At 40.6% G+C, this 72,089-nt stretch overlaps 1 protein-coding gene across 5 annotated transcripts; it reads right to left on the bottom strand.

The window, feature by feature from the left end:
- Nucleotides 1-23,958: 23,958 nt before the first annotated feature.
- Nucleotides 23,959-60,373, bottom strand: Nmd3 (NMD3 ribosome export adaptor). Of its 5 annotated transcripts, none has more exons than XM_045130240.1 (16): nt 60,314-60,373; nt 59,899-60,011; nt 56,793-56,927; nt 54,986-55,082; nt 54,201-54,281; nt 53,148-53,276; nt 52,270-52,360; nt 49,221-49,299; nt 47,927-48,023; nt 45,030-45,147; nt 33,558-33,703; nt 30,183-30,295; nt 29,360-29,432; nt 27,109-27,215; nt 25,386-25,456; nt 23,959-25,024 (listed from the first exon to the last, which is right to left on the bottom strand). In XM_045130240.1, exons 2-16 carry the CDS (start codon nt 59,940-59,942, stop codon nt 24,891-24,893), a joined length of 1,515 nt encoding a protein of 504 aa, XP_044986175.1. In that variant the 5' UTR covers nt 59,943-60,011; nt 60,314-60,373; the 3' UTR covers nt 23,959-24,890. The 5 variants fall into 5 exon arrangements, with proteins under 5 accessions (XP_044986175.1, XP_044986176.1, XP_044986177.1 ...); XM_045130241.1 differs by having other exon boundaries at nt 59,899-60,008; nt 60,314-60,332; XM_045130242.1 differs by lacking the exon at nt 60,314-60,373 and adding an exon at nt 60,232-60,290.
- Nucleotides 60,374-72,089: the final 11,716 nt, after the last annotated feature.

Here is a 72,089-nt window from a genome sequence, read left to right as displayed (position 1 = left end):
GATCACCATCACTCACTGTTGTAGATAGTTCCATAATGCTGGGATGCACATCCAACCAACCACAGTTTTATGTGAGGAAGGGATTTATTTTAAGCTTACAGATCCAGGGGAAGTTCCATCAGTTGCAGAAGAAGCTGGTTCCCATGCATAAATCCAAGCAGAGAGAGAAACTGCCACCAACCAGCAAACACCAAAAAGCAGCAAGTAGGGATCCGTCCAGAGCTCACACCTCTCTGTATACCTTAGGGATAGAATTCAGTTCTGCCCCCAGTGACACAACCCTTGTAGCAAGAGTCTGCCTGCTAAAAGCCAAAACTGCAAACTCAATTTTGCCGTATTAAAAAAAAGAAAAAAGCCAGCCAGGCATGGTGATGGCACAGGTCTTTAATCCCAGCACATGGGAGGCAAGAGGTAGGAGGATTGCCATGAGTTTGAGGCCAGCCTGAGACTACACAGTGAACACCAAACAGGTCAGACTGGGATAGAGCAAAACCCTACCTCAAAAAAAAAACAAAAAACCTTCAGTCTATGGGATCATGTATTCAAACTACCACACCTACTTAAAACCAGATGAAAAGCAACATATGCACTTGCATTCTATGTGCTTATGGCTATGGGAGGCAGACTTCTGGGCCAACTAGTCTGGCATTCACACTGGGAACACAAGAGAGACCTTATGTCAAACAAGATGGAAGAAGAGAACCAACACCCTGAAGTTGTCCTATGACTTCCACACATATCACACATACACTTTTTTTTTTAAGATACTAGCACTTCTCAGAGATAATTCCTAAAAGCAGTCTTCTACCACGGATGGTCCAAGACCCATCAGAGACTTCACAGATGCTCCAGGAACAGAAATGGGGAACAGGCTTATGGCCAGCTTTCTCTAAGATCTACTAATGGCTGACGCAGCTGAACTGAAAAGTGCCTCCACATCCTAGGGCCCCTTTAGGGAGGTCTAAGTTGTTCTGGGTGGGCCCTGGGGACCTGAATCTGGCTGTGTGATTCAGAACCCTGAGGAGTCTGGTAAATCAGGGAAAGCATAAAACTACTTGAAGCCAGGCTTGGTGGCACACACCTTTAATCCCAGCACTTGAAAGGCAGAAGTAGGAGGATCGCCATGAGTTCAAGGCTACCCTGAGACTACAGAATGAATTCCAAGTCAGCCTGAGCTACAATGAGACCCTACCTTGAAAAACCAACAAAACAAAACAAAATGCCTACTTAAGCTCCCATAGAGTCCCCAGCAACAATTCCTCACCAGAGCCCAGAGATTCTCTGGAGTTCCAGGCTGGAATGCATAGTTGAGTGTAGGGAACTCCTTTATCTTCAGCTATGTACACAATCTATAGGCTACAGGATTAGATAAAGCCCATATAAGAAGAGTAAGTCTGTCCATGCATGACCAGTAAGGAAGCTTAAAGCCAGAAGTCACTTGACTAACTGTAAAATAAGGTCACAACCTCCATAAACAGTAGATTTCTTATACAAAATTGAGTAGGAATGGACTGGGCATGGTGGTGTATAGCTGTTATCCCAGCAGTCAAAAGAAGCTAGGGCATTACTGTAGTTACCTTTGTGTTACTGGAACGAAACACCTGACAAAAAGCAACTGATGGGAGGAAATGTTTTATTTTGGCTTATAGTCTCAAAGGAAAGCTTCATGGTGGCAGGGGGAGAACAGTGGATATCACCTCTGCCACAGCAGGTGGAAAGTAGCAGCAACAGAATGAGCCAATCTCTAGCAAAGGAAATGGCTACAATACCCCCAGGAACACACCTCCACCAGCAAGGCTCCACCTCCCAAATTGCTATCAGCTTGGAACCACACATTCAGAGCACATGAGTTTATGGGGGACACCTAAATCAAGCCACCACCAGCATCATCATATTGCCCTCTAAATATTTATGTTTACCTGTAGATCACTGTTGCTCTCACCTTTGGTCAGGGAAGATTCTTTATGTAGATGGTGGTGAATAAAGTGATTGTTGAGTGCTCAGTAGCAAGTAAGACATCTCTATCACACCCCTCAAGAACCAGGGAATATCGCCAAAGAAGAAACAGAATGCAAGAGCCAGAGGATGGGGAGGGGTGCTGTGAAATGCTGTTGTCTGGACATGAAGTGTCATTGTATTCATGACCTCACAGTGGCTCTCATTACCTGCACATAAGACTTGCACAAAATTAAGCCCATCAACATTCCATCATGGATGACGGAAGCAGGGGGCGGTGCAGGGGAAGGGCATCAAAATAGAAAATGAGCTAGTTGGAAAGAAGAGGGGATTCAGTGAAAAGAGCATGGGGGAGGAGAGACAAAAGAAAGTAATGGGAGGGGATTGTGATCAAAATACATCATGCTCATATCTGGAAATCTGGAAATAAAAAGACAAAAAGACAGGCTTAAAGCAGGAAGGCTGCAAGTTTGAGGCCACCCTGGACTGCATATCTTGTTTCAAAACATAAAAACAATTGAAGAGGAGTTAATGCCTCAGTCAGGGGTGCCCTGATGACCCTTGAGAGGCATCAATCTGTGGTTCTGGTTGTCTGGCTCTCCATGGCAGCACTGTTTTTTTGTGGAGAAAGCATGATATCTCTGCTAATTAAATACTTATTATCCCAGAATATTACCACATCAGAGTCATTAGACTAAGGAAAGAAATGAACCACGTGGGCTGGAGAGACGGATTAGCATATAAGCACTTGCCTGAGAAGCCAAAGGATCCAGGTTTGATTCCCCAGCACCCACATGAGCCAGAAGTACATAGTAATGCATGTGTCTTCAGTTTGATTGCAGTGACTAGAGGCCCTGGTGTACATATTCATCCATTCATTCATTCTCTTTCTCCTAACATACAAATAAAAATAAAAGCATTTTTATCATTTTTATTTATTTATTTATTTGAGAGCGACAGACAGAGAGAGAAAGGGGCAGAGAGAGAGAGAGAGAGAATGAGCATGCCAGGGCCTCCAGCCACTGTAAACGAACTCCAGATGTGTGCATCCCCTTGTGCATCTGGCTAATGTGAGTCCTGGGGAATCGAGCTTCAACCCGGGGTCCTTAGGCTTCATAGGCAAGCACTTAAGCACTAAGCCATCTCTTCAGCCCCCAAAGCATTTTTTAAAAAGAAATAAACCATGTTTAAATTCTCTGCCTTATGAAAGAGAATTAATCACCATATTGTCCATTTTCTAGATATTTCTCCATTTGTCATCGAATATGCTTATTTTCTCTGGTGACACAAATAGGTTGGGACACTAACAGAAAGGTCACCTATACTTCCAGTTTTCACAGCAAAGGGGACAAGCCCAAGAAGGCTGATTCACCATGCTGCCGTTTCTTAATCCTGGTCAAGTGTGATCAGAGGGAAAATGTTTAGAAGATTTTTAATTTCATTTGTGGAGCTGCCTCCAGATGTAAGTCATCAGGTGCTTCTGACTGTTCAGTGTCCGAAGTGGCTAATTTGTTTACTTTTAGTACCTCTGCATCCTTCATGAAAATACCTGGTGAAAGTGTTTGAAACAAATCCTCTTCATCCTTGGTTGCAGTTACCTTCTCTTTGCTAGGAGAAGACACCCAACCCAAAGCAACTGATGGAAGGAAAGGGTTTACTCCAGTCTCACAGTTTCAAGAGTGGGCATGGGCATGACATGGGCAGGAAGCTGACTCACATCTTGTGACATATTTGGGTGGAAGTAGTCTGAGCACTAGGGTTGGAGCTGGGCTAATAAATCTCAAGTCCATCCCCAGTGATACACCTTCTCTAGCAAAGCTCCACCTCCCAACAGCTCTACTAGCTAGAAATTGAGTATGAGGCCTAATCACAAACACATGAGGCTATGGGAGACACTTTTCATTCAAACTATCACATCCATATTCCTTTTCTTTTGTGATGCATGCATGAACCTTTTTGCATGTAATAAGAGAAATATTCAGCAAAGAATCTTTTTAAAAATATTTATTTGAGGTAGAAAGAGACAGACAGAATAGGTGCACCAGGGCCTCTTGTCCCTGAAAATAAATTCTAGACACATGTGCCACTTTGTGTACCTGGCTTTATGTGGGTACTGGAGAATTGAACCCAGGCTGCCAGGCTTTGCAAGCACACACTTTTAACAGCTAAGCTATTTCCCTACCCCAAAGTATCTTTACATCAGGTTTCTAAATGTCCCCAAATCATAATTCAAGTAACTGTAGAGTAACTATAGCACAACTGAGACATTCTGTTAAGGCATCAGAAAAGATACCAGTGACATCTTTAACCTGCTTGTGGCCACATGAAGAGGCAATACCACCCCTGAGGAAGCAAGCATTGCTTGGTACTTGCCCACTGGTACCTAGTCGTTCTGCACCTCACTTCTATTTACCCACGTACTCATGACTAAGGACAAGACATGTAGCCCTCTTCCCCACTCAGTGTTTCATTTACAGCTTTGTTTGGTCTGAGTTCCACCTCTGGTTTCTATGATGAATTAGGACATGTTTGAAAAGACATGCATGGGTTCTTGGGTGGAATGAGTAATAAATTTACACTAAAATCAAGACACATGAAAATCTCAGAAAACAGCATAATGAAACTTGGCAGCAGGCATCAAATAATAATGGTCTATTTTGAAATAAATTTAGGTGGGATAATTCTCTAAACATCTTAGTATAATAGCACCCAGGCTTCAAAGACCTAAAGCATCCTCTCAGTAAGCAAGTATATTTACCTCCTTGAAACAAGATTTGTAGACTTGTCCTATGAACGTAATGCCCAGCAATCTAATCACAGAAGTCAGACACTTGCATCTGTGATTGAATCACCATGAATGTGACAGCTACAAATGCAGGTTGCACTTCTATATTCTACTGGCCGCTGAAGGGTACCTAACCAGTGCTAATGCTGGTGGTATGCTCCTGAAACGTGATAATTCTTATTAAAGTTCCACGTAAAACAGTCTTCCCTTGATTTACATAATCATTTTAGGCCTAAGACATTCATTGCTTGTAAAATATGTTACCTTGTGTTTCTATGTTAAGAGTTAGGTAGTAGTCTTGATTGTAGATTGCTCTAAGACTCTCAAGACAAGCAATATCCTGAAGGAGAACAATTCTTGCTTTGATGGGACTGTGTGCACTGCATGCTACCAAGCAGTCATCTCTGGCTGCCAAACCAGACAATGTGACAACAAAAACACCCCCACAGATTTACATCATGTCTTCTGGGATAGCAGCAGTCTACCAAGAAGCATTGCTATAGGCCTTTGGAGTCTTCACATGATATGTGAGCTGGGAAGACACAAACCAAGACAAAACTTTTTGTCCAACTTTTTTTTTTTTCCAAGTAGTTTCTTGAAGTAGTATCACTTCACTGATCTCATTTTTGAAATGTGGGTATTATTCTCAAAAATGTATTTGACCGTGAAATTATGCTATGTCCCAACTGTAAGTTAATAGCAATCAGAAGGTTCTGGAAATGTCTTTTCCAAGAGTGAAAAGCCTGGCTTTGCCTCTCTGTGCACCAACAACACAGAGAAGATGGGTAACTGAGATGAAAGAACTGAGGGGGAGCTTTGTAGAACAAGTCAGGTATCACACTAAGCCAATCAGCACACATAGATTGTCTAGTCTATTATTTGGAGTCCAGGCACTTGCTGTGAAGTGAGCTTTATGGTCCTTGGGCATATTAACTCATAAATGAACTTACCTTTTCAGAGCCACAATGGCTCTGTGGCCCTTTCACAAGAGGAAATGAGATTTGTAGCTCAGTTCAGTAAATAAAGCAGATACTGTTAGCTATTTTATTGTTAATTCAATATGAAATTATAACAATAAAATGTTTACTTCCAATTTTTCTCTGAACTTGTAGGATTTATATGCATTGAAAAGCAAGTTTAAATTGGAATGTCTACATTTTAGATACTACTTCTCCCAAGAAGTCTGGCTTTAAAGTTACAAGCCAGTCGTCACTAAAAAAGAAGGCATAAAGGCCTCACTGTTCTGAGCCTAGTGAAGCTGAAGATGTCCTGATCCCTACCTCAAATGACAGATCCAAGTAAACAGTTACAGAGGGATCTGTGAATGCTGCTGGCTACAGGACCACAGAAGACACACCATCCAGCCTAGAACCTCATAAAGACCAGTTAGTCAGCTGGGGGGGGGGCACTGTTACCATTGTTACCAAGGACAGTCAATCTGGATAGATTTTGGGATAAATGTGAGACTAATGCTTTTGATTTTCAGTTTTTTGGCACTGGTGCCATCTGGTGGTCATTTTAACTAACCATAAAATTACTGTTTAAAGAAATTTGGGGCCTTTCCCTTAAAAAAAAATGTACGAATATATAGAATATATATCTATTTTTACACACACACACACACACACACACACATATACTGCAACATACTTCATTATTTTATGTTTCAGGGACCAATAAAAATCTGATGTCAAAAAATAAAACTAGCCAGGCGAGGTGGCATATGCCTTTAATCCCAGCACTCATGAAGCAGAGGTAGAAGGACCACTGTGAGTTTGAGGCCATCCTGAGACTACATAGTGCATTCCAGGCCAGCCTGGGCTAGAGCAAGACCCTACCACAAAAAAACCAAACCAAACAAAAAAACTAAAATTTAATAACAATAAATTAATTCCACATATCATCTTTATCCAGATTTGTGAGTGGGTAATATTTACATTATTTGTAAACAAGTACTTGGTAGTGGTACTGAAAGAAAAAAAATCAAATGACACAATTACTAATAGGTGATACACCAGTTCACTTAACAATTTTTGATGAAAAGTCCTTACTTAATTGAACATTTTAATTGCAGACGTCATTGATCCTGCCTAACATGACTCAGAAAAGCACAAACTTAAGAAAAAATGACTTAGGGTTAAAACTAAAGGACAACATGCAAACCTGACAGGCTATTTTCAATATACGAATACCAAAAAGAACTATTTATATAAGACATCACTCTTCAGATTAACAAGACAATACAATCAAGGTTTTACTCCCCCATACCCTGCTTAGAGAGTTCAGTTTGGATGGTCTGAAGATTGCAGTTGAGGGTAAGCTAGGACTGTAAATCATGCCAAGAGTGAGCATGCCTGCACAGGCCTCAGAGGAATCATTCCAAGCTCACAGGGTTGTGAACAGCCCTGTGAACAGAGCTTGGACCCTGGCTGGCTGTTGGCCAGAGACATCAACTATTTGTCACATGGACCCCTAGCACCATAGCAGAGTGAGGAACTCAAGAAGGAATGAGAAGTGGCAAGCTAGATAGAAGTCACAATGTGTTTTTGTTTGTGGACTAAAATCATTGCTCCTATCTTTGCCCCATTCCTCCCTTCAGGAATGAAAATGCTTACTTTTTGCCACTGTATACTGGAAGTATGTTTCTTTTCATTTGGACAGGAATTCACAGTTAAAGAGTTTTCTTTGAATCACTGAGGAAACTGAATTTGCACTTGAACAGTGCTGAAACTATGGAGACTCATGAAGTAACTAAATGCATTTGTATTATGAGATGGCTCTGAAGAACAGTTGGGGTAAGTAAGTCTCTAAGAGTGGGACTTTGAAGGTCAACCCTGGGCACTGGCTCACATCATGATGCTTTTTGGTCCCCTGTGATGTGAGCAACCGTTACCACAGGCTCCCACTGCCATGACCTGAGTTGTCTGCCATGCCTTCCCTGCCATCGTGGATTGAAACCTTCAGACACTCTCAGACAAAATAAACTCTGCCTCCCTATTTCTGTCAGGTATCATGGTGAAATAACACAAAAGCAGTAAGTGGTGCAAGCAAGGTAGTTCAAAGCTGGAGTGAAAATTGAAAAATAAGAAAGGGACGAAAACTTGGGCTGGAGAGATGGCTTAGCGGTTAAGCGCTTGCCTGTGAAGCCTAAGGACCCCAGTTCGAGGCTCAGTTCCCCAGGACCATTAGCCAGATACACAAGGGAGCGCACGTGTCTGGAGTTCATTTGCAGTGGCTGGAGGCCCTGCCATGCCCATTCTCTCTCTCTCTCACTCTCTGCCTCTTTCTCTCTCTGTCTGTCACTGTCAAATAAATAAATAAAAATAAACAAAAAATTTTTTTTAATTTAAATAAAAAGAAAACTAGACTGATCCATGTGGCAATGAATTAGAATTGGAGATATCAGTATGAACACATTTACCTTACTGTAGATCTGATAGCTATGCATGGGAATATTTTTAAATATATGTAAATAAAGGGTTAGTAAAAAGTCCTTTTTTGGTGTCAACTGAGAGGACTAAGCAAAAAAAAAAAAAAAAAAGCAGCAGCAAGAAGTATGTACTCACTGCCTACATAATCTAAAACCATTCCTCAGTAAACAGAACCAGACCTTGAAAAAATGGCTGACTCTGGAGAATAAATGTACATGATGAGCCTGCTGTATTTTGTAATGCTCAGTGTAAACACAATGCAGCACAATGTATCCAAAGAACACAGAAGATGCCTTACAGTTTCCAATGGCCAAAGCTAGAATACTTCTAACTACCAAGTAAAGTAGTATAAGATCATAACACAAAGTATAAAATTCCATGAATCCCTACTGCTATAAATGATTGGATAAACTAGTAAACTCACTGTAGGTGGGACTGCAAGCTGGTGCAGCTACTGTGGAAATCAAGAAACTAAAACAATATTTATCATATGTCCCAGCTATTTCACTTCTGGTTATATAAACTAAAGACACTACACTCTACTTCAGAGATACTTATTCAACAATGTTTATTGCTGACCTACTCAAAATAGCTAGAGAATAAAACTGGTATAGATGCCCATTAGTGGATGGATTATGAAGATGTGGTACATATGCACAACAAAATTGTATACAGCTATAAAGAAAAACAAACTGAAAATTTCAGGAAAATAGATGGAACTGCAAAAGTAAGTATACTTTTTATTTATTTATTTTTAATTTTTTGTTTATTTATTTATTTGAGAGTGACAGACAGAAAGAGGTGGAGAGAAAGAATATGGGTACGCCAGGGCTTCCAGCCACTGCAAACGAACTCCAGATGCATGCACCCCTTGTGCATCTGGCTAATGTGGGTTCTGGGAATGGAGCCTTGAACTGGGGTCCTTAAGCTTCACAGGAGTGCTAAGCCATCTCTCCATCCCTACTTTTAATTTTTATTTTGTTTTGATACTGGAGACTGAACCCAGGGCCTCATGTATGCTAGACAAGTAGTAGTCTTACCACCAAACTACATACCCAGCACAAAACATGTTTTTATTTCTTTGTCACTGTAGTGGTTTCAAACTGAATTGACTCAGGAGCTTGTAATTTAGATATTCAGCCACCTGGCTGGAGGAGGTATCGTGGTGGGTGGATCCTTATCCAATACCAATATGTTGAAGGGTTTCCCCTACTTTTTCCTCTAGCAGGTTCAGAGTTTCATGTCTGATATTAACGTCTTTCATCTATTTGGACTTAATTCGTGTGCATGGAGAGAGGTAAGAGAGATCTATTGTCATCCACTACAGATACATATCCAGTATTCCCAGCACAATTGCTGAAGAGGCTGTCTTTTCTCCAGTATGTATTTTTGGCATTTGTGTTGAAGATCAGGTGGCTATAGCTACCCGGATATAACTCGGTAATATAGTTTAAAATCAGGTATGGTGATACCACCAGCCTTATTTCTGTTGCTCAGTATTGTTTGATATTTGAGGTTTTTTTTTTTCTTCCAAATGAATGTTAGATTGTTCAGGAGCTTGTAATTTAGATATTCAGCCACCTGGCTGGAGGAGGTATCATAGTGGGTGAATCCTAGGATCCAGCCCTAAGGTGTGTTGTGTGTGTGGAGGGGGGATTGTAATTACAATCTAAACATATGCCAAAGTGCTGGAGCATCATCTGGAGTTCCTGAAATGTGCTTAACTGTGCTGGTGGTGATTACTTTGTTCTCTCTCTGCGTGGATATGTGAAAGGGGGGCCAACTTCTTCTACCATTATGGAACTTCCCCTGGATCTGTAAGCTTCAAATAAATTCCCTTTCTCCCATAAACTGGGCCTGGTCTGGAAGTTCATCCCAGCAGCTGAAGCTGACTGCAACAATCACTATCTTAAATTATTTGTTTTATCACTTCATAAACTAGTGCTAACATGTTTTCTCAAAGTACTTCAATACTCACCTACTGAAGCTGTGACAGAAGGAAAATGTCTGAGAAACACCAAAGTGCTAACACAACCAAAATCAAAACTTCCATACTAAAATTGTCAAAGAAAATAATAAATTAGGGCCTCCTAACACTGCAAACAAACTCCAGATGCATGCATCACTTTGTGCATCTGGCTTTAAATGGGGGGGTAATCAAACCCAGGCCATCAGGCATTGCAAGCAAGTCCCTTTAACCACTGAGGAATCTCTCCAGCCCTGCTGAAGCTATTAAAAGATAGTCTAGGGTTAGAAAGGTGGCTTAGCGGTTAAGGCCCTTATCTGCAAAGCCAGAGAGCCTCAGTTGGATTCCTCAGGGCCCACGTAATCCAGAAGCACAAGGTGGCGCATGCATCTGGAATTCATTTGCAGTGGCTGGAGGCCTTGGTGCGCCTATTCTCTCACTCTCTCTCTGCCTCTCTCTTGCTCTAATACATAAATACATAAATAAATAAATAATTAAAACTAAAGATAGTCTAAATAATTGCTTCAGTTCTACCATTTCTTTGTTATTATATTTAAATTCATTTCTTGCACAGGTTAATTTTGGTGTGATGATCACATATCGTGTCATTTCACTGAACTTTGAGTATAATTCCAAGATCTTTTGTGTTTAATCTTTGATATCATCTATATACGACAGTGTATACAAGTGTATGATGAGGTCATCCCAATATGTTGGGCCTTCCTAACAACTTAATGTTAATTCAACTTTACATCCTATAGAGGTGACCAGAAATTTTAGAACATTATTAAATAACACTGATAAAGAATAATCTAAAGCCGGGCCTGCTGGTGCACACCTTTAATCCTAGCACTCGAGGCAGAGGTAGGAGGATCACCATGAGTTCCAGGCCACCCTGAGATTACGTAGTGAATTCCAGTGCAGCCTGGACTAGCACAAGACCCTACCTCGAAACACAAACAAACAAACAAAAAAAGAATAATCTAATCCCTTTCTGATTTTATAGGAAGGCTATTGATTTCTGTGTGTTTATTTTATATCCTGCTACATTGGTATAGGTGTTTATCAGCTCTAACAATTTGCTGGTAGAGTCTTTAGGGTACTGTATGTATAGAATCATGTCATCTACAAATAATGATAACTTCCTCTCTTCCTTTCCAATTTGCATCTCTTTTATGTGTGTCTTTTGCCTTATTGTAATGGCTAAGACTTCCAGTACTAAAAAGTGGGTACAATGGGTACCCTTGTCTTGTTCCTCATCAAAATTCCAATGGTATTCTTCATGGAAATAAGAGAAAACAATCCAAAAACTCATTTGGAAACATAAAAAATCACCATACCTGAATTTAACCTATATTACAGAGCCATAGTAAAAAAAAACAAACAAAAACAGCATGATACTGTCACAAAAACAGACATGTAGATCAATGAAACAAAATAGTGGACCCAGAGGTAAGTCTGTGTAGCTATAGCCACCTGTTCTTCGACAAAAATCAAATGGTGTTGGGAAAATTGGATATGTATTTGTAGAAGGAAAAAAAAATAGATCGTTATCTCTCTCAATGCACAAGAATTAAGTCCAAATGGATCAAATACCTTAATATCAGACCTGAAATTCTGAAACTGCTAGAGGAAAAAAAAAAAAAAAAAAAAAAAAAAAAAAAAAAAAAAAAAAAAACTGCTAGGGGAAACCCTTCAACATATTGGTATTGGATAAGACTTTCTGAATATAACCCCAATTGCTCAGGAATTAAAACCATAGATCAACCGCTGGGACCTCATGAAATTACAAAGCCTTTGTACAGCAAAGGACACTGTGAATACAGCAAAGAGGCAACCCACAGAATGGGAAAAAAAAAAATCTTTGCCAGCTATACATCTGATAGAGGATTAATATTTAGGATATGAAAAGAAGTCAAAAAATTAAATAAGAAATCAAACAACCCAATTAAAAATTGGCTATATAACTAAATAGAGAATTCTCAAAAGAAGAAATACAGATGGTATGTAAATTTCTAAAAAAATATTCTACAACCCTAGTCACCAGGGAAATACAGATTAAAACTATGTTGAGATTCCATCTCACTCCAGTCAGATTGGCTACCATCATGAAAACAAATGACCATAAATGCTGGCAAGCATGTGGAAAAAGAGGAACTCTTCTACACTGTTGGTGGGAATGCAATCTGGTCCAGCCATTATTGAAATCAGTGTGGAGGTTCCTGAGACAGCTAAAAATAGATCTACCATATGACCCAACTATACCACTCCTAAGTGTATATCCTAAGGACTTTTCTCACTACTTTAGAGATACTTGAACAACCATGTTTACTGCCACTCTGTTCACAATAGCTAGGAAGTGAAACCAGCCTAGATGTCCCTCAACTGATGAGTGGATAATGAAAATGTGGCACATTTACACAATGGAGTTCTACTCAATGGTAAAGAAAAATGAAGCTATGAAATTTGCAGGAAAATGGATGGATCTGGAAAGGATTATACTGAGATAACCCAGGCCCAGAAAGCCAAATGTCACATGTTTTCTCTCATATGTATGTGGATACTAGCTACTAATGATTAAACTTCTATGTGAGTAGGAAGAAAACTCAGTAGCAGAGGCCAGTAAGCTAGAAAGGAGATATAAAGAGAAAAGGAGGGAGGGGGAACTTAATAGGATGATATTGTATATATGTAAGTAGAAGACAGATTAATGGGGGATGAAAAGGCCTAAGGGAGGGCAGGGGAAGAGATTGAGTAAAGGAAAGGTGGAGGGAGGGTTAATCAATATCTAAGAGGATATAGGTAAGTGCAGGGAGCGGCTACAGACGCCATTACAAGATGGCACTGACTTCCTGCTGAGAGTAGTGACGAACAACCCCCTACTTGGTCATATCCTGGCGACAGTCTTGCTTGATGCTGCGCGTGCACATGATGTAATGCATCCTGGGCCTATCCCGTGGCCCTGGGTGATGGGGGAGCAGGTAACAGCCAATCTGTAGGTGTCTAGTAGTATTACACCCTATAAAAGCAGCTACACTCCTGCGCCCCGGCCCCTCGCCATCAACCTTTTTGTTAACCAAGAGGCTCTCCAATAAAGTGTGATCGAGAAGGATCCTTGTTTGCTGGTCGTGCTTTTCCTGCGGGTCAGGGGGCTCGCAGCAAGTGGTACCGAAACCCGGGAACGCCGGGTGCTTTGTGGTCACCGGGCGAGGGGCCGAAGAGGATCCAGAACTTGACACACGGAGAGGAAGACCGCAGTAAGTTACCCCGGTCATGCTAGACCCGTATTTGAAAAAAGGGCGGGAAGCTCTAGCAAGATATCAGGATAGTCTTTCTGAGTCTGATTCAGGGGAGTCAAAAGTTAGGCCTAAGAAAAAAGGAGATATAAAGAAGGAGAAACATATACAAGATAAAGATAAAAGCCTGCAGGAGGAGCTTGAAGAGATGGGGGAAATAAGTCATCACTTGCCTGAGAAAGGGACTAAAGGGGCCTTTACCAGGCTGTATCCCCCTATTGAAGAGCTTGTACGTTTAAATGTTTTTGAGACAGATGAGGAAATCACCTCCAACTCAGACCTAGAGGAGGAGGAGGAGGAAGAACCATTAAAAAAGGGGGGGGGAAGGAATCAAGGAAGTCACAAAAAGGCACTATTCATCTCTGCCTAGGCGCCCCCTACTAACAAAAGGAAAACAGGCCCAGGGAGATGGTCCTTTGCATTTGAAAGAGCCGTCTGCACCTCCGGCCCAGGGAGATGGTTTTCTGCATTTGAAAGAGCCTTCCGCACCCCCACCCTATAACTCCCCTGGGGACACATGCCGCTTCATTAAAACAAAAACCTGGTCGCGGCTGGCCTCCGCTAGGAGGGGCTTCTATTATGGCTTCAAAAAAAAAAAAAAAAAAAGAAACTCTTTGGAGCCCGCACTCTTCAGTACTTTCCACAACTGGTAGCTCGACAGGCTTTTTGGGGGCTTAAATATTGTTTAATACATTTTGCAAAATTGCCTGATAAACTTATCATTCCCTATACTAAGGAACAAGTAAAAGTTTTGTCTGGCACAGTGGATGATTGGAGCATTCTTATGTGCACCTTTCCAAATGTCATAGATAATCATTACCCAAAGAGCCCTATTTTGTCTTTTGTTGAAAACAATTTGGTTTACTTTCCTAAAATCACTGTTCAGGAGCCTATTACATCAGCCCCTGCCATCTTTACTGATGGCTCAAAGTCTGGTCGTGGGGCCTACCTGGTACAGGGATCGGAGCCTATAGTAAGAATGTTCAGACCTGACTCTCCTCAGATTGTTGAATGCTTAATAGTCTTGGAGGTATTTCAGACATTCCCCACTTCCTTTAATTTGTTTACAGATTCCTTGTATGTGGCCAATGCAGTGGCTAATTTAGAGATCGCAGTTTCAGTTCGCTCCTCTAGTTCAGTGTCCAATATTCTATTACAACTTCAATCTTTAATTCAGCAGAGAACTTGCCCATTTTATGTTTCTCATATCTGAGCCCATTCATTACTGCCTGGACCCCTGTCACAGGCTAATGACCTGGTAGATCGGGCTACCAGGCTGGCCATGGTTTCCTTAGGAGATCCTAAGGCTTCAGCTATAGAATTTCATAGATTATATCATGTACCTGCAAATACTTTAAGACTCAAATTTCTCATTTCCAGAAACGAGGCTCGAAACATTGTAAAGTCTTGTCAATCTTGTGTTACCTTTTTGCCTTCCCCACATGTGGGCGTCAACCCTCTGGGCCTGCGCCCTGGAGACCTTTGGCAAATGGATGTAACACATCTTGCAGAGTTTGGAAGATTAAAATACCTACATGTTTCAGTGGACACATGCTCCAGTATTATTTTCGCCTCACCATTGGCAGGCGAAAAGGCCTCTCATGTAAAGACTCACTGCCTAGAGGCCTGGGCTGCTTGGGGAAAGCCACGCCATTTAAAAACTGATAATGGCCCAGCATACACATCTGCTGGTTTTAGAGCCTTTTGTGCTCAAATGCAGGTAACCCACACCACTGGCCTTCCTTATAACCCACAGGGCCAAGGAATAGTAGAAAGAGCTAATAAGACCTTAAAAGCTCTTTTATTTAAACAAAAAAGAGGGATAGCTGAAGACGCTACTCCCAAGGAAAGAATATCTTTAGCTCTTTTTACACTCAATTTTTTAATTTTGGATTTCCATGGTGACAGCGCAGCTGATAGACATGGAAAATCTCTAACTTCTGTGCCAAAAGAAATGGTGATGTGGAAAGACATCTTGGATAATAAATGGAAAGGACCGGATCTTGTGATATTAAGATCCAGGGGAGCTGTTTGTGTTTTTCCACAGGACCAAGATTCTCCGCATTGGGTTCCGGCTTGCTTGGTGAAAACAATTACCCGACCCCAACAGGAGGCTCCTGGAGACGGAGATGCCTACCAGGATGGAGAGAAGGATGGAGAAAAGGAGAGCCTTATTGATGATCCTCATCCTGTGCCTGGAATGTAGGGGAGAACAGCGTTGGGGCATTATGTCTGCATTTCCCAAACCCATGCCAGTATACCACTCTGCTGTGGTTTTTCCCCGTTTCTTTACAACAGAGAAGGAACTGGGTCTTCCCATGGTGAGGAAAGACACCTCTTCCGTTTCTATCAGAGAACAGCGGAGTTTCCAGGCATCGGGGACATTGTGCTTTACGCTTGATCCGACTTATGAGGACTGTATGGTCTTAAAGAAACAAGCCTTTGCTTGGTTCCACAGGGACATGATTTGGGAAAGAAATGACCAACAGAGACGTAATGATTGGTATGGTCCAGAGAATAAGACTTCCCAATATAAATTTGGCAACTATACCTATACTGAATTGGCAATCTGGCTTAATGGAACATTTCTGGTTGGTGTAAACATATCAGACAAAGCATACCAACCATGACTTGCTCCTCATTGTTGGGGAAGTGATGAAGGGGAAACCTGGCCGTGGTCTGACTGTCAGTCTACCGGTGTTGGCTGGACGAGGAGGACAAGTTGCTTGTAATAATGTGACTGCAGTCTTTAGTGAGAAGGAGCAAGTGGTGGAGGAAGCTGATGAGAACTGGGATGCCATATACAAAACTATCAACACCACAGGGGGAATTATGAGCATTGGACATGGGTGCCAAACTAACGCAAGAAATGCTACTTTCTCCCCGGCACCAGTTTGCGTTCACCCACCGTTTATGTTTGTACTCAGTAATTCCTCCTTCAGTAGCTGCTCCAATACCTCCTGCCTCTTGTCCCAATGCTGGGATGCTCCAAAGTTTAAAAATACTATGGTCCTTAGGGTCCCTCGTTGGGTCCCTGTGCCTGTGGAAGCTCCCAGCACACTGACTTTATTTAGAAAAAAAAGGGATTTTGGCATCACAGCAGCAGTTATAGCAGCCGTGGCTGCGATAGCCGCTGCCGCTACTGCGGCGGGTGTGGCCATAGCTTCCTCAGTACAGACGGCTGAAACTTTGAATAACTTGGCTACTTCTACCTCAGAGGCCTTAGACACTGAGACAGCTTTAAATTCTCACTTAAAGGGTGGTATCCAAATTTTAAACCAAAGAATGGATTTAGTCCAAGAACAGGTTGATGTCCTTTGGCAGCTAGCTCAGCTGGGATGTGAATGGAAGTATAATACATTGTGTGTTACTAGTGTCCCTTATGAAAACTTCACCAGAGCTGCTAATCTGTCTCGTAGTTTGTCGCTAGCCCTCTCGCAAAATTGGTCTAAGGAATTTGATAGGGAATTGGAGGAATTAAGACAAGCTATAGTACATATTAATTCCACACGAGTGGATCTTAGCTTGGCAGAAGGCTTTACTTCTTGGATATCATCTCATCTGCATTCTCCTATTTCAAGGAATGGGTAGGAACTGGAATGTTTCTGGTATGCTGCTTAGGAGGGTGTGTGCTTTGCCTATGGTTGGTCTGTCGCCTGCGAACCCAAACTAGGAGAGATAAAATGGTCATTTCACAAGCGCTCGCTGCCTTAGAATGTGGCTCCTCTCCCCAAATCTGGCTGGCAGCTTTAAAAGACAAATAGCTTCCCTGGCCCTTGCACCCTCGGGGTCTCAGAGTACCCATTGCCGCCTTTGCACTCTCAGGGGACCTGTCCCATTGCACTGAGGAAGGGGAGGTTGGACTTCTTCCCTTGATCGGTCAACACATCATGAGGTGCGGACCTGATCGGGAAGGCATGTTTTCTATTTACGCTTGGCCATTTTATTAAACAAAAAAGGAGGAGCTGCAGGGAGCGGCTACAGATGCCATTACAAGATGGCGCTGACTTCCTGCTGAGAGTAGTGACGAACAACCCCCTACTTGGTCATATCCTGGCGACAGTCTTGCTTGATGCTGCGCGTGCACATGATGTAATGCATCCTGGGCCTATCCCGTGGCCCTGGGTGATGGGGGAGCAGGTAACAGCCAATCTGTAGGTGTCTAGTAGTATTACACCCTATAAAAGCAGCTACACTCCTGCGCCCCGGCCCCTCACCATCAACCTTTTTGTTAACCAAGAGGCTCTCCAATAAAGTGTGATCGAGAGGATCCTTGTTTGCTGGTCATGCTTTTCCTGCGGGTCAGGGGACTCGCAGCAGGTAAGTCATATGTAAACCTTCTTTAATGGACAATGGAACACTCAGAAGCCATAGATTGTTACTAGAAAATTTTCAGTGCCAGGGATGAGATACCTTCCAGTGAGTTGCTGGCCAGGGAGGTCCCTGATACCCCAAAACATTACAGGCTATTGCCAAGACCCTTGTTTTCCCACCAGGAACAGATGCTAAGACCCTATTGCTGAAGACTCCACATACTTGGGCTGCAAGGTCACTGAGAAATCCTGGAGTTGAGCTGAAAGCCTCCTTCTTATAGACCAGCTGACAACTGGAAAAAGCCACACTACACACAGTTCAATGGGAGAGAGAAACTAGCAGTGAAGATACCCAATGGTGGACACCGCAAGCTTTAAATATGGCCAGGCCAAATGAGCCAATGGGTGCAACAGTGGCATGTCTGTTATGCAGGAAACAACCCGCTCTCTAATTGGACTAGAGGCCTGCTCCATGGCAGGGAAAACATCCCTGATACTGAAAACCTACAACAGGGGTAGTCATGAGCCCTAGGGGTATAATGTCTGCTGGTATCTGGCTAAATGTATATACTATGCTCACCAAACTGCCCAGTAAGCACTTCTCTTAATGTTCATATATACATATTAATGATATACTCACTTTTGGTTAGAGAAGTTTCTCTTTTCAGATGGCAGTGTCTTTGGGATGACTCAGAAAGGCACCATAATACTGAGAAGTGACAGAGGAGTGCTCTGCACTGCAATATCTCTATCACACCTTCCACTGCTCAGGGTCCATTTGTGGAAGAGGTGGAGGAAAGAATGTGAGAGCCAAAAGAAGGGTAGGGCTCCTTACAATATGCCCCTGAAGATACAAAATGCCCTGGATATCCATAACCTTACAGTGCCTGACACTACCTACATAAGACCATCATACAGGAAAATATCATGACAGCAATAAAAGACTGATTGAGAGGGGGAGGGAATATGATGGAGAATAGTTTCAAAGGGGAAAGTGGAGGGAGGGAATTACCATGGGATATTATTTACAATTATAGAAGTTGTCAATAAAAAATAAAATTAAATTAATAATAAAAAAGAAAAACTAACTGAATTGGGGCAAAGGAGATGGATCAGTGAAAAAAGAGTTGCCATACAAGTAAAAGGACAAGAGGTTGAATTCCCAGTAGCCTTGCATAGGGAGACCTGGTTCCTGTGGAATCAGGCCTTTTGCTCTGGTATGCTGACTGGCCACTGGGTACCAACATCTTTGTTTACCTGAGTAAGAGGGTCCACAGGCCAAAGGATAAAAATGTCCTTCCGCCTCAATAAAATAGTAGGTAGACAATGCCAAAAAGCCAATAAAAATCAGAAAACTGAAAGATCTCCACCAAGGATGCCTAGTCCTACAATGGGGGTGTAAGAGGGTCTACACCTTTTAAATTCTCTCTAAACTAATAACTGTTATTCCATTTAACCGGTGCTGACTTCACTTTTGGTTGGAGATTCTGCTTCTTTTTTTCAGATGGGAGCAGGATCTGAGGAGATAAATAACCCACCACACTCCACCCCAATCCCAGCTGAAACTACAGAAGAATTGGGGAAATGACCAAGAGTGCTGCTTTCTCAGTAAACCTGCTATCAGCACAAGGGTGAAGGAGATAGACACTGATGACACTCAACAGCTATCAAATCAGAGATCCAGAGGCTCCTAAGAGTCCATCACTTAAGTAGACTTAAGATGCACACAACATGGCTCAGGAAATTTTGCATTAGAGGGGGTGTAAAGATTGTTATAGCCACAAGTTGGAACATTATGCAGAGACACTGCCTCTTCCCCATAACTGACTGCTGCCCCCACAATGCATGACCCACAATGCCCATGGAGTTGACCTACATCTCCAACGAGGAGGGCCTGTTCAGAAAAGGGGCAGGGAGGAAGGAAATGATAGTACCAACATGTGTTGTTTACCTACTAAGTATGCCCATACATAATAAAACAAAAACACAAAACACAGATGATTCAATGGAGCCTGTCCCATTTCTAAGTTTAGGGACTTCTCATGAAGCAAGAACGTGATCAAGCAAATCCAAAAGTTCCCAACATGTGACACTGTATCTGCATCCCAGAACAAGACTTCATGTACATGAAGAGATCCATGTTAATAAGATAAAGGATTGGGCTTGATTGGATTTTGGTTACTTCTGAGATGTGAACATAAAAATTAAAAATGAAATAATAAATAATCTCTCATAAACTGAGCGTTATGTTCCCAAAAATTCTTATGTTGAAGCCTAATCCAAATATTATGGTCTACAGTGAGGCCTTTGGGAGGGATGTAGCTAATAAGGTACAGCCCTAGTCATGGGACTAGTGCTCCTAAGAGGTTACTCAGAGAGAGCTTTCTTCCTCTCAATCTGCTCCTGGGCCTGTGAGGACCATTTGCAAAACTGCAAGGGTCCTCACCAAAACCTGACCATAATTCACCCAGTAGACTTTCCAGACTCTGGAACTGTCAAAAGTTGATAGCATTTGGGCCTGTGAGATGGCTCAGTGTCTAAGATTCTTGCTGGTCAAGCATGCAAAAAGTCCAAATTTCTAGCACTTGCATGAATATTGAGTAAATCCCAGTGCTTGAGAGGCAGGTGGAGACAAGAGGATCTCCTGAGCAGGTTGGCTAGTCTAACTGGTGAATTCTGGACTAAACTGAGAGAGAGGCCCTGCCTAGAAAGACACCTCTGGCCTCTACACTCACGGCAAGAATGTAAAGCCTTGGGCTGGAGAGATGGCTTAGCGGTTAAGCGCTTGCCTGTGAAGCCTAAGGACCCCGGTTCGAGGCTCGGTTCCCCAGGTCCCACATTAGCCAGATGCACAAGGGGGCGCACGCGTCTGGAGTTCGTTTGCAGAGGCTGGAAGCCCTGGCGCACCCATTCTCTCTCTCTCCCTCGATGTGTCTTTCTCTCTGTGTCTGTCGCTCTCAAAAAAAAAAAAAAAAAAATTAAAAAAAAAAAAAAGAATGTAAAGCCACTGCTAAAGCACAAGTGATGTTGGTAACGTTTGGCAGACTCCTGTCAGATTCTATATATGATCATCATAGGCCCTAACAGTAACATTCTCAGTTGTTTTTCCTTTTCTAGTGTTGTATTCTTTGTTATAGTCAGATGTGCCATGAAGAACAGAGGACAACCTGGGTTTGTTTTTTTTTTTTTTGAGATAGGGCTGGCCTTAATTTTTTTGCAGTCTAGCTGGTTCAAACTTCCAAATTCTCCTGGCTCCACGCCCAGTTTCTGTATAATAGGCATGTTGGGATCACAAATGAATGTGCCACTTTGCATTCAGCTTTGTATGGGTGCTGAGCCATATGTATGTTATTCTTAAATGGCTGAGTAAAAAAATAAGTGAGAAGAAAATGGAAAGCCAAAGGTAAAACATTTCTATTTAGCAAATCTGGTAAAGGATATCCAGGAAACCTTCATACTATTCTTTTGTTTAAAATATTTTTATTACTGATTTTCAAGCAGAGAGAATGGGCACACCAAAGCCTCCTGTTACTGCACACAAACTCAACACAGGTGCCCCTCTGGGCATCTGGCTTTATGTGGCTACCAGAGAATGAAATCCAGGTCATCAGCTTTTGCAAACAAGTGCCTTTAACCACTAAGCAATCTCTTCAACCTCATTCTATTCTTATAACTTTTTGTAACTGTGAAATGAATGAAAAATTTTTAGTTACTGGAAAGTGTTCCTTAGGCTTCAATAACAAACTAAGAACATTAGAAATAACATAGCAAGTAAAGTTAGTATCAATATGAACACATTTACTCAAACAAAGAAGCTACAGAAACTGGCACTGACTCAGTTCCAAGCAAGATGTGCCCTGGGGTTCCAACATTCCTACATTCTACTATGCCCAGGAATTAGTCTGATGCTATTAAAACATCTCAATTAAAAAACAAAACAGGACTGGAGAGATGGCTTAGCGGTTAAGCACTTGCCTGTGAAGCCTAAGGACCCTGGTTCAAGGGTCAGGACCCACGTTAGCCAGATGCATAAGGGGGCGCACGCATCTGGAGTTCGTTTGCAGTGGCTGGAGGCCCTGGCGCACCCGTTCTCTCTATCTGCTTCTTTCTCTCTCTGTCGCTCTCAAATAAATAAATAAAAATAAAAATAAAAACAAAAAACAAACAAAAAAAACCAAAAAACCTTCAATTCATACTTTGCTCATCAGAGACTAAGAAACTAGCTTCAGGACTGGGGAGATGGCTAAAGGTGCTTGCAAAAAAAAAAAAAAAGTTCAATTCCTCAGTACCCACATAAAACTGGAAGCATAGTGGCACACCTCTGTAATCCTAACATGTCTAACGCAATGCGAGAGAGCAAGGAAAATTTGGAATCATGTGGGCCAGAAACACAACAAAAACAAGGGAGATCCTCTCTCAAGCAAGGTGGAAAGAGAGAACACCCCAAGGCTGTCCTCAAACTTCCAAACAATTGCCATGGCCCGTGTATCCATAAACACACACACACTTTAAAAATACTGACCATCACTTCAAGTGCAAATCTGGCTACATACAATAGTAACAATCAAACCAACTCACTCATTTGGTTAAAAATAAATTTCTTGTTCATTTGATTAATATTATCAACTCTGGAGCATGATTAATCTATCAGTGTTGCTTAATTCTCAAAGCTGTCTGTCTCTTGTTTGCATGCCTACTCAAAGCCACTGTCAACTAACTGACTTCAATATTCATCAAGACAGAATATCAAAAAAAAAAAAAAAAAAAAAAAAAGACGGGCTGGAGAGATGGCTTAGCGGTTAAGCGCTCGCCTGTGAAGCCTATGGACCCCGGTTCGAGGCTCGGTTCCGCAGGTCCCACGTTAGCCAGATGCACAAGGGGGCGCACGCGTCTGGAGTTCGTTTGCAGAGGCTGGAAGCCCTGGCGCGCCCACACTCTCTCTCTCCCCCTCTATCTGTCTTTCTCTCTGTGTCTGTTGTTCTCAAATAAATAAATAAAAAATGAACAAAAAATATTAAAAAAAAAAGACTAAGGTTAGCAAGGAACTGAATTTTTTAATAAAGAAATTGCAGAAGTACTTTAATAACATGAAAATTCTCATGTAAATATGACAATGATACAACCACTTTAAAGATACAAAACTGGGAAAGAAGTCTATTTTCTACTGACAGGACAGAATATGACTGCTTACAGCCAGAGTTTTTTTATTTTTTTTATAGAGAGAAGGGAGACAGAGAGAATGGGAGCACCAGAGCCTCTTGCCATTGCAAACTCCAGATGTATGCACCACTTTGTGCATCTGGCTTTATATGCATACTAAGGAACTGAACCTGGGTCCTTAGGCTTTGCAAGCAAATTCCTTAACCACTTAGCTATCTGTGCAGCCCTAGAGCCACAGGTTTAAAGGAACATGCATACAGAAATGGAGACATGGCACCATGGTTAGGCCTTTATTCCTAACTTCAAAGAATGTCAGAGTCACATGTTAGGTCATGATATGCAGAGACATTTATCGTATCAATAACTGTGGGCTAACTCCACAATGCACGGCCCATTTACATCAACAAGGAGGGTCCAATGGGAGGGGGTAGATCATGGATGAGCCTAAACAATGGTACCAAATGGCCTGTGTTTGCTGAAAAGTAAACTAATAAATTAAATTTAAAAAAAAACTACTAAAAAAAAAAAAAAAAAAAAAAAAAAAAACCTGCTTCCAGCCCAATCAGAACAGGAAAATGGGCCCCTGAGCTCCAGCTTCCATGTCTTCACTTAGTCTTAGAATCAATGAAGCAGCAGTGGGCATGCCATATTTAGTCCATCTGATCCTGCTTATGGAAAGAGGGTCATTTTATTTTCAGAATGCTTTAAATGCCAAACCAAGCCTTTCTTTACAAAAATAGAAGACATTCCTCATTCAAATCTGATTCATAGTTTTATAAAACATGTAGCTTATTTTTCTTACTGCATCATCTACAATGACATATATATATATATATATGTATGTATGTATGTATGTATGTATTTAACCCAAGGCAGGGTTTCACTCTAGCCCAGGCTGACCTGGAATTCATTATGTAATCTCATGGTGGCCTCGGACTCACAGCAATCCTCCTACTTCTGCCTCCCAAGTGCTGGGATTAATGATGTGCATCACCGCGCCCAGCACACACCCATATTCTTAATTGATAGAGATGCATTCAACCACAGAAACTTAAGAGAATAGTTCTTTATTCTCAAGTTGTAAACCAAAATTTTGAAAGCTACATCCTTGATATAATGAACTGTTGGCCAAGGCAGAATAGAACAAAATTAACCTTTGTGAAACTAGTCTATATTTTCCATAAATCCACAAAATATTCTAAATGTATTTCTTTCTACTGTAATAAAGATAATCCTATGTTTAAAAGCTTTTGCAGGGCTGGAGATACAGTTCAGTGGTAGAGCACCAACTTAATAAACACTAAGTCCTAGGTTTGATCCCTGAATTTGGGCTGGGGGGAGGGCTGAAGACATTCATCATAGGAAGAAAAAAAATGAACTTTCTTCCAAAGTGTCCAGTCATAGAGTAAACCCTAATTTCCCTAAGGATCTAAAACTGACCTAAAGAGGACCAAAGTGCATAACAAGTTTTAATTAAAAATGAAACTTCACATGCTCATGGAGCAATCAATGTAAAAGCTTGTTTATGTTGAATAATTAGTAAACATCCCTTTGTATCAGAACTACAGTATCACTATAGTATGTGAAGTTATTACTGTGACCTCATATAATAAAAATTACACAAAGTAAATAGCCTAAAGATCAGAAACTGCATTTTCTCGTATCTGGTATTACCTAAAATCTTCAGAGCTATGAAGCCTTTCCAATGCTTCAAATGAACAATCAAAATAGTCCTATTATGGCAGAGGCAAGAGTATAGTTGCAAGCTCCTGGTCAGCCTGATCTATAGAGTTCCAGGCTAGCCTGGGCTGCACAGTGAGACCCTGTCTTGCTTCAAAAAAAAAAAAGAAAGAAAAAGTCTTAGTCACTGAGGTTTAAACCAAAGTTTCTCCTCTCAAATACAGAGAACTACATGGAATAAATGGTAACTGGTATTCTATCCAACTTCCTGAGGTCACAGAGAGGCAAACAGTAGACATGATCTCATGATGTCATCATCGATGCTCCTTCTTCACCAGTGGCATCTTGAGAAATATGAAGGTCATCAAGCATCTCGGCCAGACTAACTCGAGGTGCTCCTTCATCATCTGTGTCACTCTCCACAGGGATGGTAGAATCTAGGAAAAACCGGGGCTCCAAATAAATACAAATATGGAAATGCACAAATACCCTACCACTATTAACATGATTTAGCAATGCCACAGTAAAGCTCCTAGATCTTATCGAGAACAGACTTTTAAATAGACTCTGAATATATTTAAAATGCTTAAATGAATTTCCACCAATACAAAAGCTAACAACTGAGTGATCAGCTAGTGTTATCAAACTCTGGAGTGTTACTGATTCGTATTTATTTATTTGGCAAACATATGACCACAATAGTTTAAAAGACAAACAATAAGTCACTTAAGAATCTAAGTTTACAATACCAAACCCTCACTAGTACTACCTGACCTAAACATTCCTTGAAAGACCAACCTCGGTAAATGTTAACATTTTTTCTAATTGTCTCATCTTCTTCAAGATCTTCAAGGAAATCTTGATATTGCCTGTAGGATAAAGAAACAAATATTTCACCTTCACCAAGAAAGGGTGAAGTTTTCTTCTTCACTTTCAGTACTGTGTGTATGTGCTCCAAGTATTACAATTGCCAAAAAGGTCAAACATGGAGGTTAACTAAACATTCATAGGTTGAAAATAAAACTTTTCTTGCAAAATTATGTTGGTAAAGGCAGTGGACTATAAAGTGATATTAAATATAATAAGAAGACCTCTTACCTCTACCCTTTATCCTGCACCCTCAAATTTCTTGTTTAAAAATATTTATTTATACTTCTTTATTTGCACATGTATGCATGTTTATTTTATGTGTGCATGCTGGAATCTCTTGTCATTGTTAATTAACTCCAGATGCTCATGTCATGTTCTGCATCTGGCTTACATGGGTGGCTTGGGAATTGAATCCAGGCCTTTGAAATAAGCGCCTTTAACTGCTGAACCATCTTTCCAAATGCAATGCAACCTCAAAATTCTTATGACAACAACTTGTAAACTTTTAAGACTACATATGAAAGTAGACCATGTATTTATGTACTTATATCAACGTATTTCTTTTTACTTTTTGAAATTGTACTCCAGAAATATTATTTCAAAATTTATGAAGTAATTTTATATAATTTTTTGTTTTTCCAAATATGTATGTTTTCACCATGAGGACCACTTTTTAAATCAATCAATAAGCTTAATTAGAACACATTATCTTCATCTATGCCTACCTAACTTGTTGGAAAAATAACATTTGATGCCAATGAACTATTTTTTTTAACTCCTAAGTCATAAGAACTCATTTATTTGTGATATCCACAGGGGGATTTATTATATTTTAACTTTTCAGTTGAATTATTTACATCAACACAACAATAACTCAGAAATTACTCTTTGTATACAGTATTTTGATAAAAATCCAAAATTCAAGGCCAGTCTATGTTAGAGACCCTGTCTTAAACCAAAAACAAAACAAAACAAGCCAGTTATGGTGGCGCACTCCTTTAATCCCAGCAGTTGGGAGGCAGAAGTAGGAGGATCACCATGAGTTTGAGGCCAGCCTGAGACTACACAATAAATTCCAGATCAGCCTGGACTAAAGTGAAACCCTACACCTCGCTAGAAAAAAAAAAATCTGGACTGGAGAAATGGTTTATTTACAGTGGCAGGAGGCCCTGGTGTCCCTCTCCCCTTCCCCCCTTAAAAAAAACTATTTTAAACAAATCCAAAAATTCATTGAGGAAAGGTTCAACTGTGTGTGACTGTTCCTTTACAAGTCAAAAATGGTTTATCTTAAGTATTTTCTTTGAAACAACTTGTAAGGCTTGAAAAGAAGAGCTGAAGAGACAGCCCCACTGGTTAAAGTGCTTGCCATGCCAGTATGATCAATGGGTTCAAACCTGAAATGAAACCCATGTAAAAAAAAGCCAACTCTGGTGGTGCAAACTTATTATCCCAGTGCTAAAGAAGTAGAAACAGCTGAATCCCTGTAACTTACTGGCCAACCAGCCTAGCCTACTTGATGAGCTATAAGCCAATGAGAGACTGTGTTTTGAAAAAAGGTGACCATCCTTCTCATAGAATAACACGTGAGGTCATCTTGAGCCTCTGTACACACATGCACACAGACCTACACACAAATAAAGCCATACAGGACCTTTCATCATCTGTATCCATGTTTTCTCTATCTCTTGCAAGCTCCCTCAGTTTCCAGTTTCTGCGGCGTTGGCGTTTAGTGCGGTCATAACTCTTCTTGATTAATACCTGTAATAGAAATATGAGCAGTGTTACAAACTAGCTGTAATAACCCATAAGCATGCCCTCAACAATACACTGCCTCCAGTAGGCATTAACTTCCAAATCCCCATCAGCTGAGAACCTAGCATTCAGAACACCTAAGTTTATGGGGGACACCTGAATCAAACCACCACAAGCAGTAACAAAACTCACAACTAACACAGTAGGGCCAACAAAATCCAAAACGTAAAAAAAATATTTGCCAGGAAGTCACTAGACTGATGACAACAGTTACACTTCAGGGACCATGTCAAGAGGACTTTAGCACGTGTGACAGGACAATCTTCTGGTGAGTCCTAGCCTTTCCACCTCATCTGAGGCAGGCTCTCCCCTGATTCTCATTCGGCTGATTTTGCTCTTTGCTGTGAAACTCCAATCTTTGCCTTTAAAATCCTGCTGTCACAATGCTGGGATACAGAAAGCCCACCATGGTTTCCTGCTTTTTATTTCAAGTCTGGAGATCAAATTTGGTACTCTAACTTTTAGCAGCAAGTACTTTATCCACTGAGTCATCCCCAAGAGGACTTTAAAAATGGTATTCTGTATATTTACATAAGAAGGCACTGGGCATTATTTATATAGTTGTGAATATTTGCTAACTGAAAAATACCACTGACTAGTAAATTATTAGCTAAGCATGTGGCACACACCTCTAATCCCAGCACACAGGAAATAAAGTTAAGAGGATCACTGTGAGTTTGATGCCAGCCTGGGACCACAGGGAGAGTTCCAGGGCAGCCTGGACTAAAGTGAGACCCTGCCTCAAAAATATATTTTTAAAAAATTTTCTAACACACACAAAAAAAGTTTTATTTTACTCAAACTTCAATTTTTAGCTATCATTCATATGCCTCATTCTGAAACATTATAAGTTTTTCTATTATTATCACTAATAAGCACTTACAGAACTTAAGTAACTTAGTAATTATGGAGTAAATAAAATTAATATTAGAAAAAACACAAACTTACAAAACTACCACTCCTTTTGACTTTTTGAGAAATGGCCATTTTGACCTATACCCAAATCATTTTCTACCTCTACCCTGAGAATTAATTGAGGACTGGATGGCAGTGGTGGGGTCCTTTTATTACCTGATTGTATTTTTTCCTATAGCTAAACAAATTAGTGTTTGTTCTAAAAGATTAAACAAGTCAGGAGACACTGAGTTCATTCACTGTGGTTCATAACTCTTAAATTAATCAGTCTTTAAGAGCTGCTAACTATCAAAGTTATTTTCAACTCCAGTTATATTTAACATGGTTTTAGCTCGAAATATCCACTGACCGGGAGAATATATACAATATAGAAAATAAGCTGACCCTACCTAAGAATAAATCTTAAAAAAAAAAAAAAAAAAACCCTTAAGGGTTATCATTTCTAGCTACAAGCTTATTTTTCCTGTGTAGATAATATTAAGGTTTTTGTTTGGTTTTGTGTGTGTTTGCTTTTTGGTCCTGTTTTTGTGGTTCTGGAGATTGACTAAGGACCTCCTACACATATAAGGCAAGTACTCTACCACTAAGCATATACTCCCAACCCTCTTGTTTTTATTTTGAGGCAGGTTCCAAACTAGCCTGGAATGCTAAGCTTATGTAGGTCTTGTGATCCTACTCTGTCAGCCTAATGAGTACATGGGATTACAGGACTGTGCTACAAGGCCCAACAGCAGCAAGGTTCTTTTTTTTTTTTTTTTTGCTATTCCTGTATTTATTTATTTGAGAGAAAAGGAGTAAAAGAGAGAGAGATTGGGCGCAGCAGGGCCTCTAGCGTGCAGCCCCTTGTGCATCTGGCTTACGTGGGTCCTGGGGAATCAAATCCAGTCCTTAGGCTTCGCAAGCAAACACCTTAACCACTAAGCCATCTTTCCAGCCCCAGGAGCAAGTAATTTGATAAGAAATGAAATTTTGGTTAAAAAGAACCACAACAACAAAAAACCCTGAATAATCAGACTTACCCAACCAGAAAAAAATAAAATAAAAATGAATACTACTCTATTGTGACTTAACTATATTTATTAAACTTCTAAATTAATTTATTTGCACATGTGTAGATGTATGCATCCAACTCCTGAGTTTTATAAATCCTCTCACAACAAAAAAGGAAAATTTACCACATCTGGAACTCTCTCTGGGTTCATTTTGTTGACATGCTCATCATTTAAGTTACAGCTGGCCAAATCAAACCTGCAATGTAAACAACAGAAAAATGTAATGATTATTACTTGTAACAGTCACTTAGGGACATATCTAAATGTCCTTCCATATGATGCATTCAGTATTTACACTTTAAAAATTTGGGAACTTACTGTGGTAAGTATGCTTTTCTACAAGGCCTAGTAAAGATAACAGGCACCCTGAGCTTTTTGTATTAGTTGTTACTGCCCACCTTACTCTATAAAGAAACAAAACAGACTTACATATCAATCTAACTTCAGGATTTAACTGACTGGTCCCATACAGTTTATGAAACACACACACACACACACACCCTTCATTCTCTAGTAAAAGAACCAAAACCCTAAGAGTAAAACCAACAATTCAGGCACACCAATAAGCTTTTATTCAAAAAAAAAAAAAAAAAAAAAAAAGTTCTGCACCTTTCTAGGTCTTTTCATATATGGCTGGCTGCCATTAAAAAATGCTATAAAATAAAAATAAGTAAAATAATTTTATGTGCCCCCTAAAAACTGAACATATGGATTAACTACATAAATTCAGGGTTTGGTTACCAAAATCTTGAACAAATGACTTTTACATGACAGCCAAAATGTTCTGTCCAATACACAGTTTACTAGTTATCAAGATAAACTACAAAGATCCTAAGAATTCTTCAATCTTTTGGAATTAACAACTTGAGTATCTCAGGTTTGTTGGCTTGTCAGGGAAATTTGCAATGCTAACTGGCAATTTAAATACTGTAAAAATAATACAAACCCCAGTACCAGGTCTCCAGGATTTAGAAGATGTCCCAAGTGAGTGCGACAAAAATACTGTTTATCTGTATCCATTTCAGATGTTTTCTGTACCCAGACTTCCCCAAGGCTATGCTTAAGATGGAAAGAAAATGAAGTCTTCATTAATGCAAATTTTTTATAACTCCATGTAAAATTAAGTATCAATTTTTTCTCATTTTTGTTTAAAAAAATATAGTTTACTGTCCAGATTTCTAAAACATTGTCAAGACTAACAATTTAGTGAATCATGAGTATTGAAAATGACTAATAAGGAAATTATAAATGAATTTCTAAGATTTTATTTATGGCTAATATAAAACATTAACATTGTTACCTAGAAACATTACACACACACACACACACACACATGCATGCATATGTATATGTGTATTTATAAGCACACATAGACATTTTCAAAATAAATATTCTCATAGGGAAACTGGCTAATATAGACTTAACAAGAGATTAACTAATAGGCAGAAAACTCTTAAAAGTGAGGAAATGCTCCAAATAGACTCTAATACAGCACAAAAGGTTCAATAAGTTCAGAAAAAGCCTACAAATCCCAATGGCACACGGAGAGCCCAATCTTTATCAAATGAATTTCTGGGATGTATACTTGTTTGAGGCATATTTGTCACAAAACAACAACTGAAGTTTGAAATTTTATACTAGAAAACAATAAACATTTGAGGCAACATTTCATACTTCCAGGATAAATCAAATAACAACACATGCAAACCTTTTACTAACAAAGCCAGTCCAAGTAATGTGAGGCCAAGAACAACTAAGAGTTTACAACTGAATTATGGAATGTGAAAACAGAAGACAAAAGGAAGCAGAGGTATAAAGAGGAAAGTTTTTTAATGAGAGAGAGAGAATTGGCGTGTCTAAAGACCTATGTTCAACTCCCCAGATTCCACATAAGCCAGACACACAAGGTGACTCATGCATATTAGGTAGCACATGTGTTGAGTTTGATTATAGTCTCTGAAGGCCCTGGCATGCCAATTCTCTCTCTCTCTCTTTCTGTCAGCCTCTCTCTCATTAAAAAGGCCAGTCTGTTAGGCTTGCCTCAACAACAACAACAAAAAATTAAGGAGCTGGAGAGATTGTTCAGTGCATAATGCACTTGCCTGGAAAGCCTAACCACTTGGGTTCAATTCCCCAGTACCCATGTAAAGACAGATACACAGTAGTGCATGGTGCATGCAGTCTGGAGTTCTTCTGCAGTGGCTGAAGGCCTGACATGCCCATTCTCTCTATCTGCCTCTTTCTCACCCTCCCCCAAACAAACAAATAAATATTAAAAAATAAAATACAGGACTGGAGAGATGGCTTAGCAGTTAAGGCACTTACTTGCCTGTGAAGACTAAGGACTCATATTTGACTCTCCAGGTCCCATGTAAGCCAGATGTACAAGGTGATGCAGTGCAAGTTTGCACATGTGCACAAGGGGCACATGCATCTGGAGTTTGATTGCAGTGGCTGAGGCCCTGGAATGCCTATTCTGTCTGTCTGTCTGTCTGTCTGTCTGTCTGTCTGTCTGTCTCTCTCTCTCTCTCTCTCTCTCACACACACACACACATTAAAAAAAAAAAGAAAAAAAAGCCAGACATGATGACACACACCTTTAATCCCAGCACTTGGGAGGCAGAGGTAAGAGGATTGCCATGAGTTCTAGGCCACCCTGAGACTACAGTGAATTCCGGGTCATCCTGGACTAGAGTGAGACCCTACTTTGAAAAACCAAAAAAAAAAAAAAAAAAAAAAAAAAAGAGCAGTCTGTTGGGCATACCTCAAAAAGCCATACATCTGTGTGTGTGTGTATGTGTGTTGTGTGTGTGTGTATTAATTCAGATGAAAAATATTTCCAGAAGACCAAATAGCCCTTGATGAGCAGTGAAACCTCCTCCTTGATAAACACAGAAGATGTAATAAAGTTTACTTAAATACCTTAGGCATGAATTAACAGATGTTGAAGCCCCTAAAAAAGATGACAGGATCTTGATATCTGTATATTACTTCATGCCAAATTACCTTATCACAGGGGGAAAAGAATGATGCATTACAATGAAGAGATGTGCCTATCACCCTTTAACCAATGAATAGGCATTACTTTTTTTTAATTTTTTATTTATTTATTTGAGAGCGACAGACACAGAGAGAAAGACAGATAGAGGAAGAGAGAGAGACTGGGCGCGCCAGGGCTTCCAGCCTCTGCAAACGAACTCCAGACGCATGCGCCCCCTTGTGCATCTGGCTAATGTGGGACCTGGGGAACCGAGCCTCGAACCGGGGTCCTTAGGCTTCACAGGCAAGCGCTTAACCGCTAAGCCATCTCCCCAGCCCAGGCATTACTTTTTTAATGTAAATAATACCATCTAAAAAGAAATCATACATCACCACCTCTCAAATGTTCTTCTAAAATGCTTAATCTAAACTTAAGCCAAACATTTAGATCTATTTCTAGTTAAGGAAATACAATAAAACCAAGTTAAATGGCCATCAAACAATAAAACAGATCCAGAGGTAAATGTTCTAGAAAAAAAAAATGTCCTATTTGTCTAAGTTGATACTCTAACAAAAAAGGGGGTTATTGCTAGTAAAAGGCCTAAGAATTACAATATTCATATAACATGCTACCCAAGCAGATACTAGTTTGAACAAGCACTAAAAGATACTTCTGAGACAAATAAAGGAACTTAGATCAAACAGTTTGTTATTCTGATAGCAATATACTGATTATAACAAAAAGTATCCCTATTTCAGAAACACATACTGAAGTATTTAGTATTTGATAGATAATGATTTTTAAAAAGTCCAGGTTAAATCTGCTATTTGGTTCTTGTTACCAAAACCCAGGTTTTTTTTTTTTTTAAATAAATAAACCATTAAAAACACTTTTCATGGGCTGGAGAGATGGCTTAGTGGTTAAGCACTTGCCTGTGAAGCCTAAGGACCCCGGTTCGAGGCTCAGTTCCCCAGGGCCCACGTTAGCCAGATGCACAAGGGGGCACACACGTCTGGAGTTCGTTTGCAGTGGCTGGAAGCCCTGGCGCGCCCATTCTCTCTCTCTCTCTGCCTCTTTCTCTCTCTGTCTGTTGCGCTCAAATAAATAAATAAAATAAACAACAAAAAAAAGATTAAAAAAAACGTTTTTCATAATACAAAAGAGAAAACATGAACTAAGTAAACTACACTGTCTGATAATTTACCATAATGACCCGACCCATTCATTACCCTCATGTGGTCTTTATCTGAACTCCACATTCTGTAACTACTTACAATAACACTGAAACCAAAAGACAACCAAAAAGGTATTAAGTAAATTAAAAGGGCAAATGTTGCTTACCTTTTTCGATATCATCCCAGCACCTGCACTGCGCTTTAGATCTCGGACTATGCTGCAGTCCATCACAATAAACTCTTCTAGCTGTTTGGGGTGGCATAAACTATTGAAAGGATGACTCCAGAAAGTGCTCCCATCAACATCTGCAACTAAAAGTAAGCATAGAACACTAAGAAACAAAGTAACTGGGTTGGAGAGATGGCACAAAAGTTAAGTGCTTGCTTACAGAGCCTGACAGCCTGGGTTCAATTCAAGCCAGACATAAAGTGGCACATGCATATGGAGTTCATCTGTAGCATCAAGAGGCCATGATGCACCCATATTCGTTCATTCTGATTCTCTTTCCTCCTACCTCCATCTCCTTGCAAATATATTAGAAGTTTTTAAAGTATATACAAGTTAACCAATATATTCCAGAAAGCCATTAAATGAATTAACCACAAAGAAGATGGAACACAACAACTGGGAGGAGGCATCAGGTCACCAAGAACTCACTCTCTCAGGTCATCATTGCTTCCTATATACATCAGCCCCAAACATCTCACAGTATAAGGGAAATATCAAATGTCAAACATATTTCTATTTTAGTGAGCTACAATAAGCAGATCACCACATAGCCAAGTGTCTTTTCAACCAGCTGTAGGCAATTCATCTGATGACACTTTAAAATTTTTTTTGTTTATTTTTATTTACTTATTTCAAAGTGACAGACGGAGAAAGAGGCAGGTAGAGAGAAAAAGAGAGAGAGAGAGAGAGAGGGAGGGAGGGAGGGAGGGAGGGAGGGAGAGGGAGAGAATGGGAATGCCAGGGCTTCCAGCCACTGCAAATGAACTCCAGACGCATGCACCCCTGTGCATCTGGCTAACGTTGGTCCTGGGGAATCGAGCCTCGAACCGGGGTCCTTTGGCTTCACAGGCAAGCGCTTAACCGCTAAGCAATCTCTCCAGCCTGTGCTTTATTTTAGAAATATTATTAATCAACTTAGCTGCTTAGGTTATGGGACATAAAGCCTAATTTTAACTTCAAAGGGGAAAGTGGGGGGGAGGGAGGGTGTTACCATGGGATATTTTTTATAATCATGGAAAATGTTAATAAAAATTGAGAAAAATAAAAAATAAAAAAGCCTAATTTTACCTGAAAAGTAAAGAATGTCTATTTTTATGATAACTAAACTGATTAGGGCTCAATCATTAAATTTCTGGAGAAATGTAAAAATAAACTCGTTTAAGTTTTGTGTTATTAAAAAATAAGGAAAAGGGCTGATAGCTTAGCAGTTAAGGTATTTGCCTACAAAGCCAAAGGACCCAGGTTCAATTCCCCAGAACCAATCAATGTTAGCCAGATGCACAAGGAAACACACGTCTGGAGTTTGTCTGCAGTGGCTGAAGGCCCTAGCATACTCATTCTCACTCTCTGTACCTCTTTCTCTATCAAATAAATATTTTTTTAATGGCTTTTCGAGGAAGGGTTTCACTCTAGCCCAGGCTGACCTGGGATTCACTATGGAGTCTCAGGGTGTACTCGAACTCACAGCGATCCTCCTACCTCTGCCTCCCAAGTGCTAGGATTAAAGATGTGCTCCACCACGCTCAGCTAATAAAATATATATATTTTTTTAATTAAGGAAAAGATCAAGACGACAGAGCCAAATACTGAAGATTCTACCACTAGGAATTCATCCTTTAAAAGTACCTTTTAGCCGACTGTGGTGGTGCACACCTTTAATCCCAGCACTTGACAGGCAGAGGTAGAAGGATTATGGTGAGTTTGAGGACACTCTTGAGACTACATAGTAAATTTTAGGTCAGCCTGGGCTAAAACAAGACTCTACCTCAATAAAAACGGGGGGAGGGGGAGGCAGAACTACTACTTTTTTATTTTCTACAAAGAATGCTGTAAATAATCCAAAATGATAAACTCAAAATTCTTAACTGTTCTACTGCATCAAAAAAGTCACATCTATCAAATATCTATTTAAAAATTAAAACTTGGGGACTAAGGATATAGATATAGCTCAGCAGTAGAGTACCTGCCTAGCATGCACAAGGCCATGGATTTGAGCCCCAGCACTGGGGGGGAAAAAACTGGCAGAAAACTTATTAGTCACAAAAATTAAACAAGAGGACTTCAAGTCAAGATGGTATCTGCCTAACCAAGCTTCACCTCAGGGAAGGAAAGGAAAGATTGATGAGGTTTTTAAGATCCTAGCAGACCTCTAACAGGAGAGCACAAAACCCTTCAAGCAGCCATCCCAGCTGTCAGACCATGAGCCAAGTTAACCCTGCAATACCCACAGGCTACAAGGACACAGGCCAGCCAGCTCGCATTTCTCCCTCCCTCCCATTGACTTTCATCCCTCTTTTCACCACTGGGCCCTCCATCACAGCTGCAACTGCCATCCCACTGCCCACCACCAGGTAGCATTGCTCCCTCCATCCATCCATCCTGTGGTTTTCCTCCCTCTTCCTGCCACTGGGATCACTGCCCCATCCCACTGCCTCACCATGTCACAAGCCCACAGTCCCATTCCATTCCCCCACTGCTTCTCAGTGCCAGTGGACCCCACAGTCCCATCCCTTCACCCCAACACATCACATGACTACACAATCCTATCCTCTCCCCCATCCTGCTGCAACACCAGACTGCACTGTCCATTCCTCTCTCCCCACCCCACTCCACCCCTTCAGGCCACCTGACCACACAGTCCAATACCCCAAACCACCAGGTCTTCGGGTCCCCACCAGAGCTTTGTGGACTCGCCCCATTGCCATCAGAAGCCTGATCTAGTCAAATATAAAAGAGAATAATCACTGAATACACTTCACTTCAAGGGTAAACTGTAGCTTCCTTCTGAATTATGTAAGAGTCTCACACTGTGATGGGCAGACCATAGTACAAAAGAAACAACATGAAAAATCAAGTGGAAGTAAATCCAACAAGGTTGCCCACTCCCACAATGGAAATTTCTAATCAAACCAAAAAGAGACAACAGAATTCAAAACCTAAAACAGACACAAGCTATGCAACCCTGGCCAAGCAATTAGCAGAACTTGCAGAAAATCAACAAAGGTCTAACAATTGTATGCATGCTGTCCTCACTAGATTAGATCTAATTAAAAAAAAAAAAAAACAGTAGGAAGATTTCCAAAGACAGTTAAATGACGTGAAGGAGTAAAAGGAAAAAAAGAGGAACCTCAATAATCAGCTGGCTAAGCTCAATGAAGACATAAATAAATGCAAGGATGAATTCCAAGAAGCATTAAGAAAAAAAAAATGACATGAACAATAAACTCAACAAGGGGATGGATACTATACATAAAAAGGCAATAAAAAATATAAACCAAATTGAACCAGTCCAAACCTCTACAGATACTCTGAAGAATAGTCAGTCATGTGGAGGACAGAAACTCAGAACTGGAAGTTAAGATAGAAGAAACAGTTCCTGAGTCAAAACACTTGAATAACTTCAAAAATTGTTGTAAACAGAACATGAGAACTATGGAATATGCTTAAATGTCCAACATGTGGAATATGGGTATACCACAAGGAGAAGAAATTCAGACCAAAGACATAGAGTATTTAATCAACAAAATTATTGAAAAAAAATCCTTCCCACCCTCTCAAAAGAGAGCTCTATCAAGTTACAAGAAGCTAACAGAACTCCAAAGAGAAAATACTAAAAGCAGCTAGGAAGAAAAAATACATTAAATATAAAGGTAACCCTATCAGAATTACCTCAAACTTCTCAATGGAAACCCTGAAAGCCAGAAGGGCAGAAATGCTTCAAATTAACAAAAGTAGAAATGGAAAAAGGAGAACACAACAGATACAAATGGAATTGGGAGAATCATCAGAACTAATTTCATAAACATTTACTCTAGCCGGGCATGGTGGTGCACATCTTTAATCCCAGCACTCAGCAAATAAAGGTAGGAGTTCAAGGCCACCCTGAGACTCCATAGTGAATACCAGGTTAGCCTGGGCTAGAGTGAGACCCTACCTTGAACCCCCCCAAAAAAAACTACTGTAGAAAACTTGATAACATGAAGGAAATGGATGAATTCCTGAACACATACCACCTACAAAAGGTAAAATCAGAGCAGATTAATCTCCTAAACAAATCTATCACACTCAATGAGATTGAAAAGGTAATCAAAAACCTCCCAAAAGAGTCCACGACCAAATGGATTCTCAGCTCAATTCAATCAAACCTTCATGGAAGAACTGAAACCAATTTTCTCAACCAGTGCCACACAATCTGAGAACAGGGTAAGCTCCAAAACTGTTTATGAAGCTAATTGAATCACCCTAATACCACAACCAGGCAGAGATGACACAAGAAGAGAAAACTATAGGCCTATTTCACTGATGAACTTAGACCAAGATCCTGAACAAAATTCTCACAAACTGAATTCAACAACACATCAAAAGCATTATCCACCTTGATCAAGTAGGCCTTATCCCAGGAATGCAGGGTTGGTTCAATGCACAGAAATCTTTGAATGTAATACACCACATAAATAAACGTAAACACAAAAATCACATGATCATCTAGATAGATGCAGAAAAGGCCTTCAACAAAATACAACATCACATCATTATCAAAATATTGGAGAGAACAGGCATGGTTTATATCTTAACATAATAAAGGTTATATATTAAGTACCTAAAGCCCAAATAATACTTAATGGGGAAGACTGAAGGATCCCCACTGAGATCAGAAACAAGACAGGGGTGTCCAGTCTCACCTCTGCTCTTCAACATAGTACTAGAAGTCCTAGCTCAAGCAATAAGACAGGAGAAAGAAATAAAAGGGATACAAATTGCAAAGGGAGAAGTAAAGTTAGCCCTAGTTGCAAACAACATGATTCTATACATAAGAGACCAAAAATGACAAAGGAAGCCACTTCTTACTTATCAAGGGAATGATCTAACAAGAGGATATCACTATCATTAATCTTTATGCACCAAATATAGGTGCACCACAATTTGTTAAACAAAACCTACTTGACAATAAAACAGAAATAACTACCAACACCATCAGAGTTGGGGACATCAATACTCCATTATCAACAATAGACAGATCAACCCAACAGAAAATTAACAGGGAAATAAGAGAGCTCAACAACACCAAAGATCAATTAGACCTAACAGACATCTACAAAACATGCTACCCAAAACCCACAGATTATACATTCTTCTCAGCAACCCATGGAACCTTCTCCAAAATATATCATATACTGGGTCATAAAGCCTGCCTCCATATAATTAGGAGGATGGACATAATTTCCTACTTGATGGCAGGTTACAATGCTGTATTGTTAGAAATTAACAATAAAAGATGTGCCAGAAACCAACCAACTCCTGGAAACTGAACACACTCTTAAACAATAAACGGATAGTGGAAGAAATAATAACATAACCATCTAGCTAAAGGCACTGGAAAAACAAAAAGTATCCAAGCCAAAAAGCTCCAGATAGAAATAATTAAGATCAGAGCAGAAATTAATGAATTGGAAACTAAGAAAACAATTAAGAAAAATGATGAAACAAAGAACTATTTCCTTGAAAAAATAATAAACAAGACTGATAAAGCCCTGGCCAATTTGATCAAGCGAAAAAAAAAATGTGCTTCAAATTAATAAAATTAGATATGAAAAAGAAGAGATCTCAACATACATAAGTGAAATTGGGAGAATTATCAGGACTTACTTCAAAAACCTCTACTCCACAAAACTGGATAATATGGATGAATTCCTAGACACATGCCACCTACCAAAACTAATCTCAGAGCAGATTAATCTCCTAAACAAATCTATCACACCCATCGAGACTGAAAGGGCAATCAAAAACCTCCCTAAAAACAAAAAGTCCAGGACCAGATGGCTTCTCAGCTGAATTCTGTCAAACCTTCATGGAAGAACTGAAACCAATTTTTCTCAACCTGTGCCACCCAATCTGAGAATGGGGAAAGCTCCAAAATTCCTCTTATGAAGCTAGTTGAATCACCCTAATACCAAAACCTGGCAGAGATGCCAAAAGGAAAGAAAACTACAGGCCTATTTCCCTGATGAACTTAGATGCAAAGATCCTAGACAAAATCCTTACAAGCCGACTTCAGAAAACATCAAAAGCACTTTCCACCTGGATCAAGTAGGCTTCATCCCAGGAACACAAGGATGGTTCAACATATGGAAATCTGTCAATGTAATACACAACATAAATAAGCTTAAACACAAAAACCACATGATCATCTCGATAGATGCAAAAAAGGCCTCTAACAAAATACATCACATCATGATCAAAACATTGGACAGAGTAGGTATGGATGGTCTATATCTCAACATAATAAAGGCTATATATATTAAGATCCTAAAGCCCAAATAATACTTAATGGGGACAGACTAAAGGAATTCCCATTGAGATCAGGAACAAGACAGGGGTGTCCACTCTCACACAAGAAATAAAAGGGACACAAATTGGAAAGAAAGAGAATAAATTAGCCCTATTTGCAGAACACATGATTCTATATATAAGTGACCCGAGAACCTCCATCTCAAAACTCTTTAAAGTGATTAACTCCTTCAGTAAAGTAAAATACAAAATCAACACACAAAAATCAATAGCCTTTCTATATGCAAAGGACAAAGATACAGAGAAAGAAATAAGTGACATTGTCCCATTTTCAACAGGATCAAAAATAAAATAAAATAGAGGCGACAGACTTTTGTAAATAAAATATAAAAATATTCAAGAAAGAAATTGAGGAGGACTTGAGAAAATGAAAAGACCTTCCATGTTCCTGGATAGGCAGAATTAACACTGTGAAAATGGCAATCTTACCAAAAGCAATATATAGATTCACTGCCATAATCCACATGGGGATAACTGGCATCCCCAATGAGTAAAGTAAATTTGTAAAGGTTCATTGTTTCTTTTATTTAAAAAAGGGTAACTAAGGGCTGGAGAGATGGCTTAGCAGTTAAGCGATTGCCTGTGAAGCCTAAGGACCCCAGTTCAAGGCTCTATTCCCCAGGACCCACGTTAGCCAGATGCACAAGGGGGTGCACACATCTGGAGTTCATTTGCAGTGGCTGGAAGCCCCGGCATGCCCATTCATTCTCTCTATCTATCTATCTGCCTCTCTCTCAAAAAAAAAAAAAGGGTAACTACCAAAAAAGCTTTATAATTTCAGTATTTTATAAGTATTTAATACTACAAATTTTGACTAGCCTACCAAAATATTATTATCAAGAATAATATGGCTTCCGGTTAAGATGGCAGCATAGGAACCACACCAAAGCAGCACAGGGGAGAAAAAGTCAAAAAAAAAAACCAAAAAACAGCAAACTACACTCTTCTATTAAAAAGTGAGGGGTATAAGAAATTACCAATGGCAGCAAAGAAGCAGAAGAGAGCCAGAGCATCTAGAGCCCACATAGGCAGGCAGAAACAGCTCGAACAGCTAAAAAGTGAGGGGAATAAGAAATTATCAATGGCAGCAGAGAAGTAGAAGAGATCCAGACCATCTAGAGCCCAACTAGGCAGGCAGAAATGGCTCCAGCAGCTGAGGCAGGGAGTCAGCAGGGATGCAGCTACAAGGCTTGGATTGAGCCACAGGAAAAGCCAGGTGAGGGGGTTTTCCACACACTCTGGAGCTCCTCGCAAACTCAAGAAATGTGAAGGGAAGACCATAGCAAACAATGGAGGAGCAGACCATGACACAGAAGATCACGTGGACCGGCGGGAGAACTAGAGCCACCATCCACAGCCTCCCCTCCCCCACCTCCATCCACCACAAGCACCAGCAAGCACCAGAGACCTGGGGAAGGGGGTTTCAGAGCAGCCAGCACCGGCAACCAGAGCAGCGATCCAGTAACCCAACCAGCCTACTTGAACCCACACTGCACCAAAGACACACCAAAGCAGGAGCACAGCATAATTGAAACCAAAACTATCCCAAAAAGTAATTGGAAATATACCAGGTCAGCACCCACCAAATAAGCCTGGTAGGCTTGATTCGGAAGTACTAGTTGCACCTTCCATATTAGGATAAATTATATGTTAAATATGATGGATGGATGGATTTGCCATTCTCAAATAAGCTATATTTTGGGCTTGTTATTTGTTAGAGCTAGCTGATAAAACACCTATAGCCATGTAGCAGAATACAAAAGAAATACACAGAAATCAGTAGACTTCCTGTATGCTACCAACAAACACAAGAAGGATGAAATCAGAGAATCACTCCCATTCACAATTGCATCCAGTAATAATAATAATAATAAAGTACCTTGGCATAAACCTGACTAAGGAAGTGAAGGATCTCGACAATGAAAACTTTAAAACACTCAAGTAAGAAATTGCAGAAGACACTTGGAAATGGAAAGACATCCTTGTTCTTGGATTAGAAGAATCAATATTGTGAAAATGGCAATCTTACCAAAAGCAATCTACACATTTAACACAATCCATATCAAAATTCAAAGGGCATTATACACGGAAATTAGAGTAAACAATCCAAAATTCATTTGGAAGCACAAAAAAAAAAAAACATCAAATGTCTAAAATAATACTGAGCAACAAAAATAAGGCTGGTTAATATAACAATACCTGATGTTAACCTATACTACAGAACAATAGTAACAAAAACACCATGACACTGGCACAAAAGCAGATATGCAGATTAATGGAACAGAATAGAGGACCCAAATGTAAGTCCAGTTAGCTATAGCCACCTGGTATTTGATAAAAATGCCAAAAATGCTCACTGGAGAAAAGACAGCCTCTTCAGCAAATGGTGCTGGGAAAACTGGATATGTACCTGTAGAAGGATGAAAATAGAGTCTTCTCTATCTCCATGCACAAGAATTAAGTCCAAATGGAGTAAAGACCTTAACAACAGACCCGAAACTCTGAAACTGCTAGAGGAAAGCTTGGGGGAAACCCTTCCAACATATTGGTCTTAGCAAAGTTTCTGAATATAACTAATTGCTCAGGCAATAAAACCACAGATTTAACAGTTGGGACCTCATGAAATTACAAAGATTTTGTATGGCAATGGACACTGTGAATAAACCAAAGAGGCCACCTACAGAATGAGAAAAAAATCTTTGCCAGTGATACATCTGATAGAGGATAGTATCTAGGATATGCAAAGAACTCAAAAAATTAAATAATAAATCAAACAAGCCAATTAAAAACTGGGCTGTATGGGCTGAAGAGATGGCTTAGCAGTTAAGCGCTTGCCTGTGAAACCTAAAGACCCTGGTTCGAGGCTCGATTCCCCAGGACCCACTTTTGGCAGATGCACAAGGGGGTGCATGCATCTGGAGCTTGTCTGCAGTGGCTAGAAGCCCTGGAGCATCCATTCTTTCTTTCTCTCTCTTCCTCCCTCCCTCTCTCTCTCCATCTCTCCGTCACTCTCAAATAAATGAAAAAACAAAATTTTAAGAAAGGGCTGTGGAACTAAATAGAGAGTTCTCAAAAGAAATACAGATGACATAAAGCATCTAAAAAAAAGTTCTATATTCCTAGTCATCAGGGAAATGCAGATTAAAACTACGTTGAGATTCTATCTCACTCCTATCAGATTGGCTACCATCATGAAAACAAATGACCATAAATACTGGAAAGGATGTGGAAAAGGAGGAACCCTTCTATACTGTTGGTGAGAATGCAATCTCATCCAGCCATTGTCAAAATCAGTACAGAAGTTCCTAAGACAGCTGAAAATAGATCTACCATATGACTCAACTATAACACTCCCAGGCATACATCCTAAGGACTCATCTCATTACCTTAGAGATACTTGCTCAACCATGTTTATTGCCGCTCAATGCACAATAGCTGGGAAATGGAACCAGCCTAGAGGTCCCTTAACTGATGAGTGGATAATGAAGATATGGCACATGTATACAAAAGAGTTCTACTCAGCGGTAAAGAAAAATGATGTTATGAAATCTGCAGGAAAATGGATGGATCTGGAAAGATATATACTAAGTGAGGTAACCCAGGCCCAAAAAGCCAAGCTCTGCATGTTCTCTCTTATATGTGGATCCTAGCTACAGATGATTGGACTGCTGTGAGTAGAAAGAAAACTCAGCAGCAAAAGCCAGTAAGCTAGAAAGGAGATATAAAGGGAAGAGAAAGGAGGGGAGGAAGGTACTTAATAGGAAGGTATTGTATATATGTCTGTACAAGACTAGATTAATAGGACTGAAAAAAAGGCCCAAGTGAGGTCAGGGGAAGAGATTGAGTAAATAAGGGTGGAGGGAGGGCTAATCAAAATCTAAGAAAATAAAAATAAATCATATAGAAACTTTCCTTTATGGACAATGAACACTCAGCATCCACAGATTGTTACTAGAAAATTTTCAATGCCAGGGATGAGATACCTTCCAGTGAGTTGCTGGCCAGGGAGGTCCCTGATTCCCCAAAACATTACAGGTCATTGCTGAGGTCCTTGGTTTCCTACCAGGAATAGATGGTAAGACCCTATTGCTGAAGATTGCACATATTTGCGCTGCAAAGCCACTGAGAAATCCTGCTGGAGCTGAGCTGATAACCTCCTCCATATAGAGCAGCTGACAGAATGCTAGAAGAAGCCATTCTACATGCAGTTCAATGGGAGAGAGAGAAATCACTAGTGAAGATACTCCACAGTGAACACTGCAAGCCGCATATTTGGCCAGCCAGACCAAATGAGCCAACGGGTGCAATAGTGACACATCTGTCATGGTGGAAAAGTACCCTCTAATTGGACTGGAAGCCTGCTCCCTGGGAGGGAATACATGCCTGATACTGAAAGCCTACAACAGGGGTTGTCATGAGCCCTAGGTGTGTAACACCTGCTGATGGCTGGCTAAATGTATATACTATGCTCATCAAACTGCCCAGTAAGCAATTCTGTTAATGTTCATACCTATATATTAATGCTACTCTCACTTATGGTAGAGAACCTTCTCTTTTCAGATGGCAGTAACCTTGGGATGAATCAGAAGGCATCATGGTGCTAGAAAGAACTGACAGGAGTGCTAGGCACTGCAATATCTCTATCACACCTTCCAGGGCTCAGGGTCCATTATGGAAGAGGTGGCAGAAAGAATGCAAGAGCCAAAGGAAGGTAGGACTGCTTACAATGTGAACCCCAGACACAAAATGGCCTGGATATCTATGACCTCACAGTGCCTGACAATACCTACACAAGAACATCATAATAGGAGGAAACTATCATGACATCAAAATAAAAGACTGATTGAGAGGGGGAGGGGTTATGATGGAGAATGGAATTTCAAAAGGGAAAGTGGGGGGAGGGAGGGCATTCCCATGGGATATTGTTTACAATCATGGAAGTTGTTAATAAAAAAATAAAAATAATTATTAAAAAGAATAGTATTAGCACCATAAATTATTATTGCTTACCTTACCACAGAACACTACTTGTCAAGGCAAATTTAGGTTCCATAAACTTACCTTGTAGGGAGTTAGGATCTATGAGATGGATGGCACTAGTTACTCGAATGCAAACACATATCTGGCTCATATTCCCAAGGCTTTGTGCCAGTTTTGGAGACAGGCAGACAACATTATCCTAGGCATAAAAAGTTAATACCTGATATAAGATAAATTCTAAATAGCAGCCTCCAACACATGTCAAGGTAACTCCAACATAACTGTACTTGCCCAACCAAAACTTTGTTTGGAGATAAGCTCTTACTCATTGTGGCCCAGATCAACCTAGATCTTAAACCAATGAAGGACATATAGGAGTGAGTCAGACCTTGAAGAAAGTGAAAATATGCTCCCCATTCTTTTCTTTTTCTTTCTTTCTTTCTTTCTTTCTTTCTTTTTTTTTTTTTTTTTTTTTTTTTTTTTGGTTTTTTGAGCTAGGGTCTCGCTCTAGCCCAGGCTGACCTGGAATTCATTATGGAGTGTCAGGGTGGCCTCGAACTCATGGCAATCCTCCTACCTCTGCCTCCCGAGTGCTAGGATAAAAGGCGTGTGCCACCATGCCCAGCTGTGCTCCCCATTCTTAAGACAAGCAGATTTGTCTTAAGTATAACGCTTTTTAAAATTTAACATTCCAAGCTACCATTAAATTCAATTCAATGAGTGTGATTCCTTTTCATTCAATGCTAATATAATACATATTCTAACCAAAATATAACATCTAGAAGGATTTTCTAAAACTCCTTATGACTTTTTCAAGCTCCATAAAAAACAAATTTCAGAGGAATGTAGTTTCTTTAAATGGCTATATGTACCTTGTGTAATCAAAGATTTCATTACCAAAAGTCATAAGTCTACATGTATAATGAAGGGTATTTACATAAGCCAGCAACATGATTATGTTTTTTTAAACTGTATTGAAAGATAAAGGGTTGGGTGTGATGGTACATATCTTTTAATTACAGCACTTCAGAGTCTGAGTTATGGGAGGATCAATGAGTCTGAAGCCTGCCTGAGACTACATAGTGAATTCCAGGCCAGTCTGCACTACAACAAGACTCTACCTTGAAAAACCAAAGGAGGGGGGGGAGATAAAAGGATCTGGGTTATACATTAAGCTCTATCCATACATATTCACCAGCTCTTCTACAAAAGGTACTTTCTGTGTCTAATAATACCTATTCCAATCTTTGGTCAAGAGTTCCCAAGGCTAGCCTGGGCTACAGCGAGATCCTACCTCAAAAAAAAGCAAAACAAAACAAAACAAAACAAAATTCCCATAGAGAAAAACAGTATAGCTGACCCTGCATATTATGTTCCATTTCTGCTAGTTCATCCAACTACTGATCAAAAATATTTTTATGGCTGGAGAGATGGTTTGGTGGTTAAGGCACTTGCTTGCCTGTGAAGCTTCAACTCTCCAGTACCCACATAAGCCAGATACAAAAGGTAGCACATGTGTCTAGAATTCATTTGCAGTAGCTAGAGACCCTGGCACACCCATTCTCTCTGTCTCTTCCTTTCTCCCTCTTTCTCAAATCAATCAATAAAGTATTTTTTGAAAATATTTGTATAACACTGCACCTATACTGAACACATAGTACATAGTGTACCTTGTTATCATTCTTTAAATAATGCAGCACAGCAACCATATACAGAGCATCCACATTTTTTTAGATAGAAGTAATCTATGAGTGGTTTGAGTATGCTACACCACTTGATATACAGGACCTGTACACCCTTGGAGTTTTTAGTGGTTTAACATCAGTAAATTCTTTCATGGCAAAGATCTCTAGGTATGTGATCCTTAGGGCAGCTTTGTACATAAGGTGCCAAACTAATATGTTGAATTTTAATTCATTTATAAATAACTCTTTTACTTTGTGTCTTTTGAAGCAGGATCTCATTCTAGCCCAGGCTAACACGGGACTTACTTCATAGCCTAGGCTAGCCTCAAACTCAGCCTCTTCAGTGATATCTAGAACTTAGGTATGTGCCACATCATCTGCCTTTTGCACACATCATTTGAAGAAAGGGTTTTGTCTTAGTACAATCAAATAATAATCTACACTTTATTCAGAATGTTAAAAAAGCACTTTTAATATTTTTATTTATTTATTTGACAAGAGAGAAAGAGTGGGAGAGAGACAGAGAGAGAGAATGGGCATGCCAGGGCCTTCAGCCATTGTAAACTAACTCCAGACACATATGTTACCTCATGCATCTGGCTTACGTGGGTCCTAGGGAATCAAACCTGGGTCCTTTGGCTTTGCAGGTCAATGCCTTAACTCTAAGCCATCCCCCCAGCCCCCAAAAAGCACTTAAAAAAATTATTTGAGAACGAGAAAGAGGCAGAGAGCAGGAGAGAAAAGAAGAGAGAGAATGGGTGTGCCAGAGCATCCAACCACTGCAAACAAACTCCAGATGCATGCACCACTTTATGCATCTGGCTTTATGTGGGTCCTGGGGAATCAAACTGAGGTCCTTTGACTTTACAGAAAAGCACCTTAACCACTAAGCCAACTCTCCAACCCCCAAAACAGCACTTTTAAAAGTGATCTCCTTTCCATACCAGCGCCTAATTTAATCTGTTCAAATCATGCATGCATATATTCCAAGTGGCTCACTCATTTTATTTAAGAATTTCTTATAATTCAGTTTTGTGAAAGGGCCATATGTTCACTGAGATTACAATTTTTGAGGACTATGAACTTCAAAGCTTACAACCAGGAATTTTACCACTTAGCACACCACATAAAAGGCATGCCACTTCATAATTATTAATACTTTATATTTTATCTTTAATAAAGCTATGTCAGAAATAATTTAAGAAATTCTAAATTTTTAGCCACTCATAAAGAAATATAAACAATGAATTACATGTATGCTTTATAGATATGAATTAAATGTACAAAATGTACCTTGCATATTGGAACAATTTCCACAGAAAAAGTGCTCTTATAATTGTATGTGTTACTATGAATATCTTGAGAGATCAGTCTTTGTGATGCTTTGTATCTGTTAAGAAAAACAAAATTATTAATAACACAAAAATCACAGGTCATTACTTGTATAGATTTCAAAATAACAATTTTCATCAAATCAAATTAACACTGTCTTAAGTCTAAAAATTCCCTAGGCTGGTCACATGGCTCAGTGGTTCAGGCACTTGCCTGCAAAGTCCAAATGACTTGAGTTTGATTCCCCAATACCTTTGTGCAGCCAGAATCACAAAGTGGCACATGCATGTGGAATTCATCTGCAGCAGTAGAGGTCTTGGCACACCCATTCTCATTCTCTCTCTGCTTGCAAATAATTTTTTTAAAAAAATGAAAATAAAGAGCTTCCTGATGCCTACTATAGAAAGTCAAATTTCATTATTTTTCAAAACCTTTATCAAAATGACTATAGACTACCTATTTTCAAAATTATCTACCAAAATATCTCCAAAATGTCCTTCATTCAGACCAACCTATTCTCTACATAGCATTTAGTAAATCATGCTAACATATAGTCAATGTACTAATGTCACAAATAAAAATTCACTTTATGAAAACTTATCCCACCTTCACAGAGTAAGTCCTAGCTCTCTCGCTCTTCTGTTTGTTTCCTATGGTTCAACACTACAGTGTGTATTATGGAGTCAGGTTTAGCAGCCAAGAGATTCATTAGTACTCTTTGGTTAATCCCTTAAAGTGAATAACTCAATAAATGCTGCTTCTTCCCCCCCCCCCCCAAGGTAGGGTCTCACTCTAGCTCATGCTGACCTGGAATTCACTATGTAGTCTCAGGGTGGCCTCGAACTCACAGTACTCCCCCTGCTTCTGGCTCCCAAGTGCGGGGTTAAGAATGCCACCACTCCTGGCAATAAATGTTTCTTTAAAAAATTTTTTATTTACTTGAGAGAGAGGGAGAGAATATGAATATAGGCTCTTGACCAGACCTTTCTTACAGCTGTAAACAAACTACAGATGCTTGTGCCACTTTGTATATCTGGCTTTATGTGTATACTAGGGAATAAAAACTGAGACTACAGGCTTTGCAAGCAAGCACCTTTAACCAGTGAACCATTTCCCAGCTCAATAAATGTTTCTTGATTGTGTAAGTACTATTAATTTTTTAAAACACTTAACAAGATGTTATTAAAGACAAAAGAATAGATATAACCTATACCCCCAGGCCCCTGGACTTCTCACATTTAGATCACAAAAATACCTGCAGGGAACTGTACACTGAAGAAAGTCTACCATCTTCTGAGCATGTTGTTTTGAGGAATAATAGAAATCCAAACCATCTTAAAAAAAAAAAAAAAGGAAAAAAATCATGAAAATAATTCTACAAAATAAGGTTCTCCTCTAATATGACCATATCACAAATTAAACTATTAGCAAATGCTGAAAATATAATCATAAAAGATTAGGGGTATCAGACTTGCTAGGAAAAAAAGAAAAAATCAGACGACAAACAAATGAAAAACAAAATTCACATGAATTCTAAATACCAAACTTAAGGCCAAGGGGGAAAAAAAACAAAATGTTTTATGAAATAAATAAACCAATCTACCAGGCAGATAGCAGGAATCCAACTAATTGATATACATTTAAAAAAAAAAACTGACTGGGCTGGGAGGGTTGCTTAGTGGTTAAAGACACCTGCTTGCAAAGCCTGTCCACCCAAGTTCAGTTTCCAAGCCACCCACATAAGCTGGGCACAAAAAATGGTGCAAGTGTCCGGTGTTCATTTGTACTAGTGAAAGGTTCTGGCACAAGTGTGTACATGTGCACATGTACCCACCCACTCACCCATACAGAAATAATTTTGTTAATACCTGACTAAGATACATATATAAAATTTTTGGTTTTTCAATGTAGGCTCTCCCTCTAACCCAGGCTGACTTGGAATTCATTCTGTAATCTTAGGGTGGCCTCAAACTCAAAAGACTTTATTTTTAGACTAAGATTTAAAAACAAATACCTAGCAAAGAAGTCACTAGTTATTATATGATTACAATGCAGTAGCAATGAAAGTCATTACCAAAGGGATAGCCAAAAGCAAACCTACCAACAAAGAAATATTTACAAGAAAATTCTAATAAGAAACTAAAATTTCCACAACGGACAGGATAATTTTGAAGAAAATGAACAAAATCATGGGATTTATACTTCATGTTAAGTTATCAGAGTAGTACTGAAATGACAGATATAAACTGAAGAGCAATTTTATCTTTTGAACTTGAGATTCCAGAAATGAATCATTACATTTACAGTCAACAGACCATTTTTAAAAATTATTTTTATTTATTTATTTATAAAAGGCAGATATATAGAGAGAATGGGCACCCCAGGGCCTCTAGCCACTATAAATGAACTCAAAACATATGTGCCACCTTGGGCATCTGGCTTTGCATGGGTAGGGGGAATTGAACCTGGGTCCTAAGGCTTCACAGGAAAGTGCCTTAACTGCTAAGCCATCTCTCCAGCCAGATATTATAAAAATAAATAAATAAATAAACTTTAGGGGGCTGAAGGGATGGCTTATTGGTTAAGGCATTTGCCTGCAAAGCCAAAGGACCCAGGTTCAATTCCCAGGACCCACATTAGCCAGACGCACAAGGCGGTGCATGCATCTGGAATTCGTTTACAGTGGCTGGAGGCCCTAGTGTGCCCATTCTCTTCCTCTCTCTCCCTCTTGCTCTCTCAAATAAATAAAAATATTAAAAAAAAAACCTTTCCTGCCTTAAATTCCTTCTTGTCAGTTATTTGGTCACAGTAATGAGACAGTAAATATGGAAGCAAAAAGTGAAAAGATTCAAGAGAGGAATAGTGGCGCAGGCCTTTAATCCCAGCACTCGGAAGGCAGAGGTAGGAGGATCACCATGAGTTCGAAGTCACCCTGAGACTCCAAAGTGATTTCAGGTCATCCTGGGCTAAATGAAACTCTACCTTGAAAACAAACAAACCAAAAAAAAAAAAAAGATTCATTTAAGCCAAGTATTAGTAGAGACAGAAAATATTTTTAAAGGCTCTATATGGAAGGTCGTTTAGACTGCAACATTTTGTGTCCTGAATATAGGGAAAATGGCTAAGTGGGTAAAGTACATGCCATACAATACCTGAGCTCGGTTCCCAATATCTATGTATACCATGAGCATAGCAGCCTACATGGAACCCCATCACTTGTTGGTGGAGACAGGGAAAGCTGAATAGCTACACCAGCTCAACTAGCAAGTTCTGGGTTCAAGTCAGAGATCCTATTTCAATCAATAAAGTAAAGAGCCTTTTAAGAAGACATCAACCTCTGGCTTCCATAAATATATGTATCCACACACATGTGGGCATACACACAATGTGTACCACACAGAAGGGAAAAAAAATTAAAAACCAAACAATTACAAAATGTATCCAGTTTCTGGCTACCAAAATATTGTGTGAAATTATTTCTACCATGATGATAAACTACAATACTAAATTAATTTATTCATCACAAGTCTCTTACCATATAAAAAACACAGAAACATTACAAAACAACTTACAGATCTCAAAAATAATTATCTTCATCCAACCAGAGCTGACTTTTTCCCTACATAAAACAAGTTTTTGATAAAGTTTCTATCATAGCACTTTACAGTATATTAATGTAGTTACATCTAGTAGCAACATGATCAACACACTGAGAATAAGAATCAATATTAATTAGTCTTTAAGTACTAAAAACAAGGAATGACACCTTATCACAAACTACATATCTTGAACTGGGATAGACATCAAAGATGTGTGTTCTCCAGCTAAGTAGCCACCGGCCATATATAAATTTAATATAAACTTCAAATAAGAGAAAATTCCAATTCAGTTCCTGAAATATACTAATCACATTACAAAACAAGTACCTGCCAGATATGGTAGTGCAAGCCTTTAATCCCAGTCCTCGGGAGGCAGAGATAGAGATAGGACTGCTAACAGTTCTAGGCTACCCTGAGACTACACAGTGAATTCCAGTCCAGGTCAGCCTAAGCTAGAGTGAGACCCTACTTTGAAAAAAGACAAAAAAAAAAAAACAACAAGTACCCAACAATCCCTTGTGGCTAGTGAATGCTACACCAGACAGTGTAGATAGAAAGCTAAGACTGTTTTCTTCTTTCTGGGTATGCACACATGTATACAAATGTTTGAAAGAATACCCTGACAACCACTTCAACTTCCTGGTAAAGATGAGATAATTTAGCTAAGTTGACATAAAGTTTTGACATTTTTAAATTTGAACTCACCATGAATCTCTTTGATACGAAGTGTATTCTGATGCATTCCATACTTCAGAATCAATTGCTCCAGATAATAGAATGTTTTTTTGTGCAAAGTCTAAATATAAATGAATTAGTGAGTCAATAAACTAAATGCCCTGAAAAGCCATTTATATAAGTATTATATAAGTTTAGTATACATATTCTATCTATAGACATGGCAAAATGATTTTTTTAAATATTTTTAATTTTTATTTATTTACTTGAGAGCAACAGAGAGAGAAAGAGGGAGAGAGAGAAAATGGGCATGCCAGGGCCTCCAGCCACTGCAAACAAACTCCAGGTGAGTGCGCCCCCTTATGCATATGGCTAACATGGGTCCTGGGGAATTGAGCCTTGAACTGGGGTCGTAGGCTTCATAGACAAGCACTTAACAGTTAAGCCATCTCTCCAGCCCACAAAATGATTTTTTTAATACAAAAACAACCTTTAAAGATTGAATGTAGGGCTGGAGAGATAGCTTAGCGGTTAAGTGCTTGCCTGTGAAGCCTAAGGACCCCGGTTTGAGGCTCGATTCCCCAGGTCCCACGTTAGCCAGATGCACAAGGGGGCACACGCGTCTGGAGTTTGTTTGCAGTGGCTGGAGGCCCTGGGGCGCCCATTCTCTCTCCCTCCATCTGTTTATCTCTCTATGTCTGTCGCTCTCAAATAAATAAATTTTTTAAAAAATGAACAAAGATTGAATGTAAAATGATCTATTTCCACAATTGACTGCTCCACACTCTGGTTAAATATCTGTAACCAGACTTTTGACTCAGAAAGAAGAAAAGGTTGTATTAGCTATTTGGAATTGGCAAAGATGAAATACCAAATGCAGGATTCACTTATTATCTATTACTCAGTACCTTCTGCCTGACTTGAATCACAGCTTTCCAGAAGTCTTTAGCTTCTACCCTATGGCAATCGCCACACATTTGGGACTGAACAACATAATCCACCACAAACACTTGCTGAAGGATAGCTCCATTCATCACCTAGGAAAAAAGTAGTTACACATCTTCATACTTACATTTCTGCTTAATTATTTTCTTTTAACATGCTCTAAAAAATAATTTAAAATTTAAAAACAAATTCTCATAAAGAAAATATTCCTTAATTAATGGTTCCTAAACATATCTATCAGAATTCACCTGGACAACATTTTAAATATTCAGAAGGGCTGGAAATATAACCTTTGTAGCAGAGAACTTGCCTAACAGGCATGGTAAGTTCTGTTTGATCCCCAGCATGGAGGGGGAGGAGTGAGTAAAGAAATGAACAGACACACCCAGAGACTCTGAGTCAGCTACTGTGAAACATAATGACCAGGCAAGTTGAGAATCACAGCCTTTATTAATATTTTTCCTAAACCGGGTGTGGTGGCGCATGCCTTTAATCCCAGCACTCAGGAGGCAGAGATAGGAGAATCGCCGTGAGTTTGAGGCCACCCTGAGGCTCCATAGTGAATTCCAGGTCAGCCTGGGCTAGAGTGAGACCCTACCTCGAAAAACCAAACAAAAAAAAAAAATATATGTATATATATATTTTTTTGTTCCTTCAGTCTTTTTCCTTAACAAGTAACAAATAACTTGATTTCCTTTTTGTTTCTTTATGTTCTGAGGCAAGGTCTATCAGGTATGCCAGGCTGCTCTCAAACTTGCTACTTAGGCCAATCATGATTCTGTCTCAGCTCCTGAATGCTCAGATTATAGGCACATGACACCACAAACACAGCTGATATAAATAACGTTGGAAAGACTACATGATCACTAACCGTGAGCAATGGTAGCTCTCACTAATGACCTAATCTGCTGTACAGATAGCAGATTTAGGCGATTCAGTACCAGGCTCTTATCCTTACTACCTGCACTCTAACCATGCTGGGTGTGTGTGTGGGGGGGGGTATGAATGCAGCTTACCTCTTTCTGTATAGTCAACTTAACTTTAAGTCTCTTGGAATGGGGCTCAGTCCAAACAAAGCCTGCATCTACAAGCCGAACCTTCAATAAAATATTTTTTAAAAAGAATTTTTTAACTTCTCACCCAAGAGAGGGGGGAAAGGCTAAAACATTAATAAACAAACTTCATAGAACATCTTAAGGAACATGTGATTAATATGATTACACACCACCACTGCAACACACATTTACAGCCAATGTCATGGCAACAGCAACAAATGAACAATCCAATGGCTATACTAACACAACTGACATAAGCCAAGTAGGAAGTGTTTTTCATAGTAGAAAAAAATCTATAAAAAATGTACTGCCCTTTGAAGAGATTTTTTTAAAAGGAACCGGTAACCTCATTACATAGGATATCCTCACAAAGGCCCTTCATACTGAATACTGAACCCACAATTGTAACTCACTGCTAAAGTTTACTGAGGTGGAAAGACTCATCCTACATTCAGGTAGCACCATCCAGTAGGATGAGGTCTTACCTGAGTAAAAAGGGGAGTGAGCTGAGTATAAGCATCCAATAATTCTGCTTCCTGGGCTAGTCGCTTTCCACCTTCTCTACCACGATGGATAGACTGTATCCCCTGAAACTATAAGCCAAGAAGCCCTTCCTCTTTTAAGTTGCTTCTTGTCAGGTATTTGGTCTGAAGAGAAGTAATCCACATATATATGAGGATTTTCTGAAAATGAGTTGTTTTCATGGACAGATACTTACAAACACTGATTGTAGCTATTTGGCATACCTTACTGAGAGGTGCTTTGATTTTTTTCAAACACAAAGCAAGAAGTTCCCTGGATTCTAAAGCACACTGTACCCATGTTCCTGGTGGCTGAAAATACCTGAAAGATGGTAACACACAGAAATCTAAGATCTCTCAGGGAAATAGCAATTTCCATCCAAATACACAAATGTAATAATACTGATTATTAGCAACAATTAATATCCAAGGGTGCTATAAAGCCTTAACCCAACAGTGTCAGAAAACAGCATCAGAAAGCTTTCAATAAGAACAATATATTTAGTTAAAAAGGTAAAATTCCGAGAAAGCCAATCTAAGACTACTGAGTAAAGTATTATAAATTTAGTACCAGTAAGAAAGGCAAAATGTCCAAGCCCTTGAAGATAGCCCTGGAAAAACAGTAAGAGTCACCTCCAAATGGCATTAAAATGGCTTATTCTATATTTCTAAAATGCATGAGGATTATTTCTCACACAAGCTTAAGGACATGGCAGCACCATATACGATCACTAGATTCATTCTACTGAGCTACATTTCAAGTCATTTTTCAATTTTTTAAGCTGAAAACATGGGTTTTTAAATCTTAGGTTAAACCTCACTAATATAAAACTTAAACTTTTTAGGAATGTTTAAGATTTATTAGCCCAGGCTTTCAAGGACTGAAAACAGTGTTTGGCACACAGTTTGTTAAGATACTTTTAAATGAGCTAAATGAATACTTTTTTTGCCATGGCTATTAAAAAGAACACTTTTGAGTTTCACTTTTCAAAGTTCAATCAAAATATTTTGCTTACACACACTGCTGCACTTAGAAAGGGCTTGGCATAGACTTCATAAAATCCTTTTGTTCTGATGAGAAAACTGAAGCTTAGTAAGAATATGACTTTGAGTGACAGAAAACTATTTGTGACAAATCCAAGACAAAGAAGAAGTCCTGATTCTTTGTGCACTACTTTCAAAATTCCATGCTTCTAAGAACAGCAAAAATTTATAATAAATTAAAAGCGTCATTCACACTTTCCAAGCAAGCTTGCACACTAAACTCTGTAAAGCTGCATGCAAAATTTCATGAGCTTGTATATATACAAGTATTATAATTTACATTTTAGATTCTCCAGAAACTCCATGTGCAACCTACACACACACACACACACACACACACACACACACACACACGAGTTCAAGAGTCCAAACCTATTTAGGAAATCTCATGGATATAATTTTATATTCACTGACAAGTTTGATGTTACTCTAGGGCCTATTAGATAGAAGCAGCTTGTGCCAACTCTCAGAAAAAGCCTTCTACCTTTAATTCAGTCTTTACTTTAGACAGTTCCAGATATGATTTACTAAGCTTCTTTCTGTCAGCTTTACTACACTCACTTTAATTACATATGTTAATAACTTTGAAAATATACTGTGAAGTAACTTAAAACAAAAGTGCTGTTGATGTCATAGACAGCTTCCAAAGGCTAAGCAAAAAGCCTCAAGGTAATAGAGTAATGTGCTTTAAATCTGTTCTAACCCCTACAAACATCAATTCTTATCTAGCAACTATACATCAAACTTATTCAATACCTAAAGAGAACAAATTCAAACATGTCTATATTATCTTTACTGGATTAGCATACTAGGAAAGCACACTATAAAACTATAAACTATAGAAGCTTTAACAACCATCAACATGAGTGAAAATTAAAACACATTTGCATATACCTTCTTTGGTATACTTTGGTATCATCTCAATGTATCATAGTACCTCTCAATATAAATCCCAACTTTACATAAGCTAAACAATAATGCACTGTACCTTTGACATTGTTTGCAGAAAGAAATCGAGACCTGTTTCGGGATACCTTGACTGATGTCTACTTTACTTCGCAAACAGGCCACACAAATGTTGGCAGGATTTGGACTTATCGGGACACCACACTCACAGCACAAACTTGAGTAAATAAAAAGACAAAAATTTCCCAGTAAGGTCTTATAAAAATACTAGATAATTTTTAAAGATTATTTATTTACTTCTTTATTTGAGAGAGAGGGAGGAGGAGAAAGAGGCAGACAGACACAGAGAAAGAACATTCCAGGGCCTCCAGCCACTGCAAAGGATGCATGTGCCACCTTCTGGGGAATCGAACCTGGGTCCTTAAGTTTTGCAGGCAAGAGCCTTAACCCTTAAGCCATCTCTGCAACTCAAAAAAATTAGATAATTTTTTTTTTATGTTACCAAAAACTCTCAGGCTTCTTCCCCAGAAGAAAAGTGACGTGAAAATGCAGTTATCTTAAAAATGCAGTAAAGATCAACCCTGGAATACTAAGGCAAAAAAAACCAAGGGTGGTTACAGTTCTGAAAATGCTCAAAGCATGACAGATGTCCTAAGTTTCTAGACAGCTCAACAGAACTGTTCAAGAGAACTCCATACAATGAGAGAAGTGTTCTATTTCTGGTTTGTTCATTAAAGCAGCCATGAACCAAAAAGACACACATGGAACTGGGCTACCTGCAATGAGTAGTGCAACTGAGGAACCCAATTTTTAATCTGATTCAGTTTAAATTTACACTATTCAGCCAGCAGAGCTCTAAATAGTCTATTAAAAGCAAATGTGCTGGGCATGGTGGCACACGCCTTTAATCCCAGCACTCAGGAGGCAGAGGTAGGAGGATCTTGTGTCACCATGAGTTCAAGGCCACCCTAAAACTACAGAGTGAATTCCAGGTCAGCCTGGGCTGGAGAAAAAAAAAAAAGTTTCATATTATGTCACATTTTTAAGAAATGGAGACACTGCTAGAAAACAAAAATCTGTACTAACCTCAATTTCCAATACTAAAGTACAATAAAAACCTTAATAGTTCACTTTACCACACTACCAAGACCACCCTCAGAAGTAACCATATATGTTATCTTTCCAGATATTTTCTATGCAAGTATCCCCATTAGCCAGGTATAGGGGCACACACCGCTTATCCCAGCACTCAGAAGGCACAGGTAGGAGGACTGCTGTTGAGTTCAAGGTCAGCCTAAGTCTACAAAGTGAATTCCAAGTCAGCCTGGGCTACAGAAAGACCCTACTTTGAAAAAAAAAAAAAAAAGGCTTAAAAAGTAAACGTTTAATAATAAACCGACTTACAGTAAATATCACAACTGCATATTCAGGGAAAATTTGAGGTGCACTATTATTAGTCTTCAGTCATTCTTCCCTCTTATTCTGTTTTGGTATTCCAGGCTGACATGTATGACTATGTAGCCAAAGATGATCTTAGCCTGAACATCTGATCCCCTGCCTCCACCTCTTACTAGGAATGTACTAGCCTGGCTTATATGGTTCTTGGGATTGAACCCAGGGCTTTGTGAATGCTGGGTAAGCAAGCAACTCTACCAAGAGACATGATCCAGCCCCTGTCACATCGTTAAAATTGGAAAACTAAGAAAGACAAGATTAATAAGGCAAAGCAGTATGTGAATGACAAAAACTGAAATAAAAGTTCGAGCAAGACTGTTAAATCTATTTGTCTCTTTAGTCACTTCACATACATACAAACTTTTCAAACTTCATCTGACTCATCTAGGTGATACTGTACGTTCTAAGCACTATCTCTGGTGCTGAACAAACAATGAATGGTTCATTTACTTAGACTATAAGTGGGACATGAAAGCTAATGGTGGGGGGGACTATTGAAGGAAGACAATCAGCAAGGGAGGAGGAAGGACAGAGTGTTGGGGGGGCAAATATGAAGGTGTAATGATATATGTATGAAAATGTTATCACAAAATTCACTATCTGTACATTAAAACTCAAAAAACAACTGTAAATAAGGACAAGTACACAATGTGTACTAATTTAGTATGATAATTCTAGATGTACTAAGGGAAGTATAATCCCAGCATTTAAGAGGCTAAGATAGAAAGGTCAAGAATTCAAAGCCAACCTGGACCACAGGGCAAGAAGTGTCTCCTCAACCAACAATAACAAGAAATTGTGAACCAATGATGTATTATAGGCCAATGCTGTCCAAAAAAGAAAAAGAAAAAAAAAGAAAGCCGCTGATAGGGCAGGAAAGATGGCTTAGCAGTTAAGTCACTTGTTGGTGAAGTCTAATGACCCCGGTTCCATTCCCCAGTACATGGTGGCACATGCATCTAGAGTTTGTCTACAGTGGCTAGAGGTCCTTGTGTGCCTGTTCTCTCTCCTGTTAATAAATAAATTTTTTAAAAGAGAAAGTAAACCTCTGACAGTCACATGTGGCAACTGGGCACTTGATGGGCAGTATGCAGAACACCTGAGTATTAAATGTAACCTTACATAGCCACATGTCTAATGGCACATAGTGTCACTCTCCAAGGAGTCTTGTTTATACTTCTTTTCGTTTCTTTCTTAATATTTTATTTGCTTATTTATGAGAGAGACAGAGAAGGAGAATTGGCGTGCTAGGGACTTTTAGCCACTACAAACTAATTCCAGATGCATGTGCCACCATGTGCATCGGGCTTACGTGGGTTCTGGGGAATTGAACCTAAGGCTTTATAGGTAAGTGCCTTAATGGCTAAACCATTTCTACAGCCCCATTTTCTTTTTGTGTTTTGAGAGTCTGGCTATGGTAACCCTGGCAGGCTATGTAGATGAGGCTGGTCTTGAACTTGCAGAAATACTGCAACCTCTGCCTCCAGCATGCTGGGATTCACAGACGTGAGCCCAGCTTTGGAACACCTTTCTGAAAGCACTTATTTTCTAGATCAAACTATGAACCAAGGCTGAAATGAACTTTTTACAGATAAACGCCTTTCATTATGTTTTCCCCACGTATGAGAAAACCTTTCTCCCCACCACAAGCTTTCTCCCATCCAGGCAATACATTCAGACTCACGCGAGAGCTGAACAGGTAAAGGGAATGGGGAAGAAGGGTCGCCACTCACACGTGTCCGGGGCTGCGGACGGTGGATTCTGTCATGTACTCCATCGTTCTCGGCACCGTGACACGGAGCAGGCGAGGAGGAAGTCGCCTTTAGGTCTTTCCGTAGTCTTCCTTCTAGGAAAAGAGCAGCCAACTCCACTGGGAAACGCCGGAAGTAACTTTGCGCGCAGCCCGCCAGACCCGGCCCGAGAGCGCCCACCGTCCTCGGGCCGCGCCTGCGCGCCAGCGGGCCCACCCGGCCCTGGGCGGCGGCGGACACGCGCTCGGCCGGCCCGGAGCCCACGCCACCCTCCCGCGGCCCGCACGGGGACGGCAGCGCCCACGCGGGACGCACGCGGCCACCCCTCGTCTCCAGATCCTCCCTCGCGCTTCGCCTGAATTTGCGGAAACCCTGCAGCACACCCAAAAACACCCACCGGACCCCGCAGGCGCCAGCGCCGCCTCCACCACCCGGCTGGCTAAGATCTCGCGATAGGGCTCTAAGTCCCGCGGGTCAAAGGGCTCTGTCTGGACCGCCCAGGTGAAGGGGGCAGGGCGGGCGGAGGTGGCAGCGGAGGAGGTGGGACAGGAGGGGAGTGGGAGGGGCGAAGCTTACCGGGAAGAGCTACCTCTGGATGTCAGATGTGAACTGGCCAGAGTTCCCCCCAAACCAGCCTCCTCCATGTTTAAATCCCGTTTCAGGCATTGCGACAGGAACTTTCTATTTGGTTAAATAACGGTTAGTTATAAATAGTACTTGACGCCAAACACCATCGAGGGTAATGCCTTGGACTTTTTTATTCACTACTTGTCGAGTAGGTAAAAGAATTAATAGTGAAAAAGTTGGTGAACTTTTAGACTGATTGTGGAAAGTGCTTACGTAGGTGTTGCAGTCCGGTTCGCATTGCTGTTAGAAATCACCCAACCAAGAGCAGCTTCTGGGAAAAAGAGATTTATTTTGGCTTACAGGCTTGAGGGGAAGCTCCATGATGGCAGGGGAAAACGATGGCATGAGCAGAGGGTGGACATCACCCCCTGGCCAACATAAGGTGGACTACAGCAACAGGAGGGTGTGCCAAACACTGGCATGGGGAAACTGGCTATAAAGCCCATAAGCCCGCTTCCAACCATACACTCCCTCCAGGAGGCGTTAATTCCCAAATCTCCATCAGCTGGGAACCTAGCATTCAGAACACCTAAGTTTATGGGGACACCTGAATCAAACCACCACATTCCACCCCTGGCCCCCATAAACTGATATCCATACATGATGTAAAATACAATGCATTCATCTCATTTTAAAAGCCCCCATAGTTTTTATCAATCGCATAGATGTTCAAACATCCCCATAGTTCAAGATCTTTTAACTGAGCCGTAATACCAAAAAATAACCTCAAAAAAACCCATAATGGCACAGAATAAATATTCACACTGCAACAGATGGCATTGGGCATAGCAAAGAAACATTCAACCAATACAAGATTTAAAACAACCAGGGCAAACATCAAACTCTGTAGCTTCAAGTCCAGCAACTCTAGCCAGTGACAAATCTTCAAGTCCGATAATTCTAACCAGCAACGAGTCTCTGGCATTCCAATTCCGCCCCTCCAGCTAGGCCACTCAAAGTCGTGGAAAACTTCATGGGGCCGGCAGCTCCTTGGCAGCCATCTCATGGTCCCGGCATCTCCACTGGGTCTCCACTGCAATCCACGGTTCATCCTCATGGCCCCATGGGGTCTCTATGCAGGCAACCAGCAAACCTGCTTCACACTGCCCATGGCCATTTCCAAAACACAAGACCCTGTTGCAAACTCAATGACCCTCTTTCCAGCATTTCTTATACTCCACAATACCAGGTAGGGTGCCAATTTGTTAATCCAGGGGGGAATAAAGCAGACTTTGAAGAACAGGACACTCCTTGAGCACTCAGGCCCCTTCAAAAGAGTCGACATTCTTTTTGTTGCCCCAGCCCAGGTCAGCTAGCCCAGTCTCAAAGGTTGTAATCTCTCAGTTGCAGCTGAATGGGCAACAGTTCACCCAAAGATTTTTCTTTCTGTGCCATATCCCTCTGCACACACCAGTTCATTTCTACGCGAAGCAACCCTGCACAACTTCTCAGGACATGGGCACAAGAGCAAGCTTCTCACACAAACTGCTAGCCCAGTCCAAGCACAGCTCTTTCTCACCCTCATGAGCCAAACCTCACAGTCCATAGTTCTGACCAGAATAGTCCATTGAGCTATACTTACAGCACTGCAAGGCATCTCTTAGGCCAGAGTTTCAACTTCTTCCACTTTCCTCTTGAAAATCAGCTCCAAAAAGGCTGAAGCCACGGTCAGGTGTCTAGCAGCAATTCCACTCCTCGGTACCACTTTACTGTTGCAGTCCAGTTCGCATTGCTGTTAGAAATCACCCAACCAAGAGCAGCTTCTGGGAAAAAGAGATCTATTTTGGCTTTCAGGCTTGAGGGGAAGCTCCACGATGGCAGGGGAAAACGATGGCATGAGCAGAGGGTGGACATCACCCCCTGGCCAACATAAGGTGGACTACAGCAACAGGAGGGTGTGCCAAACACTGGCATGGGGAAACTGGCTACAAAGCCCATAAGACCGCCCCCAACGATACACTCCCTCCAGGAGGCATTAATTCCCAAATCTCCATCAGCTGGGAAGCTAGCATTCAGAACACCTAAGTTTATGGGGGACACCTGAATCAAACCACCACAGTAGGTACTGGGGAATCAAACCTGGATCCTTAGACTTTGCAGGCAAGAGCCTTAACCACTAAGCCATTTCTCCAGTCCAAAGGTGTTATCAATTTTTTTGTTTGGTTTTAATTTTTGGAGGCAGGGTCTCACTCAGCCCTGGCTAACCTGGAATTCACTATGTCATCTCAGACTGGCCTCGAACTCACAGTGATCCTCCTACCTCAGCCTCCCAAGTTCTGGGTTTAAAGGCGTGCACCACCATGCCTGGCTGGATCACAAATTTTCTACTCTGCATGCCTGAGTGAAGGATAGAGGAGAGCTAGTTTTTTGTTTTTTTATTTCAGTTTTTTTTTTTTTTAATTTGATTTATTAGTTTTCTTTTCATCAAATACAGGCAGTTTGGTACCATTGTTTAGGCTCCTCTATGATCTACCCCCTCCCATTAGACCCTCCTTGTTGATGTAGTTTTTCTAAGGCAGTTTCAATTCGGGATTGAGGCTTGAGGCTTAAGGAGAACCAGAAGGTGCCATCTCATATGCCACCTTGCCCTGGAATCAGAACTAAACTCTTTGCAAAAATGTCTGACTGAGACTGATCCACAGTGTCCCCTGCTGCCCGCAGTCTACTGCACTACCCTCAGGTTCATCCTCCAAAGTTACCAGCCAATCAGGTCTTCCCCTTGCATCCTGAATCTGATGCTATAAGGGCTGCAGCCTTCCAGCCCCTCCCCTCTGCTCTCTGGGCCAACCCTCAGTGTGTGTGGGTGTGAGACTCCTCTCTGCTCAGGATCCAGGGACAGGTGTGAGTCTGGCTTCCCCTGCTCCCAGCAGGGCTGGGGGGTGCTGTGGTGGGCATAACACTGTTTCTTGGTTTAGATGGCTTTTCTGCTTGTCTCTGCTTTATAGTGTGTGGTAACTTCTCACTTTAATTACATGTATGATTTTTCTCTGATCTCTTAATCGACCACATGGGTGCTTTCACCAGCCCTTGACTTGCTACCTGTGTACCTACTCAAAACTCAGGGTAGGCGGGGCATGGTGGTGCAAACCTTTAATCCCAGAACTCGAGAGGCAGAGGTAGGCCATCCGTGAGTTTGAGGCCACCCTGAGATTACATAGTGAATTCCAGGTCAGCTTGGGCTAGGTACCTGAAGAAAGAAAAAAAAAGAAAAAAACTCAGGGTAGCCTTCCTCATCACTCATCTCTCCCCTGAATCTCTTGGTTTCTACTTTGATATCTGCTCTCTCAGGTTTTTGTTGTTGTTGTTTTGTTTTGTTTTTGTTGTTGTTCCCCATTGAGTCTCAGCTTTTGTCCTCTTAACGCCTCTAAAGACACATGGCAGATACCATGTGGGTGCCTCCTAGGTCTCCCTACACAAGCTCCTAGATCCTGCTTTCCTCGTGCCAACAACTTTACCCTAATTTCTCTTTAAAAGCCTTAGTTTAATTCCCTTCCACATGCTTGTGGCTCTATTCCTTAAAGATCCTTGATTTTGACTTCTGGTTAAGATGGCGGCATAGGTACCACGCCAAAGCAGCCTAGGGGAGGAAAAGACCAAAAAAACTCAGCAAAATACAAACTTTTACTAAAAAGTGAGGTGTATAGGAAATTGAAGCAGCAGTGGAGAAGTAGAAGAGATCCAGAGCATCCAGAGCCCGCACAGGCCGGCAAAAGTGGCTCCAGCAGCTCAGCCAACCGCGGTGGTAGCACACAAGAAAGCCACCAGGCTCGGCTTCAGCCATAGGAAAAGCCAGGTGCGGGAGCTTCCACTCACACCGGTGCTTTCCGCAACTCAAGAAACATGAAGGGAGAGCGGCAGTGAGCAACGGAGGAGCAGACCACCAGGTAGAAGAACATGTGGAAAAGTGAGAGAACCAGAGCAGCTGCAGCTCCCTCCCCTCCCCCACTGCCTGAGCCCAGCTCTGGCGAACAGAGCAGAGGTCCCAGGACCTGGCCATGCCAACTTGAGCCGACAGCAGGACCCAAGCAGGAGCAGAGTTCGGCAGCAACATCAGTGGCTCCAGCACCGGTAACAGCGGCCCCACCAGTAGCAGCTCCAGTCGCAGCAGCAGTGGCAGACCCAGCAGCAGCAGCTTCAGTGGGAGCAGCGGCAGTGGACACAGCAGCAGCAGCTTCAGCAGCAGTGGTGGCTCCAGCAGTGGCAGCTACAGCAGCAGCAGAGGCAGCAGCAGCAGTGGGTCCGGCAGCAGCAACTTCAGCAGCAGCCACTACAGACCCAGCAGCGGCAACTTGAGCAGCTGCAGTTCCAGCAGCAGGGGTGCTCTTCTGCAGGGCCACACTTAGCAGGCTCGGTTTGCCCCACAGGAAAAGCCAGTGCCCAGCTCCAGCAATCAGAACAGCAGCCCGACGACCCAGGCAGCAACTTGACTGAGACCAAAATCATCCAAGGTAACTGGGATTGCACCAGGGAAGGGTCTCACTTGGTCGCAAGCTGACTTGGATCCCTCAACAGACCAGAAATCTTAACCACTTTGTTGATAGAGGATCTGGTCATTATAATAACTACTCTTGCATACATACTCAGGGCTGTTTTTGACTCTATGTGTACAGTGTTTAGTTAAATTTTAGAATCTACCTGTATTTTATTCCACTCAGCCTGCTTGAATACTCCTATAGCAGAGAAACTCACCCCTAAGAACATCTTTGTAGATACTCTGAGAGTCTTAAGAGCCACACCTAACACCTTGAGCTCCTACCCTGAAAATATATAACATCAAACCAATTGATGCAGCTAAGAATAACCAGCTAGTTAGAAAATCCAAGCATTAACTTAATCCAAGATGCAAAAATATATACATTATAACACAAGAAACACTAAAAAGCAAGACGATATAGATCCACCTAAAAGTATTAATGCATCAGAAATGTCCTCCAGTGAGAATGAGTTAGAGGAAATACCTGAGAAAGAGTTCAAAAGAATGATTATAAATATGTTCAAAGAGGTCAAAGAACAAATCAAAAGAATCAAATAAGAAATAAAAGAGGAAATCAAAGGAATCAAAGAAGATGCAGGACACCAATTTCATGAAATAAAGAAGGCAATACAAGACATAAATAAGGAAATAGAAATAATAAAGAAAAACCAGTCAGAATTACTAGCAATGAAGAACACAGTTAATGAAATAAAAAACTCTGTAGAAAATCTCACCAGTAGGATGGATGAGGGAGAGGACACAATATCTAAACTAGAAGACCAGGTGGCAGATCTAATACAGTCAAACAAAGAGAAAGACAAACTTATAGAAAGTATGAGTGGGAATTTCAAGATATTCGGGACACTATGAAAAGATTCAGTATAAGAATTCAGGGCATAGTAGAAGGAGAAGAATTCCACTCCAAAGGCATAGAAGGCGTCTTCAACAAAATCACAGAAGAAAATTTCCCCCAAATTGGGAAAGAGGTGCCAATGCAGATACAGGAAGCCTTTAGAATCCCAGCCAGACAAAACCCGGAAAGAACCTCTCCTCACCATATTATAATCAAACTTCCAAACACACACACCAAAGAAAAAATATTGAAAGCAGTTAGAGAGAAAAATCAAGTTACCTACAAAAGTAAGCCCATCAGGATTACAGCAGATTATTCAACACAATCTTGTAAAGCCAGAAGTTCTTGGGGTGATATATTCCAAGTTCTGAAAGATAACAACTGTCAACCAAGGTTACTTTATCCTGCAAAGTTATCCATTCAAATAGACGGAGAAATAAGGACATTCCATGACAAAAGCAGGTTAAAGGAGTATTTGAAGACAAAACCAGCTCTATAGAAAATACTTGATAGAATCCTCCATGCTGAAGAAAGGGAAAAGCACACATATAAGGAACCCAGAAAAAATAAGCAATACTCAAATACTAGTTAACAGAAGAGAGCACAGGTCGAACCGGAACCACACAAAAAAATGGCAAACATAAATACACACCTTTCAATAATATCTCTTAATATCAACGGCCTCAATGTCCCAATGAAAAGACATAAGTTTGCAGACTGGGTTAAAAAGCAGGATCCTACAATTTGTTGTCTCCAAGAAACTCACCTTTCTACAAAGGATAGATATTATCTGCTGGTGGGAATGCAATCTGGTCCAGCCATTGTGGAAATCAGTGTGGAGGTCCCTAAAACAGCTAAAGATTGATCTACCATATGACCCAGCTATAGCACTCCGAGGCATATATCCAGAGGACTCATCTCATTTCCTTAGAAGTAGGTGCTCAACCATGTTTATTGCTGCTCAATTTATAATAGCTGGGAAATGGAACCAGCCTAGATGTCCCTCAACTGATGAGTGGATAATGAAGATGTGGCACATTTATACAATGGAGTTCTACTCAGCAGTAAAGAAAAATGAAGTTATGAAATTTGCAGAAAAATGGATGGACCTGGAAAGGATTATACTAAGTAAGGTAACCCAGGCCCAGAAAGCCGCCACATGTTCTCTCTCATATGTGGATCCTAGCTACAGATGATTGGGCTTCTGCGTGAGAATGAAAATACTTAGTAGCAGAGGCCAGTAAGTTAAAAAGGAGACATAAAGGAAAGAGAAAGGAAGGGAGGAGTGTTGCGCCCCTCCCACCAGCAGGAAGAACGACAACAGGATTCTTCTCAAGCACACTTTATTGGGAGCTCCAAACTGAAAGAGAGAAGGACCCCAACCCTACGGAGTGCCAAGCTTATATACTTGTGGTCATGTGGATGTGAAACGTTGTCTGATTGGCTTAAGTCTCATCAGACGACTTTGCATCACCCAATCGGGATAGGTGAGCAGCCATGTTAGGATAACGTCATATGCTCACATGCAAACGATTAGGATACAAAAGCAGTAAACAAGCTGATGCAGCAAAGCCTGACGAAGCCAGCGCGGCTCCCCACAGTTCCCCCTTATAGAAATTGTTTTGAACCTCAGGATACCCGATCCAGGACCAGCCCTCATGATGGCCAGTCCCATCGAGGGTAGAGCCCAAGACCAAAAGCCTGCTTAAGCACCTTCCCAAGTGCAATGGGAAAAATCCCTTCAGGGTGCAAAGGCTGCTAATGCAGGGATGTAAGCCTTCCAAGGTGCAATGACAACAAGGTCACTTGGTGTGCAAAGGCCTTACAGTAGGCAGGGTGGAACTAACCATCTCGCAGGCTCGCCAGCCACACTTGTGGAGATGCTCCTTGATCCAAAGCCATAAGTGCCTGAACAATCTTTACGTTATCGTGCTAACGTTGTCGTCTGATTCGACAGATAAGCCACAGACAGAACACCATACCACACAGAAGGGCTGCTCCGAACATAGCCACCCCCACCCTTTCCTTAAAGAAAGAAAATGCAGAAGATAGATAGGACTGAACTGGCATAGGGACAGGCCATGTTCTGGCCACAGCCCAAAATTGCATCTTAATTGCCTTTATCATCATCGGCAGGAGCAGGCTCAGGATCATCAGTAGTAGTAAGAAGGTTGTCATTCCTTGTCTTCTCATGACGTACAATTCGAGTCAACCGCTCTGGCACCCAGATAGGATCAGCTTGGCCCTGTGGAAAAACACAAACAGCTCCCCTGGATCTGGCTATAACTGGATCCGGGCCTTTCCAGACATTTTCAAGTACATCCTTCCATTTTACATCTTCATAACAAGAAGGGGATTGGGTCATATGGCGATCAGCTGCCGTTAGACCCGCAGCATCAATCGTCAGAAAATTCAAAGTAAAAAGTACTAGAGATAATTTATTCTTGGGGGTGTGGCCTTGGCCTATTCCCCCTTTTTGTTTTTGTAAGCATTCTTTAATAGAACGATGGGCTCGTTCAACAATGCCTTGCCCTTGCGGGTTATGAGGAAGGCCAGTGGTATGAGCGACGCCCACAGCATCACAAAACTGGCGAAAACCTTTTGCAGTATAAGCAGGTCCATTGTCTGTCTTCAACGCCCGGGGCTTACCCCAAGCTGCCCAGGCCTCTAAACAATGAGTAATAACATGCTGAATACGTTCACCAACAAAAGGAGAAGCATAAATAATTCCTGAACAGGTATCGATAGACACACGTACATATTGCAACTTGCCAAAAGATGGGATATGCGTAACATCCATTTGCCAAATCTCTTCCAGACGCAGTCCCCGGGGATTAATGCCAATATGAGGAGAATGCAAGAAAGGGGCACAGGCAGGGCAGTTGACAATTATATCACATGCCATGGCCCGAGATATATTAAATTTTTTACGCAGCACTGCAGAGGACACATGATACAATTGGTGGAAATCCCGAGCCTTAGACAAGTTATCCACGGACAGAAGAAAAAAAACCCGCGTGGCTTTATCAGCAAAATCATTGCCAACAGCCATGGGACCAGAAAGCATAGAATGAGCTCTAATATGTTGAATAAAAAATGGATTGGTTCGAGACCAAATTAAACGTTGCAATTTAGATAAATATACAGCAACAGGTCTAGAATCTTTAATGAGGCCTGCTACTTCTAGATTTTTAATAGCATTAACTACATACTGAGAATCAGAAATGAGATTAAAAGATTCACTGAAAAGTTCAAACACATGACATACAATTTGGCATTCCACTATTTGAGGAGTATTTGGTTCAAATTGTACAGTAACTGGTTGTTGTCCCTGAATTACATAGGCTCCAAGGCCTGTCTTAGAGCCATCAGTATAGATATCTAAAGCATCAGCAATAGGTGACTGCGAGGTAATCTTAGGGAACACAATGGGGTGTAGCGAGACAAAATGTAATAAAGGATCTTTGGGTAGATGATTATCCAATTTTCCAGAGAAGGAACACATCAATATGGCCCAATCATCAGTAGTAGCAGCTAAAATACGTACCTGTTCAGAGTTATAAGGGGTAATCAAAGAATCAGGTGCCACACCAAAGTGCATCAAAGATGACTTTATACCTTGAAGAGCAAGGGTGGCTACCATAGTAGGATAATGCTCTATGCATTTTTTAGGAGAAGAATGAGAATGTATCCAAAGCAAGGGACCTTGTTGCCATAAGACTCCTGTAGGAGTTTCTGGCGTAGCAAGAATGCACAATAAAATAGGTTGTCCTGGGACTATTCTGCATAACTGTGCAGACTGTAATGCTTGCTTTACTTTAAAAATAGCTACTCGTGCAGCTGGACTTAAAGCTCTAAATGAAGAAATATGTGAATCACCTTCCAATATTTGAAATAGGTGTCTCAGCTCATGGGTAGGAATCTTTAGATATGGTCTGATCCAATTTATATCCCCTAACAACTTTTGAAAATCATTCAACGTCCTCAATGCATCTATTCTAATTTGTAATTTTTGAGGTCTAATAATATGTTTAGTAATTGTTGCTCCGAGGAAATTACCTACCTGTCCTTTCTGAACATTTTCACTAGCTATATGTAAACCATAGACTTCAAGATCCTTCTTGAGAGATAGAAAAGCTTTTGACAAAATATTCTCTACGGGAGCCACTAAAAGGATATCATCTATATAGTGGCAAATCCTCAATTTTGGGAATCTCTTTCTAGTAGGTGTTATTGCTAGGCTTACATAATGTTGGCAGATAGTAGGACTATTGGCCATCCCTTGTGGGAGAACTCTCCATTGAAACCATTGATCAGGTTCCTCATGATTGATAGCTGGTAGAGTAAAGGCGAATCGTTTACAATCTTCCAAAGCCAAAGGAATGGAGAAGAAACAGTCTTTTATGTCAATAATAATAAGAGGCCAGCCATTCGGCAAGCTAGATAACAAAGGGAGACCTCGCTGAATCGGACCCATAATTTGCATTTGTGCATTTACAGCTTGGAGATCATGAAGTAGCCGCCATTTTCCAGACTTCTTTTTAATAACAAAAAAGGAGTATTCCAAGGAGAGTGAGAGGCTTCTAAGTGACCTAATGACAATTGCTCTTGTATTAGTTCTTTTGCTGCTAGGAGTTTTTCTAAGGACAGGAGCCACTGAGGTACCCAAACTGGTTCAGCCGTTTTCTTTTTACACTTAGGACATAAGCCAGGCAAGCGCACCTGACCCTGCACTGTAGAATTATTTTGAGGGCATTGTTTTCTAAAATGTCCAGTCTTCCCACATTTAAAGCATGAAGAAGTTCCTCTGTGCCCCCTAGTGGCAGCCAAGACTGCTGCAGCAAGCCCTGCGTTAGATAGTGGACCGCCAACTTCTCTGCAGGCTTTCATCCAAGCCTGAAGTCCTTTTCCCTTCCAGGGCATAATTGCCCTCCTACAGTCTTTGGTGCATTGCTCATAAATTAGTTGTTCCACAAGTGGCATGGCTTGGTCAGCATCACCAAAAATACGACCAGCTGCTTCCATCATGTGAGCTACAAAGTCTGAAAATGGTTCAGTAGCTCCCTGAATAATTTTAGTAAGGTTGCCTGATACTTCCCCTTTATTTGGCAATGCCCTCCAGGCTCTAAGAGCGATGTTATTTATTTGTGTATAAACTTCAAGAGGAAAGGCAATCTGATTATTAAACCATTGTCCTTGTCCCATAAGCATATCAAAATTCCATACAGGCTGACCATTTGCTGCATTAGTTCTGGCTTGACTTTGGGCAGCATCAGTGTATAAAGATTTCCAGTCTAAATATTGTCCTAGGCTTAGACAAGTCTTAGAGACTCCAAACCAATCTGCTGGGGTCAAAGCTCTATTGGCAAGACGTTCTAACAACGCCGTAGTAAAAGAAGCATTTATCCCATAAGTTCTAGCGGCTTCTGCAAGATCCTTGAGCTCCTTATACCCTATAGGTTCATGGTATCTAACATGTGTATCATGAGTCTCAAAAACTGGATAAGCACTAGCCAGCTTTCTCCAAGTATCTCGTTTTATCAAACTATATCCGGATGAAGCACACACCCCAGGCGGAAGTAGACCATCTTGTTGTTTACACCTCTTGCTCGTAGAGGCATAAGCTGGCGGAGGAGCAAAGACACCATCTTTTCTGGGTCTAGAACATTCCCGACCACACTCGGCCTCTACTTCCTCAAAATCCTGTTCTTCCTCTGGAGTTAATTCTTCTCCCTCAGATTCACTAGAACTTTCTATATATAAATTTACAAGTTCCGTCAAATCTGGATATAGTTTCGGACCTGAATTTGGCCCTCCCTTTTGCGTTTCACTTTTATTCTGTGCACTTTTATTCTGTTCTGTCTGAAACCTAGGTTCTCTTTTTATTTTAACCTTTTTTTGTTTTCCCCTTTTATTTTCTTCAGACTCTGACATGCTATCTTGATGATGTGCTAATATGCGTTGACCTTCCCTGATCACCTCTTCACAACGTTTGTCCTCCCTACCTAGCGGCTCCAAAAAGGTGGAATGGTGGTGTCCCATTCTGCAACCTCATATACGTTTGAGACGATCAACTAACTTATGTATATCAGACTCACAGATCAGTTACAAGCCAAAACTTAGCATATAGCACATCCAGGGGAACTTACCGGTACCGCCGCTCTGTGTGTTGAGTTCTGAATCCTCCCTCAGAAGTATCCTCAGGGGTCCTCTCAATTG

This window comes from Jaculus jaculus, chromosome 11 (genome assembly GCF_020740685.1).
Source record: "Jaculus jaculus isolate mJacJac1 chromosome 11, mJacJac1.mat.Y.cur, whole genome shotgun sequence".
NCBI lineage: Eukaryota > Metazoa > Chordata > Mammalia > Rodentia > Dipodidae > Jaculus > Jaculus jaculus.
Note: the sequence above shows the minus strand (reverse complement) of the source record. Positions and strands in the feature narration are given on the sequence as shown.

Bases quoted from the DNA above. Each gene is read 5' to 3' on its own strand.
- Nmd3 (XM_045130240.1), bottom strand. From the start codon at position 59,942: ATGGAGTACATGACAGAATCCACCGTCCGCAGCCCCGGACACGT. The intron at 53,277-54,200 runs GTAAGCTGCATT...CTTTTTTCCTAG, and splicing joins AGTTGACTATACAGAAAGAG to GTGATGAATGGAGCTATCCT. The intron at 49,300-52,269 runs GTGAGTTCAAAT...TTTTTTTTTAAG, and splicing joins TCGTATCAAAGAGATTCATG to ATGGTTTGGATTTCTATTAT.